We start from the raw sequence: 71,715 nt of genomic DNA on the forward strand, positions 1-71,715 counted from the left end.
CTCAAAGGCTTACTGGCTGAGTAGCTGCCCTCAGCCACTTCATGTCGAAGTTAGTCTACCGCTGTTCACCCTTCTTCCGGGCCATCGAGAAATTAAAGGACTTCCAATGGACGGAAGAGTGCCAACACGCCTTTGAAGAACTGAAGTCCTACTTTGCCTAACCTCCCCTCCTCACTCAGCTACTCCCAGGAGACGTGTTGTACCTATACCTCTCTACTGGGGATGAGGCCATTAGCTCGATATTGATCAAAGAAGATGGAGTGCAGAAATTGATTTACTATGTCAGCAAGGTCCGCTGTAACGCTGAGACCCGGTATCCCGAGGTAGAAAAACTAGCCTTCGCCCTCGTGATCTCAACCAGGAAGCTCATGCCATATTTCCCAGCCCACACCATTACGGTCCTGACCAACCAACCCCATAAAGCCGTTCTTGCCAGAGGCCTCAGCGCGACTGATCAAGTGGGTTGTCGAACTGTCTGAGTTCGACCTTCAGTACCATCCAAGACCTGCAATCAAAGCACAAGCCTTGGCTAACTTCGTGGCAGAGTGCACCTTCAGTCAAGCCCCTCGCCACATATCGGAAGTAGAAGAGGAAGAAAGGCCTCGGACGGCCAAAGGAGCCCAACCTACCTGGAAGTTATTTGTTGATGGATCGTCCAACTCTAAGGGAAGTGGAGCCGGCCTCATACTCTTCACCCTATACAACACCGAAGTAGAATACACGTTGAGGTTCGACTTCTCGGCATCCAACAATGAAGCCGAGTATGAAGCCCTCCTTGTTGGACTACAGCTCGCAAAAGACCTTAGCTCCCAGCATATTGAGGTCTTCAATGACTCCTAATTGGTGGTGAACCAAGTCAACGATGAGTACGAAGTTAGGAAGCAGAGCATGGCCAAATACCTAGCCAAGGTGCAATAGCTCGCCAGCCACTTCCAACACTTCTCCCTACAACAAGTTCAGCGATCCGATAACATGAGAGATGATGCCCTATCGAAATTGGCAAGCACCTCCGACATAACCCTCGACTGTCCGCGTGGAAAAGTTAGCTCGCCCCTCCATTGAAAAGTTCTAGTTCTCCCAGTACAGGCCAAACTGTCCTGGATGGGTCCTATCATTGCTTTCCTCCTGATCGAGTAGCTACCGAACAACAAAAACCAGGCCAGACAAATCTAACGGCAAGTCACCCACTACACTTTGCCCGAAGGGAAGCTGTATCGAATCTCTTTTACCTTGCCCTACCTCCGATGCTCCGCCAAGAGGAGGGCGAGTACATGCTTTGAGAGATCCACGAAGGCATCTATGAAAACCACCTTGGAGGTAGAGCCTTGGCCCAAAAAGCACTAAGGCAAGGGTACTTCTGGCCGACAGTTCAGAAGGATGCAGCCGAGCTGGGACAGAAATGCGATCGATGCCAGACACACTCCAACATCTCTCACTAGCCAGCGACAACCCTGTCGTCCCTCAGCATCCCTTGGCCCTTTGCCAAGTGGGGCATGAACCTCTTCAGCCCCTTCCCTCGAGCTACTAGAAATAGAAAGTACATCATCGTCATCATTGACTACTTCACCAAATGGGTCAAAGTCAAGCCCCTAGCTACCATCAGGGCCAGAATGATACAAAATTTCTTTTGGAAAAACATCATCTACTGCTTCAGCCTTCTCGACATGTTACTCACTAACAACGGGAAGCAATTCTACAATGCAAGGTTCTAAGAATGGTATGCCTCCCTTGGCATCAAGCAGTAGTACACCTCGGTGGGCTATCCCTACACTAATGGCCTAGTTGAGGTCACCAACAGGACTATCCTAGAAGGGCTAAAAACTAGACTTGACAGAGCCAAAGGCCTTTGGGCTAACGAGCTGAACAGCATATTGTGAGCTTACTGAATGACACCTCAAATAGCCATAGGAGAAACCCTGTTCAATTTAACTTATGGCATAGAGGCCATCATTCCAATAGAGATCAGCTAGCCGACGCTTCAAACCGAAGCGTACAGTGAAGTCGAAAATGATGAAGAACTCAGAACCAATCCGGATCTATTAGAAAATGTCCAACAATAGGCACAGATCAGAGTAGCTGCCTACTAGCAGAGAGTAGCTCGCTACTATAACTCAAGGGTGAAAGAATGACATTATAGAGAACGAGGCCTCATCCTCAGAAAAGTCATGGTACCCGTGCCCAATGTAGGCAAGCTCGGTCCCAACTGGGAAGGTCCCTACAGAATCAAACAAGTTGTCAGCCCTAGCACATTTCCACTCGAGCATCTAAATGAAAGACCAGTCCCTCGGACATGGAACTCAAAAAACCTCCGAATGTATTACTAATGGATGTACTCCCTATTGGTTGAACAGTGAATACAAATGCAAAGTTCCTTCCCTCCCGGCTCAATTTCTTAGTGTACAAGTTCCTATTTTTGCCAAGTAGCCAGGACCCCTTAGCCACATGACCAATCAGTGTCTACAACCTCCTCCAAGGCTACACACTCGAACTGAACAGTAGTCAAACACACAGCTCTTTACGAGCCATACGTCCACCTCGCCTTCGCGCTAAGGCAGGAAAAGACAAGGACCTCAGTCACAAGCGTCAGCCAACAACCCCGGCTTGTAACGAACAAACAAACTAAAAAATAACATAAGTATTTCGCCAAGAAAGAAGAGCGTGGTGAGCTCGGTTAAGCGCGCCTCGGTAGCCCAGGTCATCAGGTCATCTGAAGGATCCCCCTCGGGGCACTCTCAAAGAAAGGTAAGCCAAGTCAGCCAAGGTATACTCCTCACCTCGACCCCTCGGTGGCAACAAGCCACCTCGGTTTCACACACTTAGCATAGAAAAGGTTAGGTGGGGTACAACCCCGAGCACCTCGGCAGCTCACCTCAACCTCACCCAACCAAATCCTAAGGGAAGACAAAGAGCAGGCCAAGAGAGCTAATTGTAACTCCCTTTCCTCTCCGCCGAGGGAAGGGGCCCCGAGCACCTCGGCGATATAGCTCGACCTTGGTCGAACCCTTTTAACTCAACTTCCTCGGCGAACGACTAAGTGGCAAACACTTCGGATGGTGATCTTTTGCTACTTTTGACCTCTCGGAAGGGGGCATAGACTCCTATGCAAAAACGGAAAAAAAAAAAGAAGAAGACAAAAGCAACAAAGGCACAAGACATGCAAAAAGTCTATTTCGTTAAGTATTCACTTCCAACACTTACAAAAATAAGGCCTCGGATGGGGAGGTCGAGCCCTTTACAAAAAGCATCAAACAAAAATACAAGTAGATCCAAAACAAGGAAAGAGTAGGAGAAGAGCCACCTATGCATCACCCTTGGCGATAGCTGGTAGGAGCGACAAAATCCTCAACAGTAGGGACGATGGGGTCCTCGGCAGCAGGAGGGATGAGGTCCTCAGTCGAGAGGGCTTCAACATCCCCGAGAACCTTCAGCTCGTCCACAAGGAAGTCGGGAATCAACCTCAACACCTTCAGCTTAGTGTCCTCAATCCCCTACAGATAAGAATCGGCCGATGCAGCGCCAGTACTCCTCTGTCGTCTTCCAGATGATGGCGACATCTTTAGCCTTCAACTCAGCCTCCACCACTTGTGCCCAAGCTGCCACCAAGGCCTCCTCAAGCCTAATACACTCTAGCTTTGACTTCCTTTAGGCCTCCTAAAGCTCGGTTGTGCGAGCCTTCTACACCTTGAGGTCATCGTCCAGCGTCTTCTGGACCTGCTTCTCCTCGTCCAAAGCCAAGGTGGCAGCATACCATATGCTCTTGGCCTCGGCTACCCGCACCTCGAGCCTTTCCTTTTTATCATTGACCTTCTTCAAGTGATCAAGGAGCCAGACTCGGTCACCCAAGCCAACGAAGTAGCGGCAGACCTGCAACAAAAGCACCCTTGTCAGCAAGTTAAAGCTAAGAAGAGAAAAAAGACCACCTACTAGATAAGCGACAAAGAAAGAAGAGCATACCTCAGCCACATGGTCCAAGCCTTGGTCCCGGAGGTTGAGGGGGTTCCCGTTCATCATGGTGAGCCGATACCGTTGCAGGATCATTCCCTTAACCAGGGCTCTCCCGATCTCCACAGTGTCAAGGGAATCCCCCTCTCGGGCGGGCCACTAGGGGTGGAACATCCGCCACGCAACCAACTCCCCCTCTTCCCGTGGCCCTGAGGAAGAACGGGGGGCAAAAGAAGGCCCGTCACAGGCCCCTTGGCCGGAGGCCCCCTCAACATAACAATGGCCTCTCTCCCTCGCAAACCGCCCTCAATTGGGCAATCCTTGTGCACCAACCTCTTCCCCAAAGGGGGTTGAGGCACATCAATTGGCCTCTTCTGGTTAGTCTCTCATGGTTGTCTCCCCTCGTCGGCCCCTACGCCAGCAAGGGCCTGAGGCCAAGGTGTCCTCTCAGCAAGCGCAGGCCCCCTCGGCATTTGCCTCCCTGACGCACCCTCGCTTGGCGCCCTCTTCTTGGCTTGGGTCCTCTCCAACAGCAACCTCTTTGCGTTGACCAACATCTCTTCAAGAAAGCGAAATGAGAGTCAGTACCTTCAAGAAAAAATGAAAGACCAATGTATTAAAAGCCGAAAGTAGGACTTCTCCTACCAAGGCATGCAGGAGTAAGCCCAATAAAAACTAAGGGAAGCTCCTCCTCCACTAGGGGCTTAGCTCAGATCGTCCCCAACGCGAGAATGTGGGTCACCACTACAGCTTCATCATCCCGAAGGAAAGGCATGGGCTTCTCGACGGCCAAGTACATCTCCCCCCAGCCCGACCTAAAGGACCAACCTCTGGGCAGGAGATGGTCCATTGGTCGACCTCTCCTAGATTGAAAGTAGTATATACCACCCTCTTGAGGGTGTGGCCTTGGCACAAACATGGCATGGAAAATCTTCTTGGTCAACTCCACATCCTGAAGGTGAGCCACCACCAACATAGTAAGGATGGTCCTAAGGGCATTGGGGGCAAGTTGGCTGATCGATATACTAAACAACCTCAATAGTTCGGGGATCAGAGGATGGAGGGGAAATCTAAGGCCAAACTCCAGGAAGTGTTGGTAAACACAAATTTTCCCCTCCTCCAGAGTCCACGGCCGATCATCGGTGTCTAGAACCCTAAGCCTATAGAACCGAGTGATATAATATTTCCTAGCTAAGGCCTTTACTTGCTCGAAGTCAAGAATTCTATCTTGCTCCAAGCATGACAGGCCCCCTATGTTCACCCTCGGAACATGTACTCAGCCACCATCCTCGGGCTAGGCTCAGGAACTTCCTCGCCCTCGACCATGATGAGTGACCCCAGAGACCCCTTAGCCTCATAGATCCGGTGCTCTCATGAGGAGATTCATCGCCCCTTCAGCTGCACTCGGCACCTACCGGGGCAGTCCTCTCCCTCAGCACCTCGTCCTTAGGCCTCGAGGATGGGACCTCAGGTCCACTCAGTGCGCCTCCACTACAACTAGCAGTTGATGGGCTTCAGAAGGAGCTCACTCCCAAGACGTCTGGGAGTTCATAGCATTATGGGCCAGAGTCTAAGTAAGACATGGGTGCAGAAGGGGTTGTTTACCTAAAGCCGAGCAAAGGTCACTCGAAGGCAAGACACTTGGAAGCAAATGGTCGGAGAAAGCACAACTAAGGCCCCTATTTAAAGGAAAATGGATGGCCCAAATCGCCTTCAATCCAACAGCTATGGAACGACCGCCTTTATGGTCCTATCCTGCAACCGACACGTGTTGCTTACCTCAGGGAGACAAAGCAACACCGGGTAAGCCTACCGGTCTCCTCACCGCGTCTGTCGATTCGACTAGCGATGTCGAACCGGAGAATGTGTGACCTGGCCTGCTTCACTCCCGTCTCTCCTATGGGTGTGATGCTACGATCCGTCGTGAACACGGCCCAGATCTGCTAGATCGAGAACCCATGACATGCATGGTCTATGCCCGTCACTGAAATCTATCTCCCTCATGGGTTATAGATCGCCAATAGCGAGACCTATTCAACACGTGGCTAAGTCACAACCTCCTACCTCCAAGTATTACACCCCCTACGTCCTCAGCCGAGGCCAACGCCTCGCATGGCCTCACTTGAGAACCAGCATTAAGTAGGACAGGGGACGAGGACCCCTCTTGTCTTTATTTGGCACAAACGCCGAAGCCGAAGCCAAGGCCTCTAGACAATAGAATCCTCCACGGTACCCCTCAGAGAAAAGAACAAAGGTCAAGTCAAAGCCACCGCAAGCAACGTCATTTTCGTTCCCAATACAAGTAGCGCACTCTCTTCAGTCGAAGTCGAGGTCTTCAACTCAGACCTCCACCATGACCTCAAGAGCGAGAGGCAAATGATGTAGGCGCACATGGCCTTGACCAATAGTAGGCTTACATGTGTCTGACGGTAGCGCTCAGAGCGGGCCCCATCAAGGCGTGTGCGGAGCAGAGGTCAGTGTGCAACCCAAAACTAGTGGCGCGGGTGCACTTGGCAACCTCGGATGACCATGCCCCCCGCATACGGACCGCATCCTAACCGTTCGAGCCCACCTAACTCTAGGCGACATCAAGAAATAAATAGGAGGCAACCTTCTCAAAGTAAACATCTGGAATCAAGAACTTGGACTTAAGAACTCCTAATTTCCTTTGTGGCCTCGTCTAAGTGTTTCCACCTCAAGCCTCATCCACCTCGCATTGTACCATATTAACTTGACTATCGGAGTCTTCGCCTCGGTTACCAACTCGGGGCCTCTGACATTCTCCCTCCTTTGCTCCTCGCAGGACTAGCCTACCAGCCCTCGGCCACTTTAATCCTTGGACTACTCGACCACGCCTCGGATCGGAAGCGATTGCCCTTGCCCCATTTTGACCGACAACAATAGTCCTTCATGTTCTGTGGAGCTATGAATTATGAATTTCTTAGCTCGGTACATCCAATGTTACCTTTCGTCTAGGAACTAGACTTCATCAACTTAAGCCATTTTTATTGGCATTGATTTATAGTGAATATATCCCAATTACCAAGCCATTTTTATTTGCTTGTTAGGGAGCGTTCCTTTTTGTTATTTGGAGATGGGAAGTTGTTGAATGGGATTATGGTTCTTTTTTACTAAGAAATTTATGTTCTTTTTTCATATTTAAGTGGGGATTAGGAAAAATTAATTTTTATGGGTTTATGGTAGGTAAATAACTTTTTCACCTTAGAAAAAGTTGTCAACACTTGAATGGTACAAAAATATTCCTTTTAATTATGAGTTTTTATGAATAAAATGGTCATTATCTTATTATTTACTTGACAAATAAAAAAATATGAATAAATGCATATTTGTTTATTGTTAAGAGCAAGAAACCTTAAAAAAGATGTTTCTGACAAAAGTCATTTTCACATAACTGACTGTTTCTGCTTAAATCAAAACACTTATACGATACGGATGAAGCAATACTTTTTCAGAAAACAAATATGGTATCAATTATCAAACATATAGTATATATAAATGGGACTGGATAGGGTTTGGGTATGTTAGATTGCCAGCCAAATGTCAGGGTCGTTCCTATTGCCGTTACAGGGATCGATGTCATTGAGGTCAAAGTCACAGCTCCACTACATTAAATTGAGTTGTCCTGACTGTTGGGTGGATAGAGCAAGTGGGCAACCTCTCATCCGCCCTTAATTTTGCGGAGATTTTACATTTTAGCCACATATAGAAACCTGTACTACAAGGCAAAATGACGGTTCTTTTTTCGCTAAAATCTATGACGATAACTTTATCATAAAAGAGACCTTATGATGAAAGAGAGAAGGCTCACCTTTTTCTTTTTTTCATCAAATACCCGTTTTCTATTACCAATTCCATCACTCTGGATTGCCCACCTAAGGACCGACCTGGCAGATTGGCTTCCTAATCAAGTTGTTTATGCCAATGTTTTTAATCCGCTGTTGACCCGGTTGGTTAAACTGTTTAAACCGTCACATGGTCAAGATTTCAGGTCAGGTTTAATTAAAATCCATCTGATGATTAAAAGCCGTTGATTTAGTCAAAAATCATTTGATTCGGTCGGTTGGACTGTTAACCCATAATCTAGTGCCCAGGTTGTAGGTTGTATATTCAATGCATAAAAACTTTGGAGGGTATAACTTTGTACTCCAATGTCTGATTGGGGTGAATTTTTTATTTTGGATAACTTTTCAAGATCTATGTATCCTAAGGTGTCGTAGGCTTCTTGCCCAGCTATTTTCATTAAAAAAAACTCTTTTTGGCCTCAAATTGTAATTTTTAATATTTTTATAAATAAAAAAATTAAAAACATGATTTAAATATAAAATAATACATATAATATACCAAAAACATATTTATATATTATTTATTGCTAAAATATATATTTATACATATATATACATACATACGTGTGTGTGTGTGTGTGTGTGTGTATATATATATATATATATGCGATGACATGACACAGTGTGAACCATTCAACTTGACCTACGATTCAGAGGTAAAAACAGTTTGGCCTCCGGATTGGTTTTTAAAACATTGGTCTATGCACCAAGTGCTCCCTACAAAATCTATCTGTAGGTATATGTGCTACTTTGTAATGGAACTGAATAAATTTAGGGCTTTTAACAATATAACAGTGTAGTTTGAAATTGTATTCAATTAAGCTAGCTAAATTTGACTTTAAATAGAATGGATTGGCAAAACAGAATTCATATAACCGAATAAGGCTTGGAGGATGATGATAATGATCCAATTAAGTTAGATTTGAATCCTACGTACAACAAAAAGGAATTGTCAAATATTAGATTTAAAAAAAAAAAATGGATGGAGTTATTGTATTTTCCTTTTTCTTTTTTTTTTAAGGGCCATAAGTTGAAGACTCTTGGAAGTGTCAATAATAAAAGGGTTTTACCAATTTAACCAATGTAGTCAGATCGTTTAACCAATAAAACTGTCCAAAACCAGAGCCCCAATAGGTCACTAGTTTATTGGTTCAACCGTCCGGTCTGATCCAAGTTTGACAGCACTGATTTTATTTTTATTTTCTTTTGGCATTCGTTTGACAGCACTGATTAGATCCATATCTATGAATCCAGCCCACCTAAAGTTCCAAACTCTTGCCATGCAATTCATTTGGTAGATTATTGAAAGTATATCCTTTTTACAACCTAAAAGAAGACTATTCTTTTCTGGTTCTATGTCAGAAACTTGAAAATAAAACTTTAAGGGCTATATTTGGTTTGATATTAAAACAAAAGAGGAACACAAAGTTAGCAAAAGTTCTTAGGCTTCGGGTCTGTTTGACTCCTTGGAATAGGGGTCTAGAATCGGAATGATTCATTTCAGTTTCAACCGTTTGTTTGGTCAGAATGAGATTCCGATTTTCATTTTTTGTAGAATGGGATTCTCCTATATTGGGGAATGGCCATTCCAGGCTCCTCCTTTGTGAATGGGATTCCCATTCCAAAGACTGTCAAGAAGTCAAGAACTCCTGACCAAAAAATAAAAAACCCATAAATCCTAATATTAACAAAATAATAAAATATTAATAATTTAATATAAAAAACAAATATATTAATTATGTATAATACAAATACAAGGTTTAGAAATTTATACCACTATTAAAAGTGTGAATGAGGTCTAGATTCTGGAATTTTTTATTAAAATACCCTTATTTTTTAAACCTAGTCTCCTTTTATTAAGAGGCCAAAAGGCATAATTTGAAATTTTGAACTACTATTATTATTAAATTCATTATACTCTTCATCACTAAATCCTATATTTAAGGTATTAACTCCCATTTCTTTTCATAAATCTTATATTTAAGGCACATTAAATAAATGAGCTATGTAGATTTTTCTTTACTAAAACACCCATATTATAAATTTAGTCCCTCTTTAATTATGTGGGTAAAAATGTAATTTAAAGCACTATTAATTTCTGTTTCATTAAAGTCCCTCTCATTAAGGCATTAACCCTCATTTTCTCTTCTTAGATACTTTATTCCAAGTATTTTTGTTTCTCACCAATAAATTCTATAAATTAAATCTATATCAAATATTTTTAATAATGTAAAACATGTGTTCAAAACAAACACAGAAAACGCATAAATAAACCACCCTTTTGTTTGAGTGACAAGTAAATAGTTCAACCATCTATATCAAATGAGTTAACCAATGTTCTCATAGTTAAATAATAAAAATTTAAAATAAATATAAATACAAAAATTTTTATATTTGTATAGATGACTAAAATCCCCTTATTTAATCTTGGTCTCCCTTTATTATGAGGGAAAAAGACATAATTAGAACAACTAATTTTATTAAATTCATTATATTCTTCATCGTTAATTCCTATATTTATGTGGACTTTTCTTTACTAAAACACTCAATCTGGTCCCTCTTTTAACTATGTGGGTAAAAATGTAATTTAAAGTATTATTAATTTTCACTTCATTGAATTCCCTCTCATTAAGGCATTAATTCTCATTCTCTCTTCGTAGATAATTTATTCAAAGTATTTTTGTTTCTCACCAATAAATTCTACAAATTAAATCTATATCGAATATATTTAATAATGTAAAATATATGTTCAAAACCAACATAGAAAATAATTAAATAAACCACCCTTTTGTCTTAGTGACAAGTAAATAGTTAAACCATTTATGTCAAATGAGTTAACCAATGTTCTCATAGTTAAATAATAAAATTTTAAAAACAAATAAATATAAATATTTTTCTATTTATAAATTTGCTCTAAATGACTAAAATCCCCTTATTGAATCTTGATCTCCCTTTATTATGAGGGTAGAAGACATAATTAGAACAACTACTTTTATTAAATTCACTATATTCTTCATCATTAAGTCCCATATTTAAGACATTAACTCCCATTTCCTTTCATAAATCTTATATTTAAGGCGCATTAAATCAATGAGCCATGTGGACTTTTCTTTATTAAAACACCCCTATTTATAAATTTAGTCTCTCTTTAACTATGTGGGTAAAAATGTAGTTTAAAGTACTATTAATCTCCGCTTCATTAAATTCCCTCTCATTAAGGCATTAACTATCATTATCTCTTCTTAGATACTTTATTCAAAGTATTTTGTTTCTCACCAATAAATTCTATAAATTAAATCTATATCAAATATTTTTAATAATGTAAAACATATGTTCAAAACCAACATGCAAAATTCTTAAACAATCCACCCTTTTGTTTGAGTGACAAGCAAATAATAGTTCAACCATCTATGTCAAATGAGTTAATCAATGTTCTCATAGTTAAATAATAAAAATTTAAAAATAAATATAAATATAAATATTATAAAAATTAATAAAATATTTAGGCACATCTCTGATATTATCTATTTATCATATCAAACAATAATAAGCATGATAAATAAATATATTTTTATTCAATGAAAATGAAATACAAGATTTAAAATTGACACAAAAGTGAAACCATTTTCCAATTCAATTGGTGGGCTAATGGTTCAAACTTTTAGGTCAAATGGATGTACATGCAATTATACCATATATTTTATGTCAAATTTTATCATAGGACTAATTGACTAAACCAAGTCCAAGACTAATCAAAGTGCATCAAATTTCAATGCAAATTGGGCTCAAATTGGACAAATCATGCGTGACTTTAGTTAAAGTTTTAGGTCCAATGCATAGGGTTGGGTATGGGTTAAGATTAAGTTCAGTCCAACCCACTTGACTTGCTCCATAATGGTCCAATTGTTTGAGTAAATGGATTAACCAATGTTGTCATTATTAAATAATAAAAATTTTAAAAATAGATAGAAATACAAAAATAAAAATAAAACAATACAGAAAATTTTGACACATCTTAAATATTGTAAACTTATCATATCAAACAAAAATATGTGTGATAAAAAAGAATTATTTTTATAATTAATTATGTAAATGAAATAAACATAATAATTTAAAGTTGCCCAAAAATGAGATTGTTTGTTTTCAAGTCAAATAGGCTAGAACGTGATGTCATAATTATATAATAAAAATTTAAAAATATAGAAAACACAAAAAAAAATTATCTATGAAATTTGTGCACATCTCTAATATTATGTATTTATCATATTAAATAAAACAAATAAGACAAATAAAAATTATTTCAATTAATAATGAAAATGAAATATAAAATTTAAATCCACTAGCACCCCATGCTTTAATCATTTATCCTTTTTAAATTTTCTAATAAATATATTGAATTTATTAATGTTATCTGAAATTGCTAAGTGCAATGCACATACATGCTTACTAGATAATAGCATATAAAACTACTATATGCAAGGTTTTGGATTGAACATATTTCTATTTGCATTCTTCCCAAACCAGGCTTAAAGCTCTTTTTCTGGAAAGAGTGTAAATATAAATATATACAGTGCAAATACAAGTTTCAAAAATACTATATTCAAGATTTTGCACTGAACATATTCCCAACCGGATAGGTAAATGTGCAGAACCAGTTCTGAATATCATACCCAATAGGGTTTGTAATAAGGAGCATTGGGTCCACCACAGTGAGACCCAACTATAGTGGACAGTTATACTTTTACATGTAATTTGACAATAAACTTAATTATTTGTTTTTCTTAACCATAAACCTAATTATTTGTTATATTTACACATTTAGACATCATAATATGATAATTCTACAAGCATGACATGGGAAATAAATAGGCATAAAATTCAAAATCTAATGACTTAGTTTGGAAAGTGTGTATGTATTTGTACTGTACAAATATATATTTGTATTTGTACTCTCCTTCCAAACTGAGCCAATGGTCTTAATTAATCCCTTCCGAACAACCCCCGACTCAATTATATAGTCAAAACACATAATGCACCTAGACCTTATTTAATTGGATCGGGTCTGGTCTGTCAAATCTGCCCGATCCATTTACAGCATTATGCACTGTTCCTTCTGACTAATCATATTTTTGCGTATATGGTAGACATCAATCCCTTCTTAACCAAGGGCAACAACCTTGATACTAACAACCCGATGGGGTGATCATAACTCAACCCAATTAAAAATCAAATCGGATACAGGTTGCTACTAACAACCCGATGGGCTGGAGGCTCAAGATGGATTCCTATCTGATAACACAGCAAGCATATCCCCTCCCCCCAATGCTGGTAGGCAGAGCTCCAAGCTTCAGCATCCTTTTTCAAAATCAAAAGAAGCATAAAATAAAGGAGAAAAGTAAAACTTTGCATGGAGCATTAATTAAAGGGTTAAAGCAATATTTTGCTGAACTACAAAAGCAAAGCAACAGCATGCTACTGAACCTTTCCAACCCACCCAACACAACTTTTCTCTCTCTACGTTTCTTCCCGGTTCTAATATTCAAAGAGAAAGATCCTCTTAAAATATTCCAAAAGTATGTCTTCTACAAGCAAATAAAGAAAAGGAGATGCCTCTTAGTCTAGTATTTATATGAAAAGCCATGTAGATGAGCACACTTTTGCATTGATTGAATAAGATTCCTTAATAAATAAATCCCATTCTCCTTGACACTCAAGCTCCACTTAGTTTCCATCTCAATTGCATTTACCCAGAAACCATATCCTTTATTTTATTTGTGGAAAGAAACGGCAAAAGTTCTAAAATCCATGCAAACCCTCAGAATGATGACTTGAAAGCTGGAGCAAGAACAAGAAGAAAAGAGAAGGTTATCCCTATTTTAATACCCAAAAGAAAAGACTAAGAAGACTTACTTTAGAGTGCTCGTGAAGAACTTCTCATGTGGGTTCTTCATGCTTCAGTGGAGGTTTGAAAATACTCTCACACCCAATTTGTAATCAGAGTTCATTCCCACCCATCAATCCATTTGAATTTGACCCATGGGGATAGATGAATGTTTGAATGGTAGAGATGCCATAGAAGCTCATGATCAGTTCTGAACTTCTGATGCATGGTATCACTTAATTCTAGATTAAAGAAAATAACCCAGATAGGAGAATAGAAAATTGGCATCTTTGGAAATGGGATCCAAAAGAGAGATAAGGAGCTGTTATTGAACAGAAAAGGTGCATCTCTTTATGCTCCATCCACCTTCTTCATTACTATATAGACATAGGAGATCAGCCCTGATGTGGGAACCACTATAGATGAAAACTATTGCCACGTCATATGTAATGATGATGTGGACTAGAAGCTCAATATCAACTTTTTATTCAGTGAGTCTTTTGAGATTCTTTGATGACGTAAGCAAGTTGTTCTTGGGAGCCGTTACATGAGCTTTTTCAAAGGCCCACTTCTCCTATATATACAAACATTTCCTTTGGCTCCCTTCTTGGGTGAATCTCTAACATCTATCTTTTCTACATATAGAAGTCTCCGCCCATCTCTCTCTCTCTCTCTCTCTCTCTCTCTCTCTCTCTCTCTCTCTCTCTCTCTCGTGTCTATCTGCCATGGCCGACGTTGAAAGCAGCGGAGATGCACCAGGGTTCAAGCTTTTCGGCACAACAATCCCTCTGCGGGTGATAAAAGCTGAGGTGGAGGAGTCAAAGGCGGATGACACAAGTGAAAAGAAGCCGGAGAAGACCATTGCTTGCCCCAGGTGCAAAAGCATGGAGACCAAGTTCTGTTATTTCAACAACTACAACGTCAACCAGCCTCGGCATTTCTGTAAGGCATGCCAGAGGTACTGGACGGCCGGAGGAACACTTAGGAACGTACCGATCGGAGCTGGACGAAGGAAAAACAAGCCATCAGATCACGGGACAATTGGGTTCTCGGACAACTGTGTGTTGGATGCTTCTGCAGTGAACCAATTTGGTTTGGAGAGTGTGATGGAGCAGTGGACCATGGCCACCACCAAAGGTGGTTTCCGGCATGTCCTCCCATCCAGCAAGAGACGGAGAAACACCTCATCTAGCTAGTCAAACATTATGACTTTTTGTCTCGTTACTCCAATGGAAAATGAAGAATTTCTTTTGAAAGAAAGAAAAAAATAAAAATAAAAAAGCAAAAGCCAGTTGGGTTTAAGAAGGTAAGAAACTGTATGTACAGGCTGGTTTGAACTAATTAATCATGTCGACCAATGTATTTACCCTTAAAATGGGTCTCAGAATCAATCATATTCTGATGAATTCTGAACGACCCAACTCAGAGGTTATGCCTTGACACTGTTTTTCCATACAACAAGCTTTCATTATCCATCAAATTTCTGGGTCCCACCTAAAAGAGATAAAAAATCAAAGGTTTGCCATGTGCAGAGAGGATACATTAGGAAGTAATGACCCCCCCACCCCTCCCTACAAGGGTGCACCATGTAACATGATAGCTGTATCCTATTCTTCTTTTGATTTTGGGAGAAACAGGATTGTCTGTATTGCTACAAAACCATATAAACTAAACAAAAGAGTCAAGGGGTGCCCAAAGAAAATTCATAATTTATGGGCCAAGTTCCATTGCTGCTGAAGTGTTAATATATGAAGAGGTCTCTATGTTATAATTTAAACGCAGATGTTTCTCTTTTATTATCCCAAACAGAACCATAACCGGAAAATCTGGGATGGGATCAGTATTTTATGTAGAGAGAAACTTTCGGACGGCCAAATGTGAAATGTTTCTTAGTCTTAGATGCCTAGCCTCAGTATTTGCGGGCTTTGGTTGTGGTCATTGACCAAAATTCAGTGCTGCCAACGGAATTGGAATCCGATGCTATTGAAGTTATCTGAATTCAATAATTCAATCCATGTACAATTGTATGGATACACTCCAGAAGGGTATGATAACGTAAGAACTTTGATCAATCAGAACCCTATAAATTACCAATTGATTGGTTACCACTAGGGGTGGATACAAGCTGAGTTGAGCCTACTATTACATTATTTGAGTTCAGTTTAACAGAAAATATGAGGCTTGAGTTGAATTCAGCTCAACTCAAAAGCTTATATGTTTTTACTAAAAATATAATTTGATTTGGTTCAAGATTTATAGTGAACCAAACTTGGTATAAAAGATATTTCTATATATATACATACATATATATATATAAAATTAAAAACATTATATATAACTATAAGGCCATATTTTCGAGTGCTTATATTAAAAATAAGTGATTAAAAACAAGTGCTTATTCGAATAATCACTTATTTGCATTTGGCATTCAACTTTTCAAGCGCTTGTTTTAAAAAATAAGCACTTATTTTATATTGGGTGTATGGTGGTCTTTTCTCCAATAAGCACTTAAAATAAACAATTGTGACTCTTTTGTCATTTATTTTCTTTCAAATTTTCAAACATCCAAACCAAAGTGAATGATTAAAAGTACTTTGACATTATAAAAGCACTTCCATAAAATACTTTTATAAAAGTGTTTTTGAAAAAGTGCTTTTATAAAAGTAATTTTGTAAAAGTGCTTTCATAAAAGTACTTTTATAAAAATGCATTCATTAAAGTACTTTCATAAAAGTACTTTTATAGAAGTACTTTCATAAAAATACTTTTATAAAAATGTCTGTGTAAAATTGTTTTTGTAAAAGGGTTATAATTGGTATTCTAAAAATTAACTGGAGAAAATTATGGGAGGAAAAAATTGAATAAGTGCTTATTGTATGTGCACTTAAAAAGAAACTGGAAATTTGAGCTTAAAAAATAAGCACTTATTTCAGTCTTATTTTCCAAACACTAATAAGTGCTTAATGGTGTAGTCCCCACCCAAATAAGCACTTATTTTTAAGCAGTCCTAAACATGGCCTCAATAAGGCTCAAAGCTTCACAAGCCGAGCCTATATATTGAGTTCAAGCTCGATTCAAAGCTAGATTGAACCAACCAGATTGATGTTTTAACAAGCCAAGCTTGAATGGCTCACCAATAACTTTTATGATTCCAGTTGATTGGTTATCAGCTTTTTGGGTATCATATTTTTTTCCATATCATAGTTGGACTTGAATGATTCATTAAGCTGATCCCATATGGTAGGGACAAGGTTTAGACTCCAGATGGTATCATGATAATGATGATGAGTCGGACTCCACTGGTGTACATTATACAATATCCTGAATCTAAAAGTCTGATCTGATCATCTGAATCAGATTTCAGATATATCAGGGAAATTGATTAAGAAAATACAGAAGAAATGCATGGATATACTTTTCCCCGGGGGAGGGGGATATTTCTAATAACTAATTTTTTCCATTCTAACATCAGATGATGTTTCCAGAGTACCCTAACAACTTTGTCTCTAGGGCTCTTTCGTCTCTGAGTAAACCGAAGCGTCCATTATGAAACAAAGTCAACCCAAGAAAACAGAATGAAGTCTCAAGTGGTCGATCTACCTGGTAAAGTTACAATTATTAACGTATGGTTTAAGCAGTTCAATACCAGATTTTCCAGTGTGGACACTGGGTGATCTAGACACAAGAGCCTATGAGCTATGAGCTATGATATGTAATCAGCACTTAGCAGGACCTCGCTCTGCGGACCTAGTTCTTAAAATGGCCTTCTTTTAAGGATCAATTAAGTAAAAACTGAGGAAGGGTGTCCCAAGAAAAATGTCATTTTGAGTTTTGACTTCCTTCTAGTCCATGCATTATTCGTTAACAACCATAAACTATTGCGGTTTTTTCTCTTTTCCCTCATAAAATGTGTTACTGAACCTGTCTTTTCTTGATATCAATTAAGAATTCAATACCAGACCAGAATAACCTTCACTCAATGTGACTTGTAATATTCATTAATTAATCAATCTGTCTCTGGATGATCCCTAGGGAACTAGGGTTAAAGTTGAAAAATAGGACGTCCTTCTAGCTTGTTTAACATATTTAAGTTGCTCCTACTCTGACTTTTTTATTCATTTATTTATTATTTAACCGTATTTTTCAATTGACCAGGTTAAGCTGTTTAATGTTCTCCCAAGTCCCAACTAGGTAGCTGGTAGCCCAACTCATCTGGATCAACCCTTTGCGTCTCAGTAAAAACCAAATCTCTTAAGATTCTTGTCTTCATGTAGAAACAGATCCCTAAAAATATTCAGAGCCAAAATAATCAATAAAGCAAGACAACTAGGCAAAAAAAAAATAATGTTCTTATTAGCTAGGTTTTATCTTCATCACACGCAATACTTGTCCATGTTATATGTGGTAATGTGAGAAACCTTCACCTCCCCAGCCATTTCCAACCCAAAAAACCCATCCAGCTATACAGCAAATGCACTGTGGTTTGTATTGGCTTCTTGTTTTATGCATCTTCAAGTCACTGTTTCAAGGCAGAGGAAAATAGACACCTTCTTTACAAGTAACATGCAACCACAAAATTCATGAAAGCCTCCATCTGCAGAAAAAGTAATGAAGTTTCAGATTTTACAAAATGGGTAAAGGATGGTTCATTGAGATTTAGAGTAAAATACTTTTGCAAGCAGTCAAAAAAATGATCGGCTGGAGGGAGCTAATTTATAAGGTAAATGCCTACCTAGTCTTGGGTTTGGGTACTCTTTTCAACTACAGTCAGAGCATCCTCAATGGCTTGAATGAAGGTAGCAACCTTGTAGGTGAAAAACCCCACAAGCATTGGTATCAAATCTAGGTGAATTAATCCATATTCTGGCACAAGAAGCCTGCACCATCATAGCATTGTCAACCACTGGAGACACAAGACAAAGAAAATAAAAGAGATGATATTCTAAAATATATAGATTGAAATTTAATCTAAAGAAAAATGAAATGAGAACAGAAAAAGATTTACACAAGAAAAAACAATAATTGAACTTTTTTTGTCATGAATGTATGGTTATAGACCTTTTTTTTTTGGCTTCATGGGCCTACACAATGGAAGGGTAGCCAGTCCTCCATACCCATACCCCCAAACCCGGTGAGGGTGAAGGCAGGAATCAACTCCATATCCACTACAACAAGCTAGACACCAAAGACCTTACCAACTGAGCCAGTTAACAATTTCATGTATGTTTATAGACTTGAGTTTCAAGGATAACACCCTTCATGTGATAATAGAGCAAAGTGAATTACAATGTAAGAGCATTATCCTCACCCATTCCATCGGTTATAGATCATAACCAGTACCACAGGAACCAACAGCCTTGGCTGCCCAATTGCTCCCCTGCACCAAAATTTCTGTAAGTGCACCTATTTGGAAATCATTCATCATCGCATGCTAAAGATAAAATTCATAAAATAAAAAGACATAAATTATCATATGATTGAATTACAGAAAGCAAAAAACCTGCAAACCACTATGCAGCTACTGTACAAAAAGGGTGGCCCATAACCATCAGCTGCAATTTCACAGATAGTCCAATGCTCCAATTTAATCATGTTCACTAACTATAGTAAATCATCTCCAGGAAAGAAGGAAAGAGATGCATCCAATTTAAAATTTTAGAATTTTCTTTCTCAGATAGTATGTGTTTTGTAGCTTCTGCCTGATGAAGGTACCATGCAAAACCTCGAAATACTGAAGTGGGTCCCAATTAGGAAGAACTAAATAGCATTCTCTTTTCAAAGGGACATGTATGATGCCAAGGGGAAAAGAACTAGAAAACTCAATGAAGCAGGAAAGAAAAGAAGACAAATGTTCATACTTATCATAAAAAGAAGGAAAAGGGGGAAAGAAATGAAAAAGCCATCAGGTTTGTTATAAATTTACAACACTTTCAGGTAGCAACTTTCTCATGATTATTGATATGTCTAAACCAGAAAATATTTTCCAAAAGCATAACCATATATAACCTGAGTAAGAGAACATAAAAATTGTTCAATTGAATAAACTCAAGAAGGAGAAGACATATGCAAGTCCAGGTGAAGCCTGTGGCAGATCTCACAGGGGGCTCCCTTATACTTTCTTTTCTTTCTTTTCTTTTTTTTTTCTTTTGCATCAAAGCAGTAGTAGTTCTACCAAAAAAAAAAAAAGTCTAATATTAGAGAGACCTAATTAAGAAAAAGAATTACTTATGATCCTAGTGTCTTTGAATGTATGAAAATCAAATAAGGGTTTGTAAGGACCTGCCTCTCCGCTCGTACAGTCTATGTTGAAGGCTTAGACTGTTGTATAAGACAAAACAAGATATAAGGCCAATAAACACCTGAACAGAAAGATAAAACTAACAACCCAGGCAAACACTTCCTAATGCAACCAACTCAACAGCTGATAGAATTGACAATTCTAGGGAACCAGTGGCACAAGCCATTCAACCTGGATGCCAGAGCATGCATCTCTTGTGAAGAAAAGAAGATGCCAATGGATACCAGAATCTCTACTGAGACTAAAAATTTACCATTTATTGGTTCCCATCTATGTTCTAACTCTTAAGGTCATATGATGCCTTGAAAAGGGTAATAAATCTCTGTTCATACAGCATGCACAGGCACCAGTAGGCCCCAAAACTGCAAGATAGTCTTGCCATTATTATTCCTAAGCATACAACCAATGCACCAAATTCTTAAAGAGTTGAATTGCCTAAAGAATAGCCATCAAAGTTTAGCCTCAAAGTCTTCTATGCTGAGGGATAAAAGATGGAGCTGATACAAAATGAGATGGATCCAATCTAGATCTAGAAAACCATTCCTACTCCCCAGAAAACCAGTTAACTGAAATTGCTCCAACGTCATAGAACATAGACACCCAACAAGAAAATGACCAAGATTATGTCTATGTTTCTGTTGGGGCCAATCCCAGAATAATCTTCATATATGGCTTTGAAGAACAATGACCTTGATTAAAAATGAAGCTAAGGTATTTGGGCAGTATATAAGGCTTTGAGGAACAATAAACAATAAAAAAAAGGAAAAACGAAGTTAATCTCTGGGAAAGTATGGGAGTGCAGTAACCACCATTGGAATGGTTGGTGGGGAGACCAAGTTCCAGCTTCCAGTTGCAATAAGTATATATCATGAACCAGTATCTTTTTTACATTGGCTATAGAAGAGCTAGATAGGCATATTCTGGATGAATAATGCCCTATGTTATTTGCAGGTGGCATTTGATTGGCAACACTAGATTAAGATAAAACCAAAGCTAGAACTATTGAATGAAACTTTAAGATCTTAAAAATTCAAAATAAGCTCTTTCTGGGGAGATACATGACAGAAAGAAAAGAGTTTTGGAGAAGTATTATACTATAAAACATAAATATGGTAATGCAGGCCCGGATTGGGTAACATCTGCTTGCTCCGACTCTTATGGTGTTTAGTGTGTGGGGAGGAATGACGAAATTTAAAGACCTGTTCTTCAAAGGTATCTCTTTCAAATGTCAAATTAGGGAATGGTCAGAACATTATGTTCTGGGAAGATCAGTGGTGTGGATGAGGCCCTCTGAAAGAGACATTCCCTGATTTGTTCAGCACTGCACTTAATAGAGAAGCTTCAGTCCAAGAGTCATATGAGATCTTGGGGATCCAACCAGTGTGGGCGCCCAGGCTTAAGAGAAATATCCACAACTGGGAATCTGATAGGCTGGTACTCATGTTGGATCAGCTATCCAAAATCTCTCCTCAACCAGAGATCTTGGACGAATGGTAACCGGAAGCAGAATTTTCAGGCATCTTCTCAGTGAAGTCCTATTATAATTACATGACCATTTTGAATGAGGAACAGGTTCCATGGAAATGGATTTGGAAAACAAAAGCTCCAACAAAGGTGACTTTTTCCCTTTGGTCTGCTATTCTGGGGAAATCCCTTCTAAAGTCAACTTCGCATCTAGAGGTATGCAAGTGGATACAACCTGTGGCCTGTGTGATACTGCAACTGAGACCACTGAACATCTGTTGCTGTTCTGTCCACTCTCCTGTAGAGTGTGGTGTCACTTCATTCAGATTTTAAGGTCTTGGGTGATGCCAAGCAATATGCAGAGCTTGATATCATCTTGTCCATCTTTTGGTTTCAGTTAAAGGGGCAGTATCATTTAGACTTCCAGGCCTGGCAGGAATTGGGGGAGTGTTTAGGGATGCAAATGGTGAAACAAAGGCATTGTATTCAGGTCCCATTGGATTTGGTGACTCTGTTAAAGCTGAAATAATGGAGCTGCTAAATGGGATGAGGGATAACTAAGGAATTGGAGATTCAACAGTTGGAAGTGGAGGGAGATTCTAAGTTAGTCATCTCTTAGGTTAAGGAATAATACACCAGGAGCTTGGACCTATAGGAAGACATTAAGGGTATGTTTGGTTTGAAGGAAAAGGTAGGGAAACCTATACAAGGTTTGTAAAGGTTTCCCTACCTTTCCTTTCCTTTCCCTACTTTTTCCTTCAAACCAAACACAGCCTAAGGGAGATTGGTATAATAACTAAAGAAGTGGGAGATACCGTTATGTGGGTAAGAAGATCGACAAATGGAATGGCAGACTCTTTGGTCAGGCATAGATTAACAGGCAACAACTTTTTTGGGCTGAATTGTAAATAGGATGATATAATCAAGAAGAGTGGCTGAGGACTTCCCAGCTCCTTTGTAATATTTCTCTTATTAATTTAATGCAATCTTTCTCTTTCTGATAAAAAAAATAAAAAACAACAATCTTTGAAAACTTTGAGCAGCAGGTGGAAAATATTTTTGGAAAAGCGAACATGAATGATTTTAATTTTCTCTTTTTTGTTCTTATTAGGAGGGGATTATTTTGATGATGACTTCTGTTTTCGCGTAAAGGATATATTTTTGTATATTCCTCTCTATCATGTACAGCTAACTCATTGTACATGTCTTTTGTGGGGGAGCTTCCCTCTTATTGATACAGAAATTATACCTTTCTTATAAAAAAAAAATCAAAATAAACTCAACTAGAACAAAATACATGCAATGTGACATCTGTAAAGATAGGAGCAGAAATAGAAAGTAGTGAGAACAAAGAGAATCTTTTCCTTTTCAATCATTCAAAAGGAGGGAGATAATAAAGAGAATGTTGACTAAGGTAAGAACTAGTTGAAGGAAGAAATGAACTTTTCCTCAGTATTACATAAGATGCATTACAGGGGGCTCATTGGGTGGGGACAGAGCAGGGTTCACGTTAGGTCCACTGATCTTATCACAAAGAGCCTGGGGACACACAGGTTTGATCCTGTGCCTCCTCTTTTAGAGGGATGCTGAGTGACCATCCGAACTACTGGGTCATTGTAGAGAAAGAAATGAACTTCGAGCAAGTTCTATGATCAATGAAAATTAATAGAATCAAAGGGAAAGTTTTGTGGGACCCTTTTATATTAACAACTATGCTTCACAAAGCAGAAGGCTAAACAATCGAGAAAGAACATGACTACAAAATATGCATTACCAAATATGATGAGATAAATAAGCAGAAAGACTACGAGGAATAAAATTATAAATGTGCTTATTTCAGGGAATTTAGGGGTATACCCATTTATACAAAACCAACCAACTAATATTGTTTGGCCATGTCATAGAAAGACCAATGAATGCACTAGTAAGATGGAGCAATTTTGTGCATGTTCAAGGTTACGAGAACAAAATGAACAAGGACTCATCCATGAGAAAATATTTGGCAGTTCATCCACTAAAAAAGGATATAGCCTTGCAAGAGAACGCTAAGGAATAAGATACATGCAGCCAATACCACATTAATGGGATGAGGTTGATAATGGTTTAGAAAGATTTGAATCATTGAAATTAACCATGAAAGAACTCCAACATCCAAGTCCAAGAAGGATTGAGGAGTTCTAAATCGTGTCTAAAATTTGGGCTAGTGAAGCTAGTAACAATGCAAATAAAGCATTAATGAAACCCACTCAAATGAGATAAACTTTCCTCTAGGTTAATTTCCCCTTTTACCAACTCATAACATTAGACTTGTCTATGGATGAGTTAAATAAGATAAAACAAGGAACCAACATGGCATGTCATCATCATCGTCATTAAACCTTGTTCCAACTATATGGAATCAACTACATGAATCCTGTTTTACACTTCCTTCTGTTCGGTACCATATCCATTGTTAAATTATGGCAACTTAAATCATTTCTTATTACTTCCACCCAAGTCATTTTTGGCATGCTCCTAGTTCTTCCAGCCCTTTCAACTTGTAACAGATCACTTTTCTTAACAGGTTCTGTAGGTGGTCTTCTATGCATGTGATCTGACCATCTCAATTTACTTTCTCTCATTTTATCACCTACTGGAGTTACACCTAGGTTACTTCATATGACTTCATTTCTAATCCCGTCTTTTCTACTTTTACCACTCATCCATCTAAATATTATTAAAAATTAGTGCATCTTATGGGTAATTGTTTTCTATTTACTTGCATTTGTTTTGTTTACCAAGTCAAATAAGTCAGTTCCTAGTTTGTAGGAAAGTATCAGTAATGGAGTTAGGGGTAGAGATTTTGTAGGTGGTTGGTTAATGTTAGTGGAGAAATCTTAGGAGGATTAACGTTAGTATATCCCTATATATATGTGTGTCAGATGTAGTTGAGTTGTCAACAACCAAAAGAAGTCCTAATAGTACTAGTATTTTCTCCAATATTTCCCTTATTTTTCTCTTAGTTATCCAACATATACTGCAATTTTTTCCTCCCCTTTTGTTATAAATATTTGCATTTCTGCCATACTTAATTTTTGGATATGTTTTATCTTATCTGCCCAACACTTTGCTTCATCGTAGCTGGCCTTACAACTGTTTTATGGAACTTACCTTTTAGTCAGAGTGGTATTCACCTACCACATAAGACTCCGGATGCACCCCTCCATTTTTCCCATCCTACTATAATTCTATAGGTGACATCCTCAATCTATCCTTTGCTATGAATTATTGAACCAAGGTAATGTAAGAGGTCACATTTAGTTATTTCTTGGAATGTTGTAATGATTTATGGTATAAATGTTCATTCTCCAACTTAAAATAAGAAGAAAAATAAGAAAGCCATGAAAGAAAAGGAATTCCCCAGAGACATATTAACAACAAAACAATGAGGATTTAGTACTCTCTCACTCTCTCTTCATTTATTTTCCTATTTCTCCACTTTACTCATCTCTATCTTCCTCTTGCAAGTGCCACAAAACTAGTTTTCATAATACCAATATATCTATTATATATTGGTATAATATAATAGATAAAATAAACTATATCCTGTAAATTCAAATCTTCTGATTCACTTCTGTCTGCCCCCTTAGTTTCTTTCAGAATTTTGATCATTGCCATCCCATTATGTAGTATGTACAAGGTGCCAGACTTGGCAGGCCCAAACAAACAAGATTCAGGGACTTTACTGCAATACTTCATTTTCAAGATACAGTTTGTTATAGTATTTAAAATTTATATAAATAATAGGATACTTTCTGAAATAGAAAAAAAAATGTAGGTGCACAAATCAATGCAAATGACACTAAGCAAGCATATCAAGTTCAAGTATTACAAATTTACCATAAGAGATTGAAGTTCTTTAGTCACGTATCACAAATGTAACAAAGAGAAAAGTCCCCTTATTACAAATGTATTTGTTTGTATATTGTTTTGATGGAAGATACTATAAGAAGCATCCAAAAATGTTAGAATTTCCAATACATTTGGCAGGTTAAGAAATGAAAAGACACTCAACTAAAGAAAAACAATAGCAATGTATCTGTGTGTGGCTGGATTTTTATCATAATCCAAATTTAGGCATTTTAGTTTTATCTTCTATGTTTCTAGACCTTTACAAGTTTTGTGTCCTAAAAAATATTTATTTTTTTTATTCTGCATTTATTCCTACCATGCATTAAGTGCTCAAAGATTTCCAATAAAACCTAGCTGAATGGATTCCCTAAGAAGCTACAAAACCAGATAATTGTACATTGATGTCATGTAATGTCAGACAATTTAATATTTTGTGTAAATCCTGTGTCCCAATTGCTCATCCAGCTGTGTCCATTCTGTACCTGAGTATCATAGATAAAAAGTAAGGATTGTGAAATAAGGGAGTCACTGATACCATAAGATGGATCAGATAATGTGTTTTTTTTCCCATTATCTGCATATCACAAACTTAAAACCTCAGAACTATATGATACACTAAATACATAAGGAGCTGAAGACCTTCAGCCAATGTCAAGCTAATCCAACCAGAGATTTGCATTTCAGTTTGAGTAACCTTACACTCTACAGCTGTCAAGCATATAAAAACATCTAAAAGTATAGGAGTAATGTTGGAATTACTTGATAAGCCCCTTAGCTCCATCTGCCATAGAGTCAATACTATTCCCGAGCATGCGTATATACACCAAAGAACCAAGCAATCCTGCACCAAAGCTGAAGACAGGAACAATAGAAGGAGAATTAACCACTGTGAAGTTAAATTTATGTCTAGTATCACTTCTTTTTGAAGTGAGAGACTGTCACTTTGAAGAGAATCCTCATATACCTTAAAACCATGGTTCAAAGTATCAATATGCCTCTGCGTATCGGAGGCGTATCAGTACTTTGAACCACGCGGAAATATATATATATATTTTTTTTTTCAAAATTTGGTTTTTGGGTAGTTTAATACCCATATTTATCATTAAAAAATAGTGGGGTTACGATACGATACACCCGATACAGGGCGTATCGTATCGATTTTTTGAACCTTGCTTGAAACATGATATGCTTTCAGAATAATTGAATTCTATTTTGCTTCAAATGGATACTAACTATACATCATCGACATATGTGGTCATCTCTCATCCTAGTGGAGGAAAGTAGTTGACAGTGAAAAGAGTTACAAACCTCTACCCTACAGAACTGGGAAAACAAAGCCAGAAAGGCACCGAGAATGGGAGGCTCAATGGTATGACATTCACAAAACAACCTTATAAAACATGCAATCCAGCATCCTTCACTTCAAGAGATGAGAAAACACAAGATAATGCAATGCCATGAAAGATGAAACTTGATAGTTGGCCACTGTTTTCTAATCAATAATCAGGGATGATTAAATTTTCCAGTAAGTAATCTATCCCCAGTTTAATACTTTGTAGTTTGTCCATTCCTTGCACAGAGACATGATTATGAATTGCTGAGCATAGTTTCCACATAACACAATACTGAAAAATGAAACAGCTAATTCAATAAATACAATGGTGAACAGAGTAAATAGAAAATTGAACCCAAACTTTTATTCTTGAATCTTAGAATGTCAAAACACTCACAACAACCAGAAAAGGACCATTCATTATATGAAGTTATCAGTGAAAGTTACAAGCCACCAGATTTATAAACTTTTAGTTTAACATAATAGTTTAGAGAAACTGCAGAGATACTAAAAAGAAAAAAGATGTGCATTCGTTGATTTCTAGAATGACAAAATTATTTTATTCTAACTTTCAAAAAAAAAAGCTGTCAACTGCATCATCAAGATAGAAGAGAGTAAACTCTTCCCTATCATAGGAACAAGAATGCCATAGTCAACTTCAGAGCAAACCCATCAATTAAAATGTGGATCTCTTTTCCCACTTACCTAGCTGCAACCTCTGGAGAATAAGATACAGAAGCAGAGAATACACCAACACCACCTATACCCAAAGTAAGGAGTTGCAACTTCTTCTTCAACTGAAAAGATAATAAATATAAGAAATAATAAAGAAATTGACAACTTATTTTCCACATAGAAACACATCGATACAAACATATGATAATGTTCGAAGATGCACTTATATGCCAATGCAAATACCTTGAAATATTGCTCCCTTGACTGAGCAGCCAATACTTGTGGATCCCCTCGCGGACGTCTTAATTCACGAAACATCACATCCTACAATTGGAAGCAAAATTAGAAACCGAAAAAGGTTTTCAAATCAGGAAGGCATATAAAAAAGGATCAAGAATTTGAAAATTCTGGGTGTAAAGAAAGGATTTGTCAAAAATAAGTGAAATAACATTAGGATGAGGTACTTCAGAAGCAGTGTCATAGAACCAGTACCCCGGTTAAGAACGTAGCAAAAGAAGGTGAGTATTAACCACAACAGATTCTGACTTACACTGCCCCCTGTTGCTGCCTTGCTCGCTCTATCCCACTTTTCTTGCTCACGCCTTGTTGGAGCTAGTCTCCATCTGGGTGATGCATTTCCAGTGCTCTGAAGACCATATTGTTCCATCACTTTGAAATGTATGACTAAGAAGCAGACAACAATTCGAACTCAGAATGTAAAACCAGAGACATTCATCTTACTTGGGTTGCCGAAATACCTCGTCTTGCAGTCTCAACTTGCAGTTCCAATATTGGTTTGGAAGGGGCTGTAAGCTCCTTGCTCAAATCAATTCCCATACTGTGTCCCAAAATTCCACGTAATATCAAAAACACAAAGGAACCGATAGAGAAAAAAACGAATAAAATTACTTGTAATCAGAAAGTTAAAACGTACAAACCTGTCAAGGCTCATAACTCTGTTAAGGCTTAAAAAACCAGAGGGCTCTTCCTGCTACCATAATTAATGAGTGAAATTAACTATATCAAACACTGAACAAATAGAATAGAAGACAAAACCAAAGAATAGTGAACTAAGAGAAAGACCGATAAGTGATAACCTGCTTAGGAGGGGTTTGAAGAGAGGACGAGTCCGGCTCCTGAAGCAACCTCTTCATACGACCCATGAACTCCTTGTTCCAGATGAAATCGTCGCTGGTTAGAGGATCTTCTTCTTCGCCTCCCCAGTACTTTCGGAGCTTGGTCGTCGTCGGTGGGCCTCCGTATTCGCCCGGAGCAACACCCGTGGACCATTTCTGAGGCTTTTTCCTCGGAAGAACCACCCGGGTCTGTCTAGGGTTTGGAGGGGTTTGTGGGTCTTGGGATATCGGAGTCACGGCAGAGTTCACAGAGATGTAGTTGAGGACAGCCATTGCCGATGGTGGTGAAAAGGGTCTTTCTCTTCTTTTGGGTTTATTTTCACACACTCTCTAACCCCGCAGCGGCAGTAGTGACGAGCTTTCGCCGCCCCTTTTCCGCTCACTCCTCTTATATCTGTGTGCGAGTTGCGACGGTGATCAGTTTGTGTCCATTCGTTATCGTGTAGGTTTTTCGATCTCCTTCTCGTCCAATCCAATACAAGGAGAGTTCACACTTGTAGACCGTTATTTCTGGTTATAACTAACAGTTGTTACGCGCCACAACTTTCACCGTCCAGGTGAAGAAGCAGCTTGGGGTACTGAAGTTTGGTTAAATCGAATAAACTGAACCAAAATTTTTTCGGTTAATTCCATTGTTTCGATTAAACCAAACTTCAAATAGGTGGGTCATTTACAAAGACATGTTATAACTTAAAAAAATTGAATATAAATATAATAACTGTTATCAGTTCATAATTTTTATGATACGAGGAAACAATTAAAAGTTTAGGAAATTATTAATATCAAATTTTTGGTTAATTTCCAGTTCGGCAGTCGAACTGGGAAGAGAGGAAGACGAACTGACAAAGGAAAAGGGGATTTGCATTTTTTTGAATACCCTAGTGCTCCCATTCTATTAAGATTTAGTAAATTATTAATTTACTTATGGAAGTTTGGGTTTTTTGGTTAACCGAACTGTTAAATACAATAACCGAAACCAAAACCTAAACTTCTAACTAACCGACTCAAAAGCATCGAACCCAAAATTTTGGTTCAGTTATTCAGTTTTAACTAAAGTATGCTCACCCTTAGGAGTAGCAATGAATAGTTAAATACTAGAAAGGATTCATGTGATGCATGGGTTTTATTTATAAGCAAAATTGAAGATTGAGTTATATCACATGTGTCCATCTAAGTCCAATTGAAGTACTATTTTGGGGGGTTATGACTAGTTTATCCAATTACAATCTAAGTTGCACTTTAATGAGAGTAGCCAACTTCCTATTCTTTAGATAAAATTGTTTATTTTATCTTAATCTTTTTAAAAAAAAATTATTTATTAATTTTTATTGGTTTATTATTATTTTGTATTAATTTTTAGTTAAACTTATAAAAAATACTCTTATAATAATTTTATAAACTACATTTGTATTTTGACCCTAACAAAGGCCTCTCCTATAGTTTTAAGAAAAAAAATGCAAATACCTCATTTCCCATGGCTTTTTGATAACAAAAAAATTGAAGTTACCAAAATACCCTTATCATTGTTAATGCATTATCATACATAATTTAAAGTTTCAACTTTACCCTCCACTAATTTATTTTGCAAGGTAACTTTTAAAAATTTATCCTTGCTCTTTTTAGATAAAGTAAAGTAAAAAGGCTGAAGTGAAGTAAAACTAATGCATTACCTCAACATTTTTATTTGAAATGATGTTGAAAGGAAGGTATTTCATATTTGCACCTTTTTCCAAAACAATAGGGGAGGTTTTTGTTAACATCAAAACACCGGAGAGTTTCATAGGATTGTTAGAAAACCCAAGGAGTTTTTTATACTTTTCCTTACTTTTAAATGGAATTTAAATTGATTTTAAAATAATTAAACTATATATGAAATTCATATTTTTTATTAATATTTGAAATTAGTAAAAAATAAATTTATTTAAGTATATTAAGTTTTTATTAAATTTAATTTCCTTGTGAAATTTAATTAACTATATAAATTTCTCTTTCAATAGAACTTAGGTTGGTTTTAAATTAATAAATTTTAATTATATAGCTAATAATTGTTTGATAATTTTGTATTAATCTAATGTTAATTTTAAATCGATATCGATTTTTAATTTATCTTATTACTTTTATTAATTAAATTATTTATATTATATTAATAAAAAAATTATCAATAACAATAATTAATAATTATTTTATTTTATTTAAGTAGCTTACTAAATTATTTTTTATTATGGTTAATTAATTTTCATTATTTCTAAATGGAATATAAATGAATTATAATTTTAAATGGAAGTAGATTATTTACCGCAATAATATATCATTGAATATCTCAATTTCAATATGATTAATCTTTGCTAATAATTAAAGTTTAATGCAAACGTATCTAATATATATAGCATTGTAGTTAAATTGAAATAGATAGATAGATAGAAAAAGTTAATAAATTTTATGCAATTTAATGGAGATAGATAATGTTAATAATTTTTATGCAATTTAATGGAGTAATGGGGATGATAGAGAATTAGTAGCATGAGTTATTGAAAGAGAGTTAATGGCATAATTAATGAGAGATTATTAAAATACTTAATGAGAGAGAGAGAGAGAGAGACAAAGAGAGTTAATGGTGTGTTAATCATGAGGAGTGTTAGAAGTATTAAAGGTGATTGGTCACTTGAGTTATTTTTTTACAATTTTAAAATTATAAAATTCACAAAAACATAAAAAAGAAAAAAGATAAGTGCCTTTAAGAAAAAAAGAAAAAAGATAAGTGTGCTTTGAGAATAAACCAGAAACCATGAAAGTGCTAGCTTGGCACATTCCATTTTAATATATAGATATAGATGATTGTATTAACAACTTTGACTAGGGTTGTCAATGGGTGGTGTTATCTGTCAAACCAAATTAACTGAACCGATTATATTGGTTTTTTTTAATGGAACTTGACTTATAATTCATCTCAACAAGTAGAATCAGAGGATATTGCCCGTAGGAAGAGGACCAGCTCAAAAGAAGACATGGAGACCTCAGTGATCTCTAATAACCATACGAGCTCTAGCTCTGTCAGCTCTAATAGCTCCATCGAAATTCATTTTCACCCTTTAAAAATAACTTCAAACAGGAGGAAGTGGAGAAGTAGCCATTTGGATTAATGGTCCAAACTCTTATACCTGACAAAGTAGATGAAGGCGAGTCCAGATCTCCTGCCCACAAGAACTCTACCCACATAACATCGTATACACATACACAGAGAACATCTCATCCTCCTATATATAGTATTATGCATGGGGAGATGTTCCCAATGCATGGGGGTAGTGTGTTGTCAGTAAACGTGGGCAGAGTTTTTCTGGGTAGGAGAAATCGACGAAGGCAAGGGAAGCTGAACGTGTAAAGGCTTGTCTGAGAAGATCTTCTCTCCAGCTCATGATGAAGTTTGTAAACTCCAGGTTCTATTTGAATTAGAAGAGGTATTGAGGTGTTTGGCTTTTAACATTCTAACCCAAAGGGAGTTCTCTTATTTGCAGAATCTCCCACATAATTTTCCCATCCACCAAAAGTCTTTGCAAAGAGAGTTTATTTTAAATGCAACCACCATCTAGGTTTGCAAGTGGTACATGGGAATGGATTTGAGGGTTGATTTAATAAGTATTGTTCTACCCACCTGAGATAAGTACAAGCTCTCCAGGTTTCCCCTTAGACTGGTCTACAAATATATGACCAGTCCCAAGTAGGAATCAATAACTCCCATAGTTTTGATGCCAAAGTAAGAAAGCAATTCTCAATCTCAATCTTCTGTAAGCATTAGAGTTGAAGAAAATCGATGATTTGTGGAATTTAACTTCTTGGCCAAATTAACCATTATTCAAATTGGTCTAGAATGTCTTTAATACCCTCCACTTCCTTGGGTGTACTTTACTTTGACCCATTGTTTCTAACAACACTCTTCACAGTCGAGCCAGACTTTGAGCTCTTTCCTAGTTTGTAGATTTTCGACTCCAACTTAAACTTCTACAACTCTTCATCCAATTCCTCAACTTGTGCATTAACCCCTTCCATGATAGTAACAAAAACTGAGAGAACGACAGTCTCCTTAGAGATTGGAGAAGAATGGGGGATGACTGAAACTTCTTCTCCTTCACCCTTGTAACAATATAAAATGGGCATAAACATATATCTAATTGTTGGCAATCAGACCTCAATGTTGGCCACAGAAATACTCAATCTTAACGGTTTAACCCAATGTAGTAGACCAACATGAGAGTCTCATTATTGACATCCATGTCCACTTTGTTCATTTCTGAGGCCATCCATCACATGGCCACATAAATACTCAACATTTAAGGAGTGGGTAGATAAGGATGGGAGGGACAAATTACAATAATAAGAAGCAAAATGATTTGAAAATATATTTATGGGTTGTGTTGGATGTTAGAAGAGAAAGGGGTGGGGGTAGAGCAGAGGTGATGTCCATCCATCAATGGAGATGTTTTTCTCAGAGTCGATTCATCTGGTGCAACTATCATCCCCATCGAATTTGCCCATGTAAGAATTTCCTAGTTGATGAACTTAGCCTTGTTAAATTTAAAGATATAATCAACTTTTTGAATCCTCTCTTTTGTTTTTTTTCTCTTTTGGGTACTGAACAACTGATATTATAGAGAAAACCTTGAACGTACCCAGTTGAACATAGAAACCTAGTTACGATATTAGGCTATGTTTGGTTTGAAGGAAAATGCAAGGAAAGGAATGGAAAGGTAGGCAAACCTTTACAAACAGAGATTCCTCTGTCAACTCTTTGTTCTTTATCCATGAATGGGAAGATACTTGAAACTCGATCTAGTCTCTATTTAGTGGAATTCCTATGCTTTGCTAAATGGAGAGAAATGAAAAACAGGAGAGGTTTGACACCTTATTCTGCTGTCTGCTCTTTGTTCTTTATTCATGAATGTGTAGAAACTTGAAATTCAATTTATTCTCTATTTAGTGGAACATCTATGCTGTGTTAAATGGAGAGAAGAGAAAAACAAGAAATCTTTGATACTAAACATGTCTTTTTCTATTTCATTTATAGGTAGGTTATGCCTCTATCTCATGTTCTTCCTCTAAATAAAGGAGAAAGGTAGGGCTGCACTAGGAAAGGAGAAAGAGAGTTAGCAATAGAGGGGGGAAGGAGAAAGGAGAGCAAGGCTATTGTGGACAACCTTGTAAAAATAAAATCAATGAACAACCACAACATGTTTTATGTGCTTTAATTTTCAAACCATTTGTTGTCCTGCCTTGATCTCTTGAAATAATTACAAAAAAATTATATTCATGTTGGGTAATACCAAACCCAAGTCTTACAATTCCACATCCTTGTAAAATATTACATTCTTATGATGGATTGTTATCTAAGGTCAAAGCTTTTAAAGGGAACAAAATAGCATATTATCATCATCATCATCATCATTATCATCATTATAATAATAATAATAATAATAATAATAATAATAATAATAATAATAATAAAAGGTTAGGACTAGGACTAGCCTCGAACCAATCTTGATGGGATAGGTTCTTGTTCCAAAAATCTGGAAGGTTCTACTTGAAACCAAACCAAGTATACCTATGCTCATGAGAGTAGAGTCAGTCCTCACAAAATTTGTCCTCACAACACTTACAACTTTGCATTTGGAACATCTCCTTACTTGTATGTTTTCATTCATGGAGAGAGTTCCCAATGTAGGGCTGCAAGTGGTGTGAGGACCTAATTTTTCATATTCCATGCTTACCCCTAATAAAAGGTATGATATCTTTTCAAGCAAGCTAGAACTATGGATACTTAAATCTCATCTTTAGAATCATTCTTCATCAATTAAGCATCAATATATCATCCTCATCTTATTTAAGGATTTGGGACTTGGAGCCAAACATCATCCAAATTCGTTTAGCAAAGACAATTTTTGAAAATATGAGTCAAGTCCTAATCTTCCACACATAATGAACATGAAGAATTAATCTGTAATTTATACTACTTTAAAAAGTACGAATAGCCTCAAGAATATTTCTGAAATTTTGTGACGACAAAATTTATCCATCTATATTTAAATTTATTGATAAAAATGAGGGAAAATAGAGTAATTAGTTATTGATATTAAATGAGTTGAAAATAGTTAATTTTAAGATATTCAATGCATTCAATTATCTCTCATTAAATCCAACGTTTAAGGTATTAATTTGCATTCACCTTCATTGAATTATATATTTAAGGCTTCTTTGTTTCTTCTCATCATTAAATTCTATAATTAAATAGATACATAATAAATTAATAATTTCAATAACATAAAAACTTATACTTTTAAAATCTACCTGGAAAAAAAAATAGTGTTTTCATCTAGGTGGTGGTAAGAAATCAAAACATTTAGGTCAAATGGGCTAATCCATGTTGCCATAATTAAATAATAAAATTAAAAAATATATAAAGTGCAAAAAATATAGAAATTAAAAAAACATGAAGGTTTTTAACATCATATATTTGACATCTTAAACAATAATAAGTATGATAAACAATGTTTTAAAAAGCAACACAGAGGCTGACCCACTTTTGCATTTGGGTCACAAGTCACCAGTTCAACTGTCAAGGTCAAATGAGTCAAACCGCTCTATGTCAACACTATGTGTGTGTGTGTAAAAATACATATTTCATCAATAAATAGTACAATTATGTTTTACATATATCATATTTATGTTATACATATATTACATATAATTAAGGGTGTCAATGAGCTGAGCTTTTCATGAGCTGCTCGAGCTCAGCTCGTGAAAAGCTCGACTCGGCTCGATTTCAACCAGGCTCAAGCTCGAGCTCGAGCCCAATTCAGTGGCTCGATTAATAAACGAGCCGAGCTTGGCTCGTGAGGCTCGCGAGCCGACTCGAATATATATAATATATATAATATATATATAATATATATAATATATATAATATATATAATAAAACTATTATAATTATTATTTATTATAATTCTTAATTTTTAAATATAAAATAATTTTTTATATATAATTTTTATTTTTATAAAAAATATAATAAATATTTTTATAAAATATAAAACAAGCCGAGCTCGAGCTCAAGGTTCTGGCTCGAACCGAGCTTGAGCCTGGTACTATTCGGCTCGAATCCACCCATACATATAATATATGTAATATGTTACATTTATTTATGTTTTTTAATTCCAATTTAAAATTTTATTTATAAAAAAATTTAAAATTTGCAATTTGGGGCCAAAAAAGGGTTTTTTTTTTGCAAAAATGGCAAGGTAAGGTGCATAATGCCCTCGGGACGTATAGATCTTGAAAAGTTACTCAAAAAAAAAAAAAAAAAGATAACCCCAATCAGACATCGGAGTGCAAAGTTTTGGTTTCCAAAAGTTTGCACATAATTAAGTATGCAACTTGCGACTTGGTTACTAGGTCGAATGAGTCAATGGTTGAACTGCCCAAGTTAGGCGGTTTTTAACCAAAAGGGGGAGTATCAACAAAACCAAACCTAGAATCAAAGTCGAGTGATGGTTCGAATGGTTCAATCGACCAGGTCAACAACAAGTTGAAAATATTGATTATAAATAAGAAATGTTTTTATTAATGATGAAAATGAAATGTAAAATTTAAAACCAATTGGAAGTAAAAACATTTTCCTATTATCTCTCATTAAGTCTTATATGTAAGGTATATTCTTCTATTAAATCATATATATAAGATATATTTTTCTCATCATTAAATTGTACTAATTAAATCCACAACATTAATTTTAATAATATAAAAATAAATATTTTGAAAATAAAACCATTTTCTTCTCTCTCGATGGTGGGTAAGCAATTCAACCATTTGGAGTCAAATCCGTTAATAAATAATGTCATAATTAAATAATAAAAAATAAAATATATAATACAAAAAAAAGAACTTGGCATGTCATTAATATTGTATATTCATTATACTGAATAAAAAATAAGTATGAAATGTAAGGAGTATTTTTGTAAATGATGAAAATGGAATGCCAAAATAAAAATCAATCTAAAAATGAAATGATGTCATAGTCAAATAATAAAATTTTTAAAAATAGAAAATACAAAGTATCACAAAAAAAATATTATATATAAGATATAATGTTATATATTTATAAAAAATAAAGTATTGGATACATATATAATATTATACACTCATTATATTGAACAAACATAAATATTGTACATAAGATATAATTTTATCAATAATGAAAACGTATACAAAATTTAATGTCAACCTAGAAATCAAACTATTTTTCTTTTTGGGTCATGGGTTAGTGGTTTGTGTCAAATAGACTAATCGATGATATAATAGTTAAATAATAAATATTTAAAAAATAATAAAAAAGTACAAGTAATCAAAAGAATATATATAAAAAATTAGATATTAATTATGTCAAACAAAAAAAATAAGTGTGATAAGTAAAAAAATGTATATAATGTAGATGAAATATATAATTTAAAGTTAATCCAAAAGCAAAGTTATTTTCTTATTTAAATGGTGGGTCAATGATCCAACTTTTTAAAGAAATTCATAATGTCATAATTGAATAATAAATATTTAGAAAAAGATATAGCACAAAAGATAAAAAAGTATAGAGTTTTGCCAAAAACATTTTGGAACATTTCTAATGTTATATAATGATCATATTAAATAAAAATATTTGTTAAAATAAAAATTATTTTTTAAGACAAAAATGAAAAATCTTTTCTTGGGCCAAGTTGGACTTGTACCTCTTTCTATCGAGTTAAACCTATGCCAGGTTTGTGCTGGTTTATTTAGGTCCAATTCATTCTCAATTTTGTTCCATACGGCTAGACCGAAGACCTCTATCATAGTCTAGTTTTTTCTTTGATGCCTTGTTCATTTTTCATTCAACTGGGGCGGGTGAATTGGCATGTTCCATAGAAATACCCATACTTTATTATATTTCAATATTAGTAAATAATATTCTAAAGAGAATTGGATAAATAACTTTCAGGTCCATGGATAGGTATTTGGCACCAAAGCGTTTCATTTTTTCTGATGTTATTAAATGGAATCATGGAATTCGAGAAAGGAGAAGTTTTTTTAATGTTAAATCGAGGATTCTAAAATCGTCTTAGTGATCTTGAATTAAAATTTAAAAAAACTTACTTATTTTCTGAAATATCATACAGTTTTCATTATAAATATATTATAATAATAATCCAGATCAATTTAAATGCCCATTTAACTTGCATTTCTACCAAATACGATTTTTTTTGTATTTTTCAAAAAATAATGAAAGGAAACATTTATAATTCGGAAAACAGAAACGATTGTGAAACATTACGGTGACAAACACCTATGACCTACCCATTTCTCGAATCTCGAAAAACGAACAACGCATGTTGTCAAGCAAAAGTACTTCTACACAGTCGCATCTCCGCTCACAATGAAGAAAACAAAGTTAACAAACAAAACAAAAAAGAGAGAAAGAAAAAGCAAAAGGAGCTCCCTTTATTAAACCGCGAATTTACTTGTAGCTATTCCCCTCCCGTGCTTCAAACTTCTTTTATCTCTGATACTCCGAGAGAACAAATGCATTGATGATTATATGTAAGTGGTGATCGAATCGATCAAAGAAACAGCATCAATGGCCCTCTCGACGCGGCAGCGACGCCCTGTTTTTTCTGATTCATCTGTTTCATCATCCACTTCATATTCGAAACTCGACAAAGCGGAGAAACCAGAGCCCAAAGACGAAGACATAGGGTTGGGCTGGATGCTGCCCTTGTTTGCGTTGGGGACGCTGAGGTACATGAGCGCCCACTCCAACATCATTCACGACTGTGATGAAGTATTCAATTACTGGGAGCCGCTTCACTTCCTCCTCTATAAATCTGGCTTTCAAACTTGGGAATACAGGTATGTTTTGATCTGTTTGCCAAATAACTTTAATTTTTGTTCTCATGGGATCTTAAGTTATGTTTATTCTTGTTTTAGTATTTTTCGTACTGATTGCTTTGACCTTAAGGTGGAGCTGGTGACACAAATCATGTCTGGTCCAATAATTGAAATTGATATTGATCGAAGGAACTTCATGGAGTAAAATTCAGAACCTCTACGAAAACAGTAGTCATTCTTATTTTTTAAAAGGTTCTACTGGAGAAAGAATTTCATTTCTATGTTCACTCCGTGAATGAATGTCCTAGACTATTGGCTTGAACTATGGGATCATAAAAATATGTTTTCTGTCCTATGGGATCATAAAAATGATAGAGCTTGGTTTTAATAGCTTCAACTAAGTTAATGTCGTTACTGGAACATTTTAAGGGGAAAAAAGAAAAAATAATAACTTTTAATAGTACTAGTAATAAAGTTAAAATCCTAGGAGAACTCAAGGGACTGTGATTGGAAGGGACATAATATTTCATGTCATCTTCCTTTCTGAGGTTTTCTCTGGAATGGTTATTTGGTTTCATATACCTGCTCGGTACTCACTGTAGTTGCGCTTTGATGACTTGTCCAGCCAACCTGGAATGTGGGGCCTGGTCGATCCAATGCCTGACTTAGGCATTGCATGACATCTACATCTCTAATGTATTGTAGATGTGTGAGTCTCAAGGTCTTACCTCTTGAGTCTCATACCTAAATTTCATGCTTGGACCCTGTTACAGGCATTCTCCTCATACAGTAATTGAAGTGGGGTTATCATCAGAAGACTGAGTTTAAGATCAATGCATCATGTACAGACACATTATTGTGACTAGTACTTTATTTATCATGCTTACTGTAGTTAGGGTTTTTAAACCCTTTTGAGTTTTGAAGTTTTATTTTATGTTTAGAATTCTTAATACACATTCAAGGATCTTTAAGAGCAACATGTATGTACCCTTCCTTGTGACTATGTATTAAAAATGAAATCTGCAACTTCTATGACTTTGGTATGTGTTAATGGTTAAGTGCCATCAATGGAAGCATTTCCAGGCTTATTACCATATGTGTATGTGTGATGATCATATCATTCATATATTCTTCTTATATAAAAATAGTCCTTATCATAGTTTTCAAGGTGGTTTTACTTAAAAAAAATCCATCGCCTAGCTTTCAAGGCACCAAGGCGAGGCTAGGCGACAGGTGGCGCTTTGTTGCCTTGTCACCTAGGTGCCCCCGCCTAGGCGATGGATTTTTTTAAGTAAAACCACATATCCTAGGGTAGTTCCCTAGGTTCCATAACCATCTTTCCTTAATAACCATCCATAATTTTCATAAGAAAATTATAAACTTCATGTTTAAGTTTAGAAAATCAACATATTCATGGGAAGAAAAAGAAGAAAGAAAAGAAAATTCAAAAAATATAGGGGCTGAACCCCTATTTTTGTTATAGGAAAAGAATAAAAGAAAAGGTGGAAGAAGAAGAAGAAATGTGTTGATCAGACAAAATTTTAAATTACTCATAAAAAAAAGGCAAAATTTTAAATTCTTCCCTTACTTATTGGATCAGATTTTGAAGTCTTTGAGGGTTCAATATGGCAGTTAGTGATGTTTGTGTTGATTAAACCCTAGCAAATAAGAAAATAATAAAAATAAATTAGTTTATTTTATAAGCAGTTAGTGATTTTTGTGTTGATTAAACAAAAAAATGGATATTTTTGTTTAATAATGTCTATTTTGTAATTATAATCTAAAAAAAATAACTATATAAAAGTATTTTATAGGACGACTATGGTCCTTTTTTTTGACAAGTAACTATAGTAATTTCATTAATAAACTCCTTATTACCCAAAAACAGTGGATTACATGACACAAGGTGTTATTTTTTACGGTTCTAATTTATTCTTAGTTTTAAACCATTTTTAAAGTGTGGAGCTGTGATGCGAGGCGTTTGATTGGATGGAGGCATGAAGCGTAGTTCAGAACCTATAAAAAATAACACCTCACATAGTTGCATTATGCTGATGAAGCGCTCTGAACTATGCCTCACATCACGCCTTCAAGAGCCTCCTTGTGCCTGGGAAACTTATTCCTCTTACGTTCTGAACTACTCTCTCCCTTGCTTACTTAGCCCTCTCAAGTACCACCCTTTTTAGAAATATGCAATTGAGGCAGGGAAGCAACTCCTGACTGCAAAAAGTCCTATCATTTTTGACCAAATACTGTAAGAGAACTTACAGTGTAACAGTAAGTGGCTGACTGTCTCTAGGCCTTATTGCATAAAGCAGAATTTGTGTAGGGTATCTGCATCCCCCTTTGAATTAGATTTTCTCTAGTGATTCTTTCAAGAGTGGCTGACCTGACAAAAAAGAGAAAACTACGTTAGATGGCACAGGTGCATAGCTGCCTGGTTAACCCATTGTAGAAGGATCTCACAGAGAATTGCCCAGAATTTTCCCAGGCCCAAATTCTCTTATCTTCTCTATTTACTACTACCTGTGTGTTGTAACTAAAGTTTCTGTAGCAGCTCTACCATTGGGGTCACCTCCTAATCATTTAGGTTTCTCCTAAATATGGGGTTCCATGTTACAATGCCATTTTCGCTTTGTAGCATTCAGCTATACATGCCTCCTTATCAGCTGCTAGTTCAAACAGAGCAGGAAGTATATCTTTTAGAGGTTTGTCTTCACACCAACAACCCCTTCAGAACATGATTTTCTGATCATTTCCCACTAGAAACTTCACACCCTTGCAATAGCTATTGTAAGCTTTTTTCACTCCCCTCCAAACCCTATAGTCATAAGGTTGCCTTTAGAGGTTTGTCTTCACACCAACAACCCCTTCAGAGCATGATTTTCTGATCATTTCCCACTAGAAACTTCACACCCTTGCAATAGCTATTGTAAGCTTTTTTCACTCCCCTTCAAACCCTATAGTCATAAGGTTGCCTCACCTCACCAGAATCCCACCTCAAATTTTGTGTGTAGTTTCTGAAATTGAATTTTATGTGAATGGATCTTTCTAGTTGGACAAGAACTGTCTTGTCCAATTTAATTTTTAAAAAGGGAAGTTGTTCTTTTTTTCCTTGTCTTTCTTTTGGCAAAGCATGTTCAGCGGTCTTCTCCGGATGACCTCCCTAGCAATGTGAATGGATGTTGTGTCTCAATCTAGGCCATCTACCATTTGACTGTTCATGTTGAATCTGATCCGGTCAGATCTGATAGGACTCGATTTGAATTCAAATCCTATCGGTAAGTCGGATCTTCGAAAGATCTGATCTGACTTGTTTTCTTTAAAAATTAATAAATTATTAAAAGAAAAACAAAATATACTAATTTAAATAAAGTAAAAACAAATTATTTTCATGATATATATACATGTTTTTTATAAAAAATAAATAATATAACCAATTTATAAAAATCTAATATAAAAATATATTTATAAATAAATACCATATATATGTATTATATATATTTATATTTTATAAATATATAATATATATTGGATCGGATCTTCTCGGATCGGATAGGGGATCCAAATCTGGTCCCATTTCTGATCGGACCCCATTATCCGATCCGTTCAGGGGTGATCCGAATTCGACCATATAGGATCGGATCTCGGATCGGATCGGATCATGATCCAATCCATTTGCATCCCTAATTGCATGGAGTAGGACCTCCCCTACCCACATGATGTCCTATAATAGCAATCACTTCACCTGCTATGTTTTTACCTAATCCTTCAATTTCCTTATTGAGGTATGACATCGACTTTTCCTTCATATATTGGTGTATACTCATGGAATTTGGTGTCCACACTCCACAATTAGTTGATTGGCCCCAATGCTTGAAGTGATCAAGTCTGAGGGAATATTTCTTTGTTATACCATGATACCATCTTCTAATAATAATATGAATTTCTGTTATTGACAAAAAAATGATACCATCTTCTACTGAACACTGTTTGTATATGTCTTCATTGCAGCTCCCAATTTGCCCTTCGGTCATATCTATACATTCTTTTTCATGAGTTAGTGGCTCGACCTGCATCCTGGTTGTTTGGTGAGGAAAAGGTGAGATGCTTCCTTTCTTCTTCTTCTTCATTGATGAACAAGTGAATGAAAGTTACCGTTTCCAATAAAAAAAGTGAATGACAGTTGTACTTTGGAATCCTTCATATAATGTAAGTTATCATTTCCAATAAAACAACTGAATGAAAACTTACACTCTTCATGCATTTGTACTAGTGCAAATGAAAATTGCATTGCAAAAAAGGAGCTTAAGGACTAATTGGCTATTCTGTTCAGGCACTAAATGCTCCCTTTTCTTTTGTTACTGAAGTAGTTGCATTCGACGTTCTATTAATTATTCCTTTCTAAAATTACAGGTTAGAGTATTCTATGCGGTAAGACTCTTCCTTGGCCTTATCTCAGCCATCACAGAGACTGTTTTAGTGGTTGCTCTTTCTAAGAAATATGGAAAGCGCCTTGCTTCTTATACACTTGCAATGTTATGCCTGACCAGTGGTTGTTATTTTGCTAGCACAAGTAAGGTGTTTCAACTTCACTCCTGTTTATGCTAAGAGATATCTGTCTCGATCTCTGTTAATTTTTGCTATTTAGTGCCTGTTTGGGAGGGCATTCGTATAGCAGCTTCAGGCTTTACAATGTGGGCTCCACCCAGACTAGGCCTGTAAATGGAGTGACTTTGAATTGAATCAAGTCATATTCAAATTTAATTCCAACTACAGAATAGGTGATTCAAATTCGATTTGATGTCCGTTGGATATTCAAAACTACACACTGAATTCAACTTCAATTAAAGAATTGAATATTCGAATTTGACTGATTGTATAAATGTTAAAAACTTAGTTCTAGAAATCAGACTGAGGAAGAATTGAAAGAAACCCCTCCAATGCTGTGACTTGTGAACAAGAAACAAGGACCTCAAAAAACTTGGAATACGATGACACGAGAAAAAATATTAAAAGCTAGAACAAATAAGAGAGATAAATACATCTTGGATGGTTGCAGCTGATAGAAACCGTAGTTCAAAAGTCGGAAGTCAGAACATTGTGAAGCCCCTTTTCTACAAAACCTGGTGCTCTCTCCCTTCTCTGTGCTTGCTCTGAACTCTTTTTTTTTTTTTTTTTTTTTTATGAAAGATACAAGAGGTGAGAGATGGAAATAGGAAAAACAAGGGAGATGAAGCGGAGAGAGAGGGAGGGATTAATAGCTAAATGAAGCAAAGCAAAACCTTATCAGTGAGCGAAGACGAAGTAGAGGGGAAAGTCCTCTGTTAAAAATGTAAAATGGTGAAATGTCAAAGGAAGAGACTGTTCCTTTTCTCAAAATGTAATGATAGCCTATGTCAGTACTCTTTACAAGTGGAAGAGTGAGAGGGAGGCAGTTTTTGTATTCAAAACATTAAAAAGTTACAAGCTAATAAAATAAAATAATATATTAATTTATGTCAGCTTATGTCAGTACTCTTTACAAGGTAATCATGATAGCTTCTGTTAGTGTCATTTAATAAAATAATATATTAATATCTTGTAAATATATTAATACATACATACATACATACATACATACATGAGGTAATTCTAGATGATGACAATGTTTTAAAACGCGGAGGCGTGACGTGAGGCGTTCCACTACCTAGAGGCGTGAGGTGTTAGTTCATAATGCAAGAGGCGTAAGCCTCCCGAACACAAGGAGGCGTAAGCCTCCTTAAGAGGAGGGGATTAAGATGAGGATGAAGAGGAAGGGGGGATCTCATATTTTCTTTATTTTTAATTAAAATCTTTTCTTTCCTTTTCTCTTTTTTTCCTCTCTTTCTTTTTCTTTCCATTCCCTTTCTTTTCCTTTCCTTTCCTTTTTTTTTTCTTTTTTCTTTTTTTCTGTCTTTTTATATAAGATGTGCATGAGGCATTCGCCTCTAGCATGCCTCATGAAAAAAGCGCAAGAGGCGTACGCCTCAGAGGTGTTAGTGCCTCTGGCATACGCCTCAGGGCGTTTTGGGAGCGCCTCCAAGCGTATGTTTTCCACGCCTTTTAAAACACTGATGATGATAATGATAGTAATAATGTATCCAAAAATTTCTATAAATACGTATTTTTATTTTTTGTTATTATATGCCTTTTGCTTTTTATTATTAATTGGATGCATATTGCAAAATCCAAATCTAATTACATAAACAACTCATCTAATTATGTGATAATCGGATCGAGTTGTGAAGTTTCAAGTACATTGACTGGTCTACCTGTTTGGTTAGATTCTTCTTTTTATAATATTTAATCTTATTTAGTTTTTTTTTTCTATTCATTTATCAAAAATGTAAGATTTAAATAACGGAAATTGAATGAGGTGAAAAGTAGTAGTTCAATTTACAATTTAAACCTCACAATTAAATAGAGACTAAATTCAAAAATGAGTATTTTAGTCAAAAGAAAGTTCCGCAATCTTATTTATATTTTTAATAGTAGTGTAAATATATAATTATAGATGTGTTCATTTTTTTCTATTTCTTTGTAAAAATAATTCTGATATTTCACACTTACTTTTTGTTTAATATGATAATTAATTAATATTATACATGTGCCTGAATGTTTTTTTGCAATATTTATGTATTGTTTTCATTTTTGTATTTTTATATTATTATTTTTTATTATTTATTTATGACATTAAATGTTAATACATTTGACCTAAAAGTTGAACTGTTGATGTTTGCCAAATAGTAAAGTAATTTCATTTTTGGTCAGTTCTAAAGTATGTATTTCATTTTCATTATCAATAAAAATAATTCTTTTTATTACACTTTTTTTTTTCATTTGGTTAATAAAAGTATCATAAATGTGTATTTTCTTTACATTTTTGTAATTTTCTATATTTATTTCTATTTAAAAATTTTATTACCTAACTATGACTTCATAGGTTTATCAATTTGATTTGAATGGTTGAATTGCTTAGCCATCACTTGGATAAAAGAATGTTTTTGCTTTTTAGCCAATTTTAAAATATATGGGTTTATATTGTTAAAAATATTGACATAGATCTAATTAGTACCATTTGTTGGTGAAAGATGACTTAAATATAGGATTTAATAAGAGAAAATGGAAGTTAATACCTTTAAGTGTAAGACTTAATGAAATGGGATTGAATGAGGTGGAAAGTAATAATTGAAGTTACATTTTCAACCCTTACAATTAGAGATATAATAAATAGACAAATATGGGCATTTTAGTAGCCATCAAAAGTTGGCATTAAAGCTGCAATAAAATGACTTTCATACCCTTTATCAAACAAAGAAATAGAGGGTAATTTTAGTCCATTAAAAGTTTCACACTACATTCACACTTTTATATATTTTATGTGTATATACATAATCTAATCGAATATATATCAAATCAAATCACATTGTATTCATATTTGATTCGATATAAATGATATGAAGATGAAATTCAAATTTGGCCGTTTAAATTATTCGAATCATTCAAATTCGATTTGATTAGGGCAAATCTCAGATTCGAATTCAGATATTCGAATATCGTTTACAAGAGTAACCCAGTCAACCTATAAGCAATTTTTGGTGAAAATCCAAGAAAGCCCATAATAGCTACATTACAGATGGCATTCCACTGAAGCTTCTTTTAGTGTCTTCTCCAAAGCAGCTCAATCAAGGCTTCAACACTCTCAAATGGGCCATTGTTATGGTGCAATTGAATGGATTGATTTAGAATGCAATGGCCATCTAAGTTCAATTTGAGGATTGAATAATCAATCTCTGATCTGTGAATAAATGATCAATCTGAGCTGGCCAAGCCTAATCCAGTTTGATTGTAATTCATTTATCCTTGGTTCAACTAGGATTTGTTGTAGTTGTCTTAGATTCGCTGACAAGGAATATAGGGCCTTTTGAGTCTTGACCTTATTTGTCTGTTTGTTTGGAATAATACTTGTACAACCAAGCTTACTATTATTGTTATTAATATTCTTGTGCCCGTAACATACGATAGTAAGTAATATTAATTTGCTGGCTTGGATAGGTATTGATTTTCCAAGCTAAGCCCAATCAAAGGTCTCAAAGTACTTGCCTTGAGAAACTTCTGTAATACTAGTTGAATTTAGTTGTCTAAAACTTTATTAACTTTTGTAATGATTAGAATAGAATCACCTTTGAGGATTTCAGGCTCAAGGAGTAGTAGGTACTTGGTTGTTTATGGGCCTAGTATATAACTGAACTATTGGGGGGGGGCTTTGTACATGTTCAATATATTGAATACTAGGGTGCACCTAGGCGCACAGGTGAGGTGCATTTCAAGGTATGCGCCTTACTTAGGCCCTAGGCACAACACTTTCAAAAGGCACATACCTGGTTCGCCTTGTGCCATAGCCAAGGCATACACCTTTTTTTTTTTTTGCGCTTTTTGTTCTTTTTTGAACTTAGAACTGGGCTAAGGGCTTTGTGCTCGGATCCCCGACCAAGCCTCCTTTTTGGTAATGTTGTTCATTCATTCATCCTAATAAAATATCTTCTCAAAAGGCAATTAAAATTATAAAATCTTTTTTTCTTGTGTAGGGATTAAAAATTTAAGACCCTAACCACTTGGTGCAAAGGTGGCTCATAGAATCGGGAATGCAAAATGTTTTCCATCACGTTAGCTATTTGAAGTAATGCAATTGGAAAAAAAAGAGGTTGAGGGTTTTACATGCTTGAATATGTTTTATATGTTTGATTTTATTTTTAAATTTGATCTGAGTATGTTTTGCATGTTAGGTTTATGCACTTTAATTTTAGACAATAGGTCTTCCTAAAACATTTATTTTAAAATTTAAGTTTATATTTTTAATTAATATTATGTAATATTTTTATCTCTTTTAATTTTTTTTTTGCATTTGTTTTTTAATTTTTTGCATTTTTGCACCTTGCTTTGAAAAGGTGCATGCCTCGCCTTGTGCCCTGTGTCTCGGGTGCAAATTGTCCCTTGTGCTTTTAAGACAATGGTATTGGGGCTGACTCCTTTTAATTGTTCTATTATTGGAAAGAATCAATTTTTTGTAATGTTTTTTTTACTTGTATAGATCTCTCTCACTCTCTCTTACTTACATTTCTCTGATGCTTAGTGTTTGACTACACTTGCTAGGTTTTTTGCCAAGTTCATTCTCTATGTACGCCGTCACTCTTTCATCAGCTCTATTTCTTCTTCAAAAACCTGCCATGGCAGTTTCAGTTGCAGCTGCTGGGGTGATCCTTGGCTGGCCATTCTCAATATTGGCTGTTCTGCCAATTACATGCTACTCTTTAGTGAAAAAATTCAAACAAGTATTTCTTTCTGGTGTAGCAACCACTGTTGCTCTTCTTGTAAGTTGATTAGAAAGCTATCTCTTCTAGAGTGCATATCTTGTGCCTGATGTAAAATTTTATTTTTGTTATTGTTGTTGTGTGTGCGTGTGTTTGAGGGGGCATCAAAGACAATTTAATTCTTAATGTTATTGGGCTTTAACAATTTAAAATTTTTTGATTTGTTCCAGGCACTCTCAGTTTTAATTGATTATTGCTACTACAAAAGATGGACATCATCCGTCCTCAACCTACTGGTATACAATGTCTTGGGAGGCGGTGGGAGCCATTTGTATGGGACTGAAGGACCACTTTTTTATTTGAGGAATGGATTTAACAATTTCAACTTTTCTTTTGTTTTTGCATTATTGTTCCTGGTGATCCTTCCAATTAAGAGAGAGAAGTATGCCCCAGATTTGCTGGTTGTGGTCTCACCCATTTACATTTGGTTGGCATTTATGTCTTTGCAGCCCCACAAAGAAGAAAGGTTAGACCGATGCGCACATCTATGTTTTCTTATCCTTTCAAAGCTTGAATATACTATTTTGTGTTTTATTTTTTTTCTCAACACAAATTCTGATGGTTTTCTTGAAGTGAAAAATGCTGACCCACTGATAGGTGACTGACATATTCCTTGTGAGCCAATTAACTTTCTTAAGGAGATCCCTGTAGCCCCATAGAACTGTTTCTAGACTCAACAACCAACCCACTACCACCTTAGAATCTCCCTCAACTATCAGATTTTCCACTCCTAGTTGGTTTGCAGCATGTATTCCTTGCACCGTAGCCAGTATCTCAGCCCTTGTTGAATCTCCAACTCCCACTGTTCTTGAGAATAGGGATATGATGTTTCTATCCTTATCTCTTAAGGTTCCTCCTATGCCTGAAGACCATGGATTGCCTAGACTGCTGCCATCAAAGTTCAGCTTTACCACACCCTCTATAGGAGGTTTCCACTCTATCTGTAGTCTATTCTTTTTGGGGGCTGTGGAGGCCAACTCTGCCCAACTTTTCGAGAGATCCTCAAAAGAATAACCTCTGAACAGATCTGAAGGTTTTAGCCAATGAATTGTTCTTGTCAAAATGCACTTTGCTTCATCAATGCTTCTTTCCTTTTCTTGGATTGTTTTAAAATTCCTTTCCTCCCAGATAGGGAGAACTGTCCTTTTACTTCAAGTTAATATATGCACTTAGTTGGACACATCTGACCATTTCCTGTGTGCTTTATTCTCAGTGTGTTGTGAAACTAAGCTGACATCAACAGTCATAATCAATTGAAACAATTAGTCCATGGCATACAGTCGGGGAAAAGAGGTCATGGACTTCAAAGACTTGGCATATTGAGGCACTTGGGTTTTGGAAGTTCCAATTTCAGCTTGAGTATTTATTTCAGGGCCAGTCAAGATGATGTCAAAAGTTAGGTATGACACTGTGAGTTAGGGATCAAAATTAGCATTGGAACTGGATTATTCTAGATGTAAAACTAAACTAGGCTCTTAACAACCCCCTCCAAATAAAAAAACAAGAAAGAAAAGAACTAAATTCTTATGTAATACTGCTCACAATATTCTAAAGGTCCTGCCATCTCCCCAATGGGTTGTGTGGTATGGAGCTGTATTCCAAAGGTCCTCCCTGATTTTCTGAAAGGAATCAGTTACAGGGTAGGCGAAGGCAATAATGGTATGGGGATTTTACTCTACAAGAAAGATTGCCCTCTCTTTGATGTAGCCTAAAATAAAGATCCTGTGGTTGAGGAGTACTATGATCAGATGAATGATAAGATAATTTGTCCAATCACAATGAGATTGCTGGAGCCTTTGCAGAACACTTCAGATCAATTTTCAGAAGACCTTTAAATAATGGAGCTTGGGTCGAGGGGTTGGATTGGCCTTCCTTGAATGTAGAAGATAGGGTTTGGCTGGAGAGGAGGTCTGAATTGGAAGAGGTGAGAGAGGCTGTTCTTTCTATGGACAGATCAAAGGCTTCAGGCCCAGATGGTTTTACAATGGCCTCTTTCTCATTTACAATTTGCAGACGATAAGATTCTCTTTTGTGAAGGTGGAGACTTGAATTGGATTAGGACTTTGAAAATCATTATACCGATTTTTGAGCAAATGTCAAATCTTAAAGTAAATTTTGAGAAAAGTTGTATTGTAGGGCTTAGTTTAGGGGAAGAGGAGATCATGGAGTGTGCCGTGTCCAATTGGCCCTTAAGTTACCTTGGCTTGCCTTTGAGTGATAATCCTCGGAGAGAAGGATTCAGGAATCCAATAGTGGAAAGATTTGAGAAGAGACTAGCCTCTTAGAAGAAAAATTATTTATCACTTGGAGGGAGAATCACCTTAATTAGGTCTGTCTTAGCCAACTTGCCTGTGTATTTTTTGTCGGTGTTTAAGATTCCGACAAGGGTGGCTAGTAAGCTAGAAAAACTAATGAGGGACTTTATTTGTGAACCAGGGGAGGAGAAAAAGGACCATAGGGTGGGGTGGGAGGTGGCATGTAGAAGTAAGAAGGAAGGAGGCCTAGGTGTAGGGAATATAAGGAAGAGGAATTTAGCCTTATTAGGGAAATGGTTGTGGATATTCTCTCTGAAAAAAGAAAAGTTGTGGGCTAAGATAGTGAATAGTATTCATGGACTTGCAGAAAATGGATAGGACTCCGGTATTCTGGCAAGGACCACAAGGTGTCTCCTTGGAAAGCAATCCAAGCTATTTTGCCTCTTTTTCTTCCCTGGATCAGGTATGATTTGCACTCTGCCCACCTTATTAAATTTCGGGAACAAGTTTCGGTTGGGGATTCTCCTTTAGAGGATCAGTTCCCAACTTTATTTGACATCTCTACTTTCAAGGATGAACCAATTTCTACTTTCCTTGTACCTTCTGAGTCCTCTTCGGGGTTTGGTTAGAATTTGGGACTAAGAAGAGAAATCAGAGACAGAATTGGATAGTACCTTATCACTCCTTTCCATCCTTGAGGGAGTGTTCTTGGAACCAACAGAATTTGGACCCTCTCTCCTTCTGGTACCTTCTCTTGTGCTTCCTTTTTTCAAGCCTTAACACAATCAGCTGTTCCTTTGGTCTGTCCTTTCTTGTTAAGGAGGTGTGGTCTCAACCTATTCCTTCGAAGGTGGGAAGTTTCTGTTGGGAAGCCTTCCTGGAAAGAGCTAACATAGGAGATCTTCAAAGAAAAAGGCCCAATAGATGTCTATTTCCCCGTTGGTGTGTCCTCTGTAAAGCCGTTGGTGAGTCTGGGTTTCACTTACTAATTTCTTGTCAATTTGCAAACTATATTTGGGAATGGTTTACTTCTTTATTTGGGTGTAGGTGGAACTTCCAAGGGATGTGCAAAGCTTGTTTACTTCCTCTCCTAGTTGGCCAACTAAAAGAGCAAAGATTATGTGGAGATGTGTTAGGGTCACGTGTGTTGGTCTATTTGGGAAGAGAGAAACTTGAGAATCTTCTTAGAAAGGGAAAGAAGTACAGAAGCAGTGATAACAGTGATTCATGCAAGGGTAGTTCATTGGCTGAAAACATTGGACTTATTTATGGACTTTTTCTCAGTTGATGATTTGCTAGGAATTGGAAGGAAATTGCAGATTCAGCCCCAGCCAAGAGGGTCTCAAATTCTGTTTGGACCCCTCCACCTATTGGCTTTACCAAACTGAACTTTGATGGCAGCAGCATGGGCAATCCTGGGCCCTCCGGAATAGGGGGAGTCTTGAGGGACGAAAGAGGGATTGTGATGGCTATGTTTTCTGGCCCAATTGGAATAGAGGACTCATTGAGGGCTGAGATTTTAGCAGCCGTGGAAGGGATTCAAAGGGCTAAGGACTTGAACATAAACAAGCTGATCTTAGAAGGAGACTTTGAAACTGTAGTGAATTGGTTAAAAGAAGAAAATTCAAGACTATGGAGCTACAGCAATGAAAAGAGGAAATACAACTGGTTGACAAAAGATATGGATGTTCAATTATCAAAAAAAAAAAGATGGATGTTCGATGCACTTGGATAAAGAGAAGTGCAAACTCCTTTGCAGATGGGTTAGCTAGACAAGGGTGAATAGGAGCTATGTTTTTTGGGCTCAACTGTAATTTTTTCTGTATTTTTGGCTTTAGTGGCATTTGTAAGTAGTTAAGTTACTTTAGCTCCAGTTGAATCTTTTTTTTATCACTTAATCAATTAATGAAATCTCTGTTATTGATAAAAAAAAAAAAAAAAGAATGGTAAGATAATTTGGGCTCAACCTTTAGAAGAAATCTAAATGATTCATAAGTTAGCCCAATGGCTGATTTGTTGAATGTTATTCAGGCATAAAACCTAATACTGAAATGATGGATGAAAGAATTTGGTCTTGGGAGAGATAAGGCAAGTTTTTCAAGGGAAAGCATTTTCCTGCATGGAGGAGAGATTGCAAGTTTTCAGTTCAGTCCTTTCTATTTGCAACCTCTCCTCCATGCAGGAAAATGCTTTCCCTTGAGCCAGAATCTGGTGTTCACATATCCCCTCAAAAATAGCGCACTTGATATGGACTGCACTGCTGCACTTGATATGAAGTCCCAGAGTCCTCAAATCTCCTTTTCGTTCATTGCAAATTCTCACACCAGTTGTGGGTAATGGTAATTTCTTTCTTTGGTGCACACTTCTGCTTTCCTGAATCAGTAACACAGCTTCTGCAAGGTTGGAGAATTAAGGGTTTGAACAGAAGGCATAAATTATAATTGAATACACTCCTGTCAGCTATCATTTGGTCAATCTGGAGGGAAAGAAACCATTATATGTTTTGCCAACAAATATACTGATGTGGAGGAAATAAAGAGAAATCTAATAGGTTTGCTATGTTCTTGATTTGGTGTACAGAGAATTTTTCATGGTGTCCAATTTAGTTCTAACCAACTGAGGAGTGACTCAGTTAGTGTGTTAGCTGGATTGTTTCAGCATAGACACAGATTCGATTCCCACAGCCACCAATGTCGGGGAAGGGGGGGGTATTAAAGGTGAGTATCACCAAATACCCAAAAAAGTTATAATTTGGAAGTTGGAGATTTCTTTGGACGACCCTTCTATGTTTCTTTTTGTATATTCCCAATGTACAGGTTCTCCTTGTACATGGGCTGATGTACTCGCTTTTTGCATATTAATATAATTAAATACTTTACCTTATTAAAAAAACAATGTATCCGGTATGCCGGTTACCGATGGCTTCAACACCAGGTTACCCCACCTACCCCTAACAGTGGGGCTAGGGATGACAAGGGCTAATTTGAACTCCAAGATTCAAATCATATGGGTTCTTCAGTGATTCAAATGGGATTATGGGAATAAACCCTAGGAAAAATAAACAATGGATCAAGTTGAGTGCATATCTATGACTAAAAGAATCATAAATGTGAATATCCCCCTTCATATGGTTTATATTGCTTTGGTATGTCAGATTTGGGAGTTCCCTTCTATGTTTTCCCATTTTGTAGATGACTGCAATGGTTGATGTTAGTCCAACTTTACTGTCTTAGTGATTAAGGGAACTATATTTTTGTCTCTAATCCCTATTCCTTTTCCTCTGAGCTGCATCTGAAGGATATGGCCTTTGGATGAGAACTACATTCCATGTTGGTCTTGGCCTTCAAGAACCTCCTTGTATACTGTTTCAGACACTTGCATTTAAGTTGGCTTTGAAAAGTTGATCCTCCATGCTGGGAATGTTAAATATTTAACATTCCATCTTAGGATTGATTTGCAGAAGCATATTTAAGACATTTACTAAGGGGAATTAAATGGCTGGTATTCACTATGAACCACTTGTTCAAATGGATTCCCAGGCCAGTAAACAGCTTAGCAGATATGCTGGCTAGGTAGGGAGTGAATGAATATGTCTTGGACTGGGGTCTGCATGGTCCTGGGAGGGATTTGTATTAGGAATACAGGCAACAAGTTGTAACTACAACTAGTCAGAGACTCAAAAGTGCTGGTTGCACCTTCGTACATTCCATCTCTGTGATTTATTTGCTTATTATGCCTGCTATTTTAAGACACAAAGGTATTGCATTGACAGCGATTTTGCAGTGGATATGGCCACGATAGAAGCTAAGCAGAAACTTGGGGCCTGTTCGTTTTCTGGATTTTGAAGGGGGGGTGGGGGGAGTTGGTCAATGGGACTTTGTTTCCCGTTGACCAAGATACCCATGTTCTTTTTTCAGATTTATTTGGGGTCCATGGAAAATTTATTTTCCCAAGTGATACCTGGGAAATAAAAGAACATGGGTAAATGCACTTACCTGGGTAAGTAACTTTCTGAAAAGCGAACAGGGCCTTAGGGTTAAAGGTTGTTCTTGGGTAGCTGAATTTTGAGGTTCACTTCCCTATGATTTAATGGTACCATTTTTTAATAAAAAAGTCTAAAAAATTATTGCATTTCTAAATTACTGAAGGACATGTACCAAAAATTCTATAGTGTCTTAGACAAATCTTAGACCTAAACAGCTTAAGCCCATTCATGACACACATCCTTTGAGTGGTTGAGAAGGGCTTGCCATGTTAAACCCGAGTTTAAATTTTCAAACCTGCTCATTAGACAAGCTTGGATGCTGAGGTTGAAATATTTAGTTGTTGTTTCCTTGTACCTGTCTAGATTATGATTCTTTGAATAATTTCAAGATTGTTGGTCTGGCTTGTTGTTGTTATGAGAGATGTAAATTGACTTCTAACATTCATTTATTTGCACTACAGGTTCCTTTATCCAATATACCCACTTATTTGTGTTGCTGCTGCAGCTGTCATTGATAGTTTTCCAGATCTTTTCAGGGATAAGTACAACCCCAATGACAATTCCTGGATTGTTATTGTGAGCTTCGCCTATATTCCCATAATATTTTTCTTCAACTTTACTGAAGACACATTAATAATCATCTGCACTTCCGTTCATGCATAAACAGATTGCCAAAGCCCTCAGACCTCTGGTTCTTAGTCTCATATTGTGTGCATCTCATAGCCGCACATTCTCCCTGATTCATGGTTACTCTGCACCCTTGGAGATCTACAAGCATTTGGAACACCATGACGATGTTGGAATAGGTTAGAACTAGTTTTTTGTTACTGGTTTGTTATGTTGGTTTCAATATTGAGACATGGGTAGTTCTAAGTATTTGAAGCTATTTTTTCTATTCAAAGTTGATACATGTAGAACGATATATGTATACTACTCATCCATTTACTTTAATTTTCAGGTTCTGTGGTATGCATTGGTAGTGAATGGCACCGGTTTCCATCATCCTTCTTCATCCCTGACTATGCGGGTGAAGTTCGTTGGATAGATGATGGGTTCCAAGGCCTCCTTCCATTGCCATTCAATTCTACCTTGGGTGGGACTGCAGCAGCACCACATTATTTCAACAACAAAAACAAGGCATCTGATGAGCAATATGTAAATATCCCCTCCCTGGTCTAGTTTTAATTCTCTTTCACTCTCTAAGATTGTTGGTTCAATCCAAATCTGAGCAGTTATACAGGTTGACTTGTGCTTGTAAATCAATCTCAGTCATGTCTGGATGTTGGGTTGAGCATATGTAAATAAAATTTGCCTTTTGTCACACAAATCCAGGCCTAATGAACACAATCCATCCAGCCTGATTAATCTATCGGAGCCAATTTGTTGCAAGTTGAGGTTTAGTAAATTAGATGCGGTCAGGCTGGGCTCAGGCTTAACTGTTTGTGTTGGATTTGGCTATAGGATGACAGTCCAGTTTCCTAGGGTTGGGCAGGTTCAGTTGGTCCTAACTCCTTGCCAAGATCAAACCTGTCTGGTTTGCACCTCTATGGTTTCTTTGTATTTTCAGTCCTCTAGGTAAGTGATCCATCTAATATGTTCTGGTTGAATTCAATGTGGCAGCTCAGAGATGTTGATGCCTGTACTTTCCTTGTTGAATTGCAACTAAACCGGCCTTACTTTTCTCGTGGCAGTGACCTGTCAACATGGGAGGTAAGATCTGTTTGAAATGGATTGCCATTTGTTTTCAATATTCTCTCCCTTGATTTTTCTGATTGATTGAATTTCAGGTTGTTGCTGCTTTACCCTTTCTGGATAGGGAGTTTTCACCTCCTATGTACCGGTCATTCTTCATTCCATATCTATGGCAACATAAAAATGTATTTGGTATGTACAAACTGCTGAGGAGAATACCCAAGTGATCTGGGATTGACAAGAAAATACTCGTAGGGAAAGAGTTTTGTATCCAACTCTGCTGGTCTTTGAAGTGTGATTAGTTACTACGAAGTTGATCCAGGCCAATTTGAGAAAACTTATTTGACCAGCCTAACGAGTTGAGACTTGAGAATGCCATTTTAATCTAGGCCCTTGTAAGCACATGGCATTCGTAACTGTTGGATTGATTACCCGGTGGTGAACTATGCAGTTTTTTTAAACCAATTGAAGAAGAGAGGATTGGAGTTTATATTCCTGTAACTGTGAAAACCTAGTCATCAAATTTTCATGCATTCCTGTTTAGGTTGCGTTTGGTTTCTGAGAAAACTATTGAATTTGGGAAAATTGTGGTTATGAAATGCCTTTGGGACTTCTCCACAACTTTCCCAATTTCAATACCTTAATTTTGACTGTTTTCTGTTGTCCTTGTCCCAAAGCCTGTTGGGAGTTTTTTTTTTTTGGGGGCAAAAGCCTGTTTAGAGTTTGTGGCCAGGGAAAAGGAGAATCTGCTTTTACTAACGAGGTGAAACCCAAACAGGTTATGTGATGTGTTGCTAGCTCAGTTGGTAGGTTCTTGAGTTAGTTGTAGCTGAGACTTGGGATCAAATTCCATTGTCATCAGGGTTGATAGGATTAAGTTTGAGTCAAGTTTTGAGCTCCAAACTCTGATCCGAGTGGAGATCGAATAGCCTAATACTCAATTCGGCTTGGCTCGATTACACCCTTAGTTATGGGTTTGAGAGATGGGCTATTCCTGATGTGTATGTAGTCTTAGAGGTGACTATTGGGCGGGTTTGGGTTTGGGTTGAGTTTAAACCCAATCCATTAATCACTCATAAAGCCATTTAAATAAAACTAAATGGGTTGGGTTTAAACCAAACCCATCTGAACCTGAGCCCAATCCAACATTCCAACTCACCCAATTTATTAATCTTTTAACTCGTTAAATGAGACAATATAACATGAATTGTAAAAGAAAAAACAAAGAAAAGCCAAAAAATAATTAATAAAAATTATACAAAATATAGAAAAATGTTAGAATTCACAAAAAACATAAAAAATCAGAAAATAAAAACTAACAGAAATCAAGGTTCTAAATATTGATATGCTCGATACATCGGTAGGGGTGTATGGGTATTTTATTTTTTACTTTTTTCTTTGAACTTTTTTTTTTTTCAAATCTGGTTCAGGGGGGCTGGTTTAAGGTTCCTCCACCCCCTGAACCAGTCAAAACCCTGATACACCCTCTGTAGGGGTGTATTGGGGTGCTCCTGATATGATATCTATGGGTTGATACAGATTGATTTTTTGAACATTGACAGAAATTGCAGCATAATGTAAAAAGTAATAGAAAAAACACACAAAATGAAGAAAAAAAACAAAAATACATAAACAAAGAAAAACAGAATTTATAAAATAGAAAAATTAAAGAAGTAAAACAATGATCAATACTTATTTCAAAGCGCAATTGAGACACAATATCACAAAATGAACATGAAGTTGGAATCTGGTATTAGGCTATTCGGGCCTTTGCAAAAGTATAAAGGCTTCATGGGCTACACAAACATTGTAGCCATAGCCCATAGCCCTCCAACCTTGGTGACGATGGGATTTGATCTCAAGTCTGCTACAACCAGTCGGAAGCCTTGTCAATTGAGCCAGTAGGAACTGTCCAGCGGCTCCCATTTGTGTGAATCTATTGACCATTGTGTGTCACTGTTTGGAGACCCGTTGACCTGGGCATTTGATCTATCAACCCGTTTAATGGCTTTGACCATATTTTTATTTTTAATTTGTCAAAATGAACCATCCATTTGAATCGGACAGTTAAACCGTTGACCCAAAACCCAGTGGCCAGAACGATTCCATTTCTGGGTCAATTTTTAAAACCATATTGTGAACATCTCTTCATGATGAATTTAACATGAATGTACAGAAGATAATTCAACAGGATTCTACGTTCAGAATATCCATTCTTGACTCGACAACGAGCAAGTACCAAGCAGTTCCGGGTTTGGGTTGACATATTTCAATCCGAAGTCTAAAACACATGTGGGCCATTCATTATTGTTCTGCTAACTTTGACGAAAGAATCTCAATCTACACCTTCTCACCCTGAAGGGGATGTTTCGGATTGAAGAACAACCCGACCCAAACGCTACCCTTTGTCAATGTAAATTTGTAGGACAATCCATTGACTCGGGAATGTTAAACAAAAGATTGTCAATATCATTATCATGTGGGCAATCCAATTCCCACGGTACTTGGAGATGGAGTTTGATCAATTTCAGGTCAGATTGTGAGAAGATTTGCAGCTTCTCCAAGTATAGTCATGTGATCATGTGTTTTTCCAAGTTTCCAAGCCTTATATCAAGGCCCCTTTGGAGGAAGAACCTCACTCAACACCCTACATATTCCAAGTTTTAAAAGAAAACTAAGAGTTTTGAGTTTTATTGCTGAAAGAGAAATGAAAAATAAAAAGGAACCAAAGGATTAAAAGGAAAGTGGGTAGGTTAATGATAACAAATCATGATTTTAATATTGCAATTATAATTTAAGTGTGTAATTTGAAGTAATCTAGGGTTCAATCTGTTTAGTTGGATCCAAATTGAGCTATTTTTAGTTTTAGTTACCCATGAAATTTACTAATTTATTATCAATTAAGTCTTTGAAAGTATTTCCACTTTTATTTTTCTTTAGTATATTTTGTTGTCTACACGAGTAACTCTTCAGCCTTCCACTTATACTAATATTTTTTGTATTTTTTATTTCCTTTTTGTGTGTGATAGAGCTTTCTCATGTGTATAAATCATGTTTATCGAAAAAAAAAAGTTCAACTAATAACATTATAACACCTTTCCCAGTCAATCATCAAACAGTGCATGAGATAGACCTAATTAGAAGAAAGTTAAAAGAGAAAGAATGCAAGCAAACAAGAGAAGCTGGACATTATTATTTTGACTTCACCCAGAAACAACATACAAACCCTCTAGCTACCTGAATCTCTGATTCAGCTTTTTGAATTTAGCATGACATAAAAATAGTCAATGCTGCATCCATACGAGGTCCTGTAGCTGAGGGGTAAGAATATTGTATGAGAGGTTGAATTTACACATAATAATAATAATAATAATAATAATAATAATAATAATAATAATAATAATAATAATAATTATTATTATTATTATTATTATTATTATTATTATTATTATTATTATTATTATTTAAAAACCGATCCAAAGCTTGAACCATTTATATTATAGCATCTAGAAGTTTTTATACACATTAGTGTGCAACATATAACCTGGTTATTGGGTTAAATGGGTCAACGGTCCAACCACTTGGGTCAGATGGTTTTAATTTGATGAGGGATAATTTGGTTCTCTAAATTACATTACGACACATGACTTCCAAGTGATACTTCGGTAACTCTCTCTTTCTTGCAGAACCATCTAGCTCGGATAGACCTAGCTTGGCCAAACTTAGCTTAGCCACCAACAAAGGAAACTTCTAGCTCAGCGTTCGAATCACCTGCCAAGTGAGAGCCATTAGATCATGCATCATCATAACCAATTATAGATATTAGTATAACCAGACTCAAAATTATGATCAGGTGATCATTTGAATGATTCAGCCGGCTAAGTCAACGACATATTGAAAATACTTATTATTATTGTTGTTATTGTTATTATTGCTAATAATAATAATAATAATAATAATAATAATAATATTAGGGAAGGTGGTACCGGGATCCGGATGGGTGGGCACTCGTCCTTGAAGGTAGTGTAGTGCACCGAGGGTTGGCCCTAAACCCGAAACCCAACCCTAGATCCAAGTTGCACATGCTCCATATTTATATGCGCCTTACTTTCAGCTCCCTTCACCCGGCATGTCTCCGAGAAGCAAAAGGTCGGTGCAAACCCGAAATAAAGTACTGCCGCCCATGTCTCTAACATCTAACAAATTACGTGTATTGTATATAAGTCAAGTGAGGCCTTAGCTTCTCTTCATACACCATTTTTACAATTTTCATTACATACACAGCAGCTTTCTCAATAGTCAATACCAAAACAATGACGGTGAGTCTCTCTCTCTCTCTCTCTCATCAGAGCCGGCCGGCCTTAGGTTCTCTGCTCCACCACAGAATTACCACTGTTTCTTTTCAAACTGAAAACATGAAATAAAAGAAGCTAATTAAGCAACTGGTTTTGATGTTCAGATCACAGAGATGAGAGTGCACATGGACTGCGCTGGATGTGAGTGCAAGATCAGAAAGGCTCTGAAGAAGCTGAAGGGAGTGGATGGTGTGGACATAGACATGGGCATGCAGAAGGTGACTGTAACTGGATGGGCGGACCAGAAGAAGGTCCTCAAGGCAGTCAGGAAGACGGGAAGAAGGGCTGAGCTCTGGCCCTTCCCATACAACCCAGAGCTCCGAGGTTCCACCAATCTGCATTATAACCAGAACTATTACCAGAGCGGTGCTTCTTGCTATGCTTCTCACCAAGCTTCATCCTCTTACAACTACTACAAGCATGGGTATGCTGGTCATGATCGTGGCTACTATCAACCTCCTGCACATTCCACCATCTTTGGTGAAAGATTTGGTGCCAATTTCAGTGATGAAAACCCTACTGGTGCTTGTTCTATAATGTGACGATGTTATATATCACACTTTCAACAATTAATAATTAATTAATCCATCCTTTTTCTGCTGATATGCACTACTTCAAGAATCTATATATGCTATAGCTTCTCTTTTATCACCTCTTGTTTTAATTTCCTACCTTTTATATATGTGGATGTGGATTCATCATTCTATCTATAAGGAGTTCTGATCTTTTTGTTTTACAGCTCTTCTTCTTCCCTATATATGTCTACAAAAACTTGTATCCAAAGTAATATGAATCTTGGGTCTTGTATGTTTTGATCAGTAGGACTCATGTACATATATATCTGCCTACAGAAAATCTATACACTGTATAACTTACTTTTCCCATTTTTGTTATCTTCATGAGAATATGAATATATTTATTTATTTATTTATTTTTGCATTGCTTACTGTTATTTAATCATATATGATTTTTCTATATTTATTTTCTAATAGCAATTACAAAATCATATCTGTAGGGTAAATTACAAATACCCTTCTGCACTATGGGATCAATGACAATTACCCCCTTGAACTTTCACTTTGCGGTAACACTCCCGGCTACTAGCGTTAAATTACCAAAATACCCACACGGGCTTTCCTTATTTCCTTTTCCTTGCCCTTTTTTCTTAGACCTTAGTTGACTGAAAAAAACCTCCATTTTCTCCAAATGAAATCAATTAAAATAATAATAATCATTTCACTAACAGAGAAAAAGAAGTTTCTTTAAATTCTTATTGTATTTCACTAACACGAATGTCTCTCTTCATTTTAAAGTATAAAAATTATCCACTTCTTTCTCCAATAAATTAAGAAAACCAAATGAAACCTTAAATTTATATCTATTAGAAAGAAACCTCTACCATTTCATTTGAATATTGAATCCAGCCAGAAATATGTAAGGATCTATTAGAGCAACCAAGAGGACTTCAATATATTATACCTAGAAAACTAACCGGATCAAGAAGTGTTCAAATAAATGAGAAAAGGATAGTTTGGGGATTTAAAAATTTTTGAATAGCTGAAAGAGAATCTTTTTCTAAGTTAATTATGGAACTCTAATGGAGGGGAGTATTTGTTGCAAAGTGAAAGATTCGAACTCAATGTGTATGGTTGGATCTATTTGACCTAGGCATTGTTCTTTTTCTTGAAAATGGAATCAATTTCAATATGGAAATGTTGACTAAGATTTGTGAGTTCAAACGCAGTTTTTTTTTTTTTTTGTATAAAGTTTAAATTCAATTCAAAATAAAAATTAATTAAATTGCATTTCCATTTAGGTTGTATTTGATTTGAAGGAAAAGGTAGAAAAAGGAAGGAAAATGTAAAGAAACCAAACAGCCTTAGGTGAGATCCAAACCTGATTAGTAAGAGATTCTGGTTCAAGCCCAACAAAAAAAGGGAAGAGTAAACCAAACAAGAGCCCATTGATCTACTGACCATTGGGCAGCCATGGCTATCGCTATACAAGAACCCATTTCCTGCAGGCCCAACTGACTATCTAGCGTTCTCCACTCAATTCAAGGGTGCTCATGGACCGATTACTCAAACCGTGAGGGCCAGCTGGTTGGTTAACCGATGCTATCGTTTTTGAAAGATATTAAATCAAAACCGAATCAAACCAGTTCAGTTAATCCGCTTTTTTTACATGAAAGTAATCATAGTACCAAGCAAAAAGTACAAATACAAATCCTTGGAAAGAACAAAAAAGTATATTGTGGATAAAAAAAACAAAAAAAAAAAAAACTTTTGCAACAGAAATAAGGTGAGGCAGAATCATCAATAGAAGAAACAATTGAGTGCATCTCTAATCACAGAAAGTGAAAGATAAACACACTAGCGATTCACACCAAGAAATTGGAGACACCTGGAACTGTAACCAACAGAACTGTACTCGTCGGAACTATAACTGCTGGAATTGTAACTGCCAGAACTGTAACCGTCGGAATTGTAATCATCTGAAACTGTAACTGTCGGTGAAATACACTTCGAAAAACAGCCACTGATAGTAAAAGCCAAATAAGTGATGAAGGCCACCGCCCAATACCAAAATTTTCAAGGAAAAGTCAGCCTCTTGTATCAAAATCCCTACATAAAAGAACAAAAAGAAAAAAACAAAAGATAAAGGAGAAGAATGAGTGAGAGGAAAGACCGAAAAGTGGAATAAGAAAATCAAGGAGAGAGAGGAGTGAAGGAAAGGGAGAAGGGGAGAATAACGGAGAAGAGAGGGGGAGGTGGAGAAGAATACATAAATACTATAACCCGTTGATCAATTTGGTTTTTTTTTTTTATTTTAATAATCTATATAATATAAATACATAATATATTACTTAATTTGTGTCTTGAGCAGAATTATCACTTTTTCTTGTTCTACAAATCCTTTATAACTGAACTGTAGGAGTTCACATCTCCGCCTCACAACGTCCCACAGCACATTCCTGCCGTGTATTGGGAACATCTCCCAATGGTGTGCTGTGGGGCGGAGATTTGAGCTCGAACTGAAAGGAGCAACCCAATTAACCAAACCGATTAATTCAGTATTTTTGTTTTAAATAAATACCAAAATATATTAATAACACTTGATCGGTTCAGTTTTGGTTTAATTAACCAAATTCTCGTTTATTTACTATGATATCAAAAAAACATGATACAAAAAAACTCTTAACCAACCAATCAATATTATAAAAGTGGTAACTAATATATATATAAAAAAAGCAGTGGAATCTACTTCTGCTGGCCGGAATCAATTAATGGGGAAGAAATACCAATTGCATTGGTCCATGATAAAAGAATTGGTTAGTCTTGCAATCTAGACCAGACTTAGAAAAAGGAATAAGATTAATCCTCAATATTATATAGCCTTTGATGTTTTCAATGATAAAACATATAAGATTAATCCCCAAAACTTGGAAAAAGGAATTCAGTGAACGTTAAACAACACATTTACTTAATCAGTTTTCTTAGCTTTAAATCTTGATTATCATTCAATAAAGTATGTAATTTTAAAATAATACAATTTATTAAATGCTACTTTCCTTGTCACATGGATTATAATTGAGCTACTACTACTATTACTAAAATAATAAAGTAATATTTTTTAAAACTGACTTGAAACCCAAACTAATTTAGCTATTGATTTCTGGGTTAGTGGTTCGATTATCTAGTTCGAATGGATCAGATTGACAATTTTAATGAATAAAAATAATTAAATAAAAAACTGTCCAAAACTGTTGTCGGGGTCGAACGAATTGATAATTCAATCATCCGGGTCAGCAGATTATTGATCAATTCAAAAGTTTTTGACAAAAAATAATTTGGAGTTAAAATGGAACCGGTCTCCTGATCAATTTCTAGGTCGAATGGTTTAATAATCCAAAAAAGTGTCTAAAATAAAACATTTTTGAAGTAAAACATGAATGAGTATTTATTTATCCATGGTAATGCCTAATTCAGATCTCCTACCCACATGACACTACAGTTTTATATTGGAAATATCTCTACATGAATGGTAATATGCAAATAGGATGTAGATGAGGCGTGGGTAGGAGATCCGAATTGGACAGTACATGTTTTGATTTCTGTCATAGAGGTATTATCTGAACCCAGATAAGAGATGTGTGACTGCAATTTATGGCGGGTAGAGAATGAGTATGAAAAGTGAATAAGAAATCTCCTTTGTATCTGAGCATAGAAGTGGCCCATTCACATTAAAGTGGTTTTCGCAATTTGAACGATTTTTTGGGGTCCAGGGTTCGAAATTCTGATGATTTATGAAATTGTGATCATACGGAGAAAGCATATTTTGTTCTTTAACTTGAACCAATTCTCTCTTTTTTCTCAATCAGGTCCCACGTAGTAAGTCCGTAAAAAATTAAAACAGACATAGTGGGACCAATAAATTAATGGAAACTGATTTTCGGATTCAAAAAGCTCCAAATTCTCAATGCCTTAACCAAGAGAATTAATTTCAAAAAACAAACTTCAGCAATCAGGGTTTTGAAGAGAGGATTCTGATTGATTTCGATTTCTGAAAAGGCAGCAATGGATATTCAGGAACAATTGAAGATTCCTCCTTAGAAGCCTATCTGAAATGAGTCAGCTTGCACTTCCAGCCTAAAACTGATCTCATTTCAGAATAACGATTAGGAATCAGGCTGGTCAATGATTCCATTAAGGGCCCATTTGGTTTGTTAGGGTCTAGATCTTTGGAATAGGAATGGGCTATTAGATTTTAATTGTTTGGTTGGGCCAGAAGAATTTAAATCCATTTTTATTTCTGGTGGAATGACATCCCCCATTTGAGGGAGTTGTCATTCTCCCCCTTCCCTTGACAATGATATCTCATTTTGGTTGATTCCAATTTAGAATGGGAATAAACCATTCTAAATTTCTGATTGGGATTATGGGAAATCTCTATTTACATTCCAATTTTGAATGTAAACCAAATGGATCCTCAAACTTATTTTATTTTCCCCTAACATGTTAATCCTGGGCTGGCTGAAAATAGATACACAAACACAATTTGTACAAGTGATCCCAACCGAGTCGCCATCATGTAATTAAACTGCCTAAAAACGGCAACACCCACCACCTCTGTGTTGAAACGGTCCATTGCCCACTGTCTTGCACCCTTTGGGCTCCACCGGCCCACGCCCATTTGGCCTTCTTTAAGCTTTCCTTGCAGACCCCAACAGACAGATTGTCTGTTAAGAAGCAAACAAAAAGCAAAAAGCGAAAGGCTGGTGGGAATCAAAATAAAGTATTCCTCTTATCTCTCCAACCAAGTAAAGCTACTTTTCCCTGTTCTCCACACCCTTTATGAATATGAGAAGCTCCACTGCTTTTCTATTACACCATTTCTCTTCCATTTCGAGCCTGCTGCAACTTACATACCTTGGCAGACAGATTTCTAGCTATCTTTCTCAACACCCAACATGACGGTTGCTCTCTCTCTCTCTCTCTCTCTCTATCTCTCTCTCTCCCTGCATCTCTCTTTTCTCTCTCCCTGCATGCCTGCTTCTGTGTGTTTGTGTCAAAGAAAAAAAAAAACAGACTTCTATTTCTCTCTGGTAGCTGCATGCATACATGAAACTTGTGATTTGTGTGTTACAGTACAACTTCATTCCATAGATCATATAACCTTCAGTGGGTAGAAATAGGCAACATCAAGCAACAAAGTTTGCTGTTGTTGAAGGTCAAAGGGTGATTGGTGCTAGCTGTTGCAGTGCTTTATTACCATGCTGTTCTGTTGTTTTAAAGCTGAAAGGATACATTTCTTGGTTTGGGGGTGTCTTTTTTTTAGCATTTCTCTAAGTTTTGAACATACCCATCTCAACTCTCAAATGGGCTCCATTACCTTTTCCATTGGGTGGAATGGATATATATACACCCCACAAACTCTATTAAACCCTTTTATCTTTGGTTGAAAGAAGAATTCTGACCGGGCCCACTTAATCCAACACTCCTGTTCTGTGACCCATTATCATCATCATGGCCATACATGAATCACACTGACTCCTATTGTTTTGGGTTTTCCAGATTGTCGAGATGAGAGTCTACATGGACTGTGCTGGATGTGAGAGCAAGATCAAGAAGGTTCTTCAAAAACTAGAAGGTATATATATATAGATAGATAGATAGATAGATATAGTGATGCCTTCCTTTAAACATGAAAGTATCTCTAAATTTGATGGCATGGTTATAATGAACCAGGAGTGGATGAAATTCACATAGACATGGAAATGCAGAAGGTGACTGTGACTGGGTGGGCAGAGCAGAGGAAAGTACTCAAGGCAGTGAGGAAGACCGGGAAGAGGGCAGAGCTGTGGCCCTACCCTTACAACCCGGAGTACCATGACTACACCCATCGCTACTACAATCAACAGCATTTTCAGAGCCATCCATACATATACTATGCCACCACCCAACCTGCTTCTTCTTCTTCTTCTTATAACTATCGGAAGCATGGGTATGATGGCCATGACCATGGCTACTATCAACCACCTCCTTATTCTACCATCTTCGATGAAAGGACTGGAGCTGTGTTCAGTGATGACAACCCTAATGCTTGTTCTATCATGTGATCATCATGCATTAAAATGATATAAATATTAATTAATTATAATGGGTTATTTCTTGTTTCTTTTGTTTGATTCGTATAATCGTATTTGTATCTCTATGTCTTACGGGTGCTGTCAAACGTAGGGTTGGTGTTTGACCCGACCCGGAAGTTCTGTCTATTTTGGGAAATGGGAAATTATGTAATTCTTTTTTTATGGTAAGGGAAATTATGTAATTTCGCCCTATATGTATATTTTTGCTTTTACATGATCATATTTTATCTGAGTCTACCTGGATCAATCAATGGGCCTACTCCCCACTCCGCAACAGCCAGAGGACGATTAGTGAATCTAATTAGTAGTATTGGGATCTAGTCCATGGTCCAAACAAATGTCCGAACAAACTATTACAGATGTCCATTGGGAACATATCACTTGTCCTTGATGGCGAGATATACATAATGTACGGCTGCAATAGTTTATTGGGACGTTATTGATATCATGTGTTGGAACTAGATCTGGACTCCAATTGGTATGACTCCATGTCTCTGCCAACCAAGATCCCTTCCAAGTTCCAACAGTTAAATACATTCCAACATGACCTGTATCCACACATCATGTGTGAGGCCCATCGCAATTGGAATGCTTTGGTAAGGATTTTTATTGGTATGAAATCCGATTGGTATACCATTGCTCATGCTGAGTTAGAATATGCCCTACAGGCTACAGCACATTTCAATGTGCATTAGGTATTTGTATTGGCGAGATGTTTTGGTTGGGATGCGGGCTGGGGTGACACTGTGGGGGGAGTCAATGCAAATTTAATGATGTTTTGTTTGTCTGTTAAATTTTAAAAGGAGTCCGGATCAATTCCGAACATGTTGTCAATTGTCCTATACACAAACTAAAATCTTCTCATTTCAATTGGTAAAAAATAGGGTGCAAGCCATGCCCATTCAAATTTTGACAAGAGCTCAACTCGAGTCCACTCAGTTGCTTCCTTACTCATGTGCGACTATAATGGGACAGGCGTTTAGTCCATCTCATTAGTCCCACTCCTAAATCAGATCAGTCTTCTTCCCAAACAAAATTTGAACAGGATCTCCAAAAACTTTACCACCCTAGCCACCTACACCCCTAAAAGAGGTCATCCCAAAACAGGTAGAGATGCAAATAGATTGGATTGGATTCGAATCAGGGTATATTCGAATCCGATCTGACACTTTTTATGTTGGATCCAATTCGATCAGATCTGATTGGACTCGATTTGAATTTAAATCCTATCAGTAAGTCGGACCTTCAGATCTGATCCGATCCAACTTGTTTTCTTTAAAAATTATTAAATTATTCAAAAATAAATAAAATATACTAATTTAAATAAAGTAAAATAAAAAATACAAATATTTTTTAATTATTTTTTCATATATATCTTTTTTTATAAAAAAAATAAATAATATAACAAATTTATAAAAATATAATATAAAAAATATATAATTATAAATAAATAAATAACACATATATATGTATTATATATATTTATATTTATAATACATGAGTAATCTGAATCCGATCCGAAGATCCAAACAAAGGTGATCCAAATTTGATAAAATCGAACCTCAGATCGAAGATCCATTTGCACCCCTAAAAACATAGCCACCTACACTGGTGGGTAAACCACTTACACATTTCATTTTAATTTTTTTTGAACATGGTCCGGCTTTACTTAAAACCCACTTAACAGATCGCTAAAACCCTAATCCACTTTGAGTTTGTAGAATTGGCTTGGCTCCACACATAACACATCCCACATGCGCCCCACAGCATGTCCCAAGTATGCTTTATTCGCAAGTCACTCTCACAGGCGTGAAAGAGATACAGTCAAACTTTCCAAAAGTTTTCATATCACCAAAGATTCTCCTAATTAAGATTTACCTCTTGTTTATATGCAAATTGAAAGGCATTGATATTTGATCATCATTTATATATCAAAAACATAATAAAGTTACAGACAAAGACAAATAGTAGCAAAAATGTTGTGAAGAAAACCTTCTGATCACCTTTTTCTTTTCCTTGAGTTTCATTTTCTTTGGGTCACCCAACATTCAAGACTTGCACACATCTTGTTTTGAGCATTTCTCCAATGTAAAAGATGATCATGTGATCCATACAGTATCTGGATCCCTTTGTGTCATAATGCCTGTTTTATGTTTTATTAACCTTGCAACTAAAACTCAAAACCTATATAATCCAAAATTAAAGGGGGTGTTTTATTTTAGGATTTTGAGAGGAGAAAAGTTGGTCAATAGGATTTTGATTCACATTAACCAAGAATAATATGTTCATTTTTCAGATTTATGTGGGGATTAAGGAAAGTTTATTTTCCTGTGTATTACTTATACCCATCTCCTAGGTGGGTAAATGACTTTTCCACTTAGGAAAAAAGTTGCTAACACTTGAATGGGGCAAAAATATCATTTTTAATAATGAGTTTTTATAGCTACAATGGCCATTATCTTATTTACTTGGGAAATAAAAGAACATGGGTAAATACATTTACCCGGATATGTATTTTCTAAAAAAACTTATTCAAATAATTGCATTTACCCGATTAAATAACTTACCGAAAAGCAAATGGGACCACAATATCATTAAGAGAAGCACAATAAACCTACTGCTCTCACACTATTGTTGGTAATTCTCGCATCACAGATCACTTAATTTATAACAATTTGCCATTTAACATGGTAAGGTAATTTGATGAACTCTCTACATCTCATTCCCCGTATATAGTAGTGTTATACATACCCATATATATATGATTAGACTGTATAATATAATATGTAGAACTTTTCTTTTGCTGAAAATGAGTTGATTGTGAGCATACCAAATGAAATGTAGAGCTATGGATATCCGCTGGATAATATGCCCTTGAATATTCTTATCAGGGATTGATTCCAGAAACTCTAATATTTCATTCAACATATTATTATCATCTATAATATGAAGTCTTAAGCTTGATGGGGAACCGAACCACACTTTTGCAAATGGACAATTTCTCGTTTGCTTTTCAGAAAGTTATTTATTTGGGTAAATGTATATTTATCCAGGTAATTGCATTTATTCATATTATTTTATTTTTCAAATAAATAAAATAATGACCATTTTAGTCATAAAAAAAACATTATTAAAAGGAGTAATTTTGTCTCATCCAAGTGTTGTCAATTTTCTCATGTGAGAAAGCTACTTATCCAGTAAACATTTATTGTTGGTGTTTATTCAGTAAACATTTATTGTTGGTGCCACATAGGTACCATCTCAGCATTTTCTCTCTCTTTCTCTTCTTGCATGCATCGAAAAAGAAAAAAGTGAACTTTGGTTTTTGTGTATATAACCTGTTTGTGGAAATTATTTTTTAAAACTTCTACAAACTGTCAGGCATTTATTCACTGTTATGTTGATATAGTGCCTAGTTGTCATAAACGATTATAATGATTGCATTTCTCGGTTTTACTAACAAATAAATTACAAACGTTTATTCAATAAACATAAATGAAACCAAATACATACGTAAATTAACCATCTACACGTCCAGAAATGAGTTGAAACTGCTATTAAACATCCTCCTCGAAGATGAGATGGTTAATTCATGCATGGAGATGGGGTGGAGAGATGTAATTGACCATACAGCCCACACAACAGCCTCTCTATTCCTACTCATCCGATCTCCTAATGCCCAAGACTGGTCTTCTTGGTTCAACCCCAAAAGTACAGATGAAATATTGATTAGTTGGAAGCTACCAACGGCCACAGTTCATTTAATAACCACCAATCCTGCGGTTATGCTCCTCATACAGTTGAAGCCGCAGATCTGGAACATCTCCATTATTTGTAAGTTGCCATTGATGGGAGATGTATTCAATTCATGGTTGTGAGGTGCTGTGAAATTGGTATGAGACACGCTCTATGAAGGGAAAATCCAAGATTTCAATAACCACCAATCTTTAATTCTTTCATTTTCTTTTTCCAAATGTCTCATACATAAAAGGATGACCAATCAGGAAAATCCCTTTAAATTTTGAAGTTTGTGAGAAAACTGACCAGAAGTCTGGAAGATTTTTGTTTCTATTTGGTAATCAGTTTTAGAGGAAGGCTGAAATTGAAATAAACAGGAACCTCATTTTCGATTCGATCACAAGTTTTTATTTTATGAGTTCTGATTTCCTCTTCACAAAATCGGTCCTCACACTCACTTCAGTCTTTGCAGCCCTATACACCGGTAATATCTTCATAGTTAAATTTTTATATTAATGAAGGAGATGTTTCGAATGTGAGGCTACAAGGGCTGTGAGGTGGGTGTGAGTAAAAAATCTGAATTCTATTTTATTGATTTTTTAAGATGAAAATGCGTTTTGATCTATTGTTTTCAGGGACATCGATTGCAAGCAGAAAATAGATTTCATTTGCCCATCCTTCTGCTTGCACCTGCATGCTGCACCTTTGAATTAAACTTGGATTTGGAATATTTATATATATTAATAAGATATGGGTGCTCTCTCCGTGCAGGAAACGAGTAGATTCCCAAGTGAGAATAACCCAGTAATTTAATTACTGATTATTACTGTTATTATAAATTATTATAATTTAATTAAATATATTAATAGGATATGGAAATGGAATCTACTCGTGGGAGTAGATTTCCACGTGAGAACAATCCAGTAATTACTGATTATTAAAGTAATTACTGCAGTGATTACTGTTGATGAAAGGTTATTTGGCCCAACCTAGTAAGAGTGGGACATGTGGATGCGACCTTTCAATAAGACGACAACTCAGCAAGGAGAGTCTCGTTAGCAGATTGAGAGCTCGAGTGATCATTCAGCTCGAAACCGAGAGCCACTTTGTCGCCCATGTACCCAGGTGACACGTGTTCGATTCTAGACACTTCCCAACGGACTCTGGATCCCCCAGGATCACACCGCGAAACCGAAGGCCTTATCCTTATCCTGCCCGGATCAGAAGATAGTGATAGACTTCATTGACTAGTGCGTTACCTCCATTCCG

General features: G+C 36.3%; 5 protein-coding genes across 6 annotated transcripts; 4 read left to right on the forward strand and 1 right to left on the reverse strand.

Annotated features, from left to right (window-relative positions):
• Window positions 1-14,366: 14,366 nt before the first annotated feature.
• Window positions 14,367-15,000, forward strand: LOC148873742 (dof zinc finger protein DOF1.5-like). The gene has a single exon (XM_088965888.1). It carries the CDS (start codon window positions 14,412-14,414, stop codon window positions 14,880-14,882), a length of 471 nt encoding a protein of 156 aa, XP_088822014.1. The 5' UTR covers window positions 14,367-14,411; the 3' UTR covers window positions 14,883-15,000.
• A 2,910-nt stretch (window positions 15,001-17,910) lies between these two features.
• On the reverse strand, window positions 17,911-29,107 carry LOC148873743 (ATP synthase protein I-like protein). 2 transcript variants are annotated; one of them, XM_088963584.1, is made up of 10 exons: window positions 28,445-29,107; window positions 28,286-28,335; window positions 28,089-28,185; window positions 27,898-27,993; window positions 27,591-27,671; window positions 27,378-27,469; window positions 26,099-26,191; window positions 18,995-19,063; window positions 18,419-18,563; window positions 17,911-18,280 (listed from the first exon to the last, which is right to left on the reverse strand). In XM_088963584.1, exons 1-9 carry the CDS (start codon window positions 28,754-28,756, stop codon window positions 18,419-18,421), a joined length of 1,035 nt encoding a protein of 344 aa, XP_088819710.1. In that variant the 5' UTR covers window positions 28,757-29,107; the 3' UTR covers window positions 17,911-18,280. The 2 variants fall into 2 exon arrangements, with proteins under 2 accessions (XP_088819710.1, XP_088819709.1); XM_088963583.1 differs by having other exon boundaries at window positions 28,286-28,338; window positions 28,445-29,105.
• Window positions 29,108-37,881: 8,774 nt separating this feature from the next.
• Window positions 37,882-56,247, forward strand: EBS3 (Alg9-like mannosyltransferase family). The gene is made up of 10 exons (XM_088964063.1): window positions 37,882-38,401; window positions 42,395-42,482; window positions 42,797-42,956; window positions 47,555-47,772; window positions 47,943-48,238; window positions 54,474-54,588; window positions 54,680-54,818; window positions 54,971-55,167; window positions 55,633-55,722; window positions 55,800-56,247. The coding sequence occupies exons 1-10, from the start codon at window positions 38,130-38,132 to the stop codon at window positions 55,929-55,931; spliced, it is 1,707 nt and encodes a 568-aa protein (XP_088820189.1). The 5' UTR covers window positions 37,882-38,129; the 3' UTR covers window positions 55,932-56,247.
• Window positions 56,248-60,172: 3,925 nt separating this feature from the next.
• On the forward strand, window positions 60,173-60,601 carry LOC148873745 (heavy metal-associated isoprenylated plant protein 28-like). Its single transcript, XM_088964064.1, has one exon. It carries the CDS (start codon window positions 60,173-60,175, stop codon window positions 60,599-60,601), a length of 429 nt encoding a protein of 142 aa, XP_088820190.1.
• A 4,841-nt stretch (window positions 60,602-65,442) lies between these two features.
• Window positions 65,443-66,899, forward strand: LOC148873746 (heavy metal-associated isoprenylated plant protein 28-like). The gene is made up of 3 exons (XM_088965723.1): window positions 65,443-65,535; window positions 66,134-66,209; window positions 66,308-66,899. The coding sequence occupies exons 1-3, from the start codon at window positions 65,530-65,532 to the stop codon at window positions 66,676-66,678; spliced, it is 453 nt and encodes a 150-aa protein (XP_088821849.1). The 5' UTR covers window positions 65,443-65,529; the 3' UTR covers window positions 66,679-66,899.
• Window positions 66,900-71,715: the final 4,816 nt, after the last annotated feature.

The sequence above is a fragment of the Nelumbo lutea genome, chromosome 1 (assembly GCF_056320005.1).
Source record: "Nelumbo lutea isolate HS-2025 chromosome 1, American lotus-T2T, whole genome shotgun sequence".
NCBI classification, from domain to species: domain Eukaryota; kingdom Viridiplantae; phylum Streptophyta; class Magnoliopsida; order Proteales; family Nelumbonaceae; genus Nelumbo; species Nelumbo lutea.

Coding starts and splice junctions, on each gene's coding strand:
- EBS3 (XM_088964063.1), top strand. CDS start 38,130: ATGGCCCTCTCGACGCGGCAGCGACGCCCTGTTTTTTCTGATTCATCT. Junction 55,168..55,632: donor AGGCATCTGATGAGCAATAT/GTAAATATCCCC, acceptor TCAATGTGGCAG/CTCAGAGATGTTGATGCCTG. Junction 55,723..55,799: donor GTGACCTGTCAACATGGGAG/GTAAGATCTGTT, acceptor ATTGAATTTCAG/GTTGTTGCTGCTTTACCCTT.
- LOC148873746 (XM_088965723.1), top strand. Junction 66,210..66,307: donor GGTTCTTCAAAAACTAGAAG/GTATATATATAT, acceptor ATAATGAACCAG/GAGTGGATGAAATTCACATA.
- LOC148873742 (XM_088965888.1), top strand. CDS start 14,412: ATGGCCGACGTTGAAAGCAGCGGAGATGCACCAGGGTTCAAGCTTTTC.
- LOC148873745 (XM_088964064.1), top strand. CDS start 60,173: ATGAGAGTGCACATGGACTGCGCTGGATGTGAGTGCAAGATCAGAAAG.
- LOC148873743 (XM_088963583.1), bottom strand. CDS start 28,756: ATGGCTGTCCTCAACTACATCTCTGTGAACTCTGCCGTGACTCCGATA. Junction 19,064..26,098: donor GGAGCTAAGGGGCTTATCAA/GTAATTCCAACA, acceptor ATTTTGGTGCAG/GGGAGCAATTGGGCAGCCAA. Junction 18,564..18,994: donor ATCTATAACCGATGGAATGG/GTGAGGATAATG, acceptor ATGATGGTGCAG/GCTTCTTGTGCCAGAATATG.